General features: G+C 43.6%; 2 protein-coding genes across 19 annotated transcripts in view; one reads left to right on the top strand and one right to left on the bottom strand.

Moving 5' to 3' along the window:
* celf4 (CUGBP, Elav-like family member 4) overlaps window positions 1-30,905 on the top strand; it is a gene marked incomplete at both ends in the record, with an annotated part of 68,613 nt that extends 37,708 nt beyond the window's left edge. The window contains 11 exons of one of the 18 annotated variants that reach the window (XM_083668912.1): window positions 17,584-17,632; window positions 20,820-20,948; window positions 22,209-22,288; window positions 22,543-22,683; window positions 23,494-23,632; window positions 24,638-24,790; window positions 25,857-25,961; window positions 27,080-27,142; window positions 28,110-28,187; window positions 29,102-29,245; window positions 30,778-30,905. In XM_083668912.1, the coding sequence (XP_083525038.1) occupies window positions 17,584-17,632; window positions 20,820-20,948; window positions 22,209-22,288; window positions 22,543-22,683; window positions 23,494-23,632; window positions 24,638-24,790; window positions 25,857-25,961; window positions 27,080-27,142; window positions 28,110-28,187; window positions 29,102-29,245; window positions 30,778-30,905 (1,209 nt within the window). Of the gene's footprint in view, window positions 1-17,583; window positions 17,636-20,819; window positions 20,949-22,208; window positions 22,289-22,542; window positions 22,687-23,490; window positions 23,633-24,637; window positions 24,791-25,856; window positions 25,962-27,079; window positions 27,161-28,106; window positions 28,188-29,101; window positions 29,246-30,777 lie in introns of all 18 variants that reach the window. The other 17 variants (XM_083668925.1, XM_083668923.1, XM_083668924.1 and 14 more) reach the window with 17 other exon arrangements.
* An 8,577-nt stretch (window positions 30,906-39,482) lies between these two features.
* kiaa1328 (KIAA1328 ortholog) lies at window positions 39,483-61,294 on the bottom strand. Its single transcript, XM_083667906.1, has 11 exons — window positions 61,250-61,294; window positions 60,493-60,528; window positions 60,113-60,387; window positions 59,610-59,710; window positions 59,050-59,165; window positions 53,896-54,020; window positions 49,785-50,458; window positions 49,442-49,543; window positions 48,227-48,351; window positions 47,912-48,029; window positions 39,483-39,928 (listed from the first exon to the last, which is right to left on the bottom strand). Exons 2-11 carry the CDS (start codon window positions 60,506-60,508, stop codon window positions 39,700-39,702), a joined length of 1,881 nt encoding a protein of 626 aa, XP_083524032.1. The 5' UTR covers window positions 60,509-60,528; window positions 61,250-61,294; the 3' UTR covers window positions 39,483-39,699.
* Window positions 61,295-72,089: the final 10,795 nt, after the last annotated feature.

Raw genomic sequence — 72,089 nt, 5'->3', positions numbered from 1 at the left:
GGAGTGAGGTAAAACAAAATTGCTCATAAACAACCCTCTTTGAGGGAACTCCAGAGTAGCTGGCTATGTATAGTCAGCGAGGATGAACTGGGTGCGTCGGTTAAATGCTTCCCCCAGGTCCTTATCTCTGTATGGGGTATATAATGATGTATTTTGCTTACATTTTTGTAGAGCCCCTAAGGATGCCATATCATATGCTCAGCATTCTTGTATCATTTGTGAAGTGCACATACACACACACACACACACACACACACACACACACACACTCCTCTTTCCCCACAACTGGCTGTCCCTGTCCCTTTGTGAATATACCCTTGGGCACAACACCCAGTAAGCAGCGATGTTGGCTGAACATATCCAGGTCTCATGGGGTTGTGACCTGTAGGTACAAACATTCTGAGGACATTGTTCAAGAAGACTAGTAAGAAGACAAACAAAGGTATACAGTGCCCTCCATAAGTATTGGAAAGAGGAAGCATTTTGTCTTCTTTTAGCTCTATACTCCCAACAGTTTGGATTTGAAATTAAACAATTACTCTGGGGTCAAAGTGAGAGATTCTCAGCTTTAATTCAATGTTTTAGAAACATAGCCAAAACCTTAGGCTTGCCAAAATCAACAATTTGGAACAACATTAAAAAGAAAAAAGCTCAGCAATCACAAATGGGCTGGTAGTCCAAGGAAGACTTCTACAGTGGATAACCGAAGAATGGTTTCAGCATGAAGTGTACAGAAACATCTTGTCTGCTTGAGTACAAACAAATGCCTCCAAATTCATTGCATGGTGCTTCATCATACAGTAAGACAATAACCCCAAACATACTGCCATAGCAACAAGGCAGTTTTTCAGAGCCAAAAAGTGGAAAGTTCTTGACTGGCCAAGGCAATCTTCAGATTTAAATCCAATTGAGCATGCATTTAATTTGCTGAAGAGGGAACTTAAGGCAAAAAGAGTTCAAAACAAACAACAAATGAAGATGGCTGCAGTACAGGCTTGGCAGAGCATCACCAGAGAAGATACCCAGCATCTGATGGGTTCAATGGGTCGCAGACTTAAGGCAGTTATTGCATGCATAGGATTGTCGACCAAATACTAAACATGAGTGCTTCATTTGGACATTATATGGGGCTTTTTCCAATACATTTAAGAGCCCTGAAATAGGGGTAGTATATTTAATTAAATGTACTTTTTAAATGGTGAAACCCATCTGAAAAAAAACCATTGAATTAAAGCTGGGAATCCCTGCTTTGACCTCATAGTAATTGTTTAATTTCAAATTAGGAGTATAGAGCTAAAAGAAGATAAAAATGCTTCCTCTTTCCAATACTTATGGAGGACACTGTATATATGGTAACTGAACCCAATTATGTTCCCAGAACTTTCAGCCAGCGTTCATTCTTGGAGCACACTCCCAAAAAACTGACTGATGGGGTCCCCAATTACACAGCATCAGCCATCAACATTTGGACCAAGGTCGGAGAGTCAGAGACATATTCACTTGTTAGTCGGAAGATGTCATCTTTGCTCTCCACCACTGGCGACGTGGCGTTGAATTATTGATTGTGTGATCCTGGAGATATTGTAACTGTGATGCTCTAATTGCATGTCATTTCCACATTGACGCTTGTCCCCACATCCCCGTAATGCTATTACAGATTTAGAATGGTGTCGTTATTAGCTTAGCTTTATTATTCACAACACTAAATCCTGCTAATTAGCGGTCGGCGTAGACCTCTTCTCCATTGGGCCACAGTATATTGGTGGCGGTATTCAGTCAGAATGATCATGTCACGCGACCCATGCTGTTGCCACTGGTCTTTACACTACCTGTATTGTGTCGTAAAGTGTGTGAACAGACATTTTTCTTCATAAGGTGAAGTGAAGTGATGAGTAGAAAATGTTGATAATAAGGTGTTGTATGTGAGTAGACATTGTTGATTATGGTGTTGTGTGTTAATAGACAATGTGTTGTACACACACGATGTAGTAATAAAGTAAGTAAAGAGATGTTGGCAACGCTTTACTTGAATAATTGTTAATGTTATAACTCATTAAAGGCATGTATTATGTTCTATAACTCATTAAAGGCATGTATAATGTTCTATAACTCATTAAAGCCATGTATAATACTCTATAACTCATTAAAGGCATGTATAATGTTCTATAACTCATTAAATGCATGTATAATACTCGATAACTCATTAAAGGCATGTATAATGTTCTATAACTCATTAAAGCCATGTATAATACTCTATAACTCATTAAAGGCATGTATAATGTTCTATAACTCTTTATAGGCATGTATAATGTTCTATAATTCATTAAAGGCATGTATAATGTTCTATAACTCTTGAAAGGCATGTATAATGTTCTAGAACTCATTAAAGGCATGTATAATGTTCTATAACTCATTAAGAGCATGTATAATGCTCTATAGGTCATTAAAGGCATGTAGAATACTCTATAACTCATTAACAGCATGTATAATGTTCTATAACTCATTAACAGCATGTATAATGTTCTATAACTCATTAAAGGCATGTATAATGCTCTATAGGTCATTAAAGGCATGTATAATGTTCTATAACTAATTAAAGGCATGTATAATGTTCTATAACTCCTTAAATGTCTTTTATCATGATACGTTATGTCAGTCTATGAGGCATTTATATTCAGCTGGTGTAAAATGGCTGGTAACAGCTCAGGATCATGATGAGATGGTATAAAACACGACGCAGTCATACATGTTCATAACAGGTGTTCTAATGCCTTATGAACACATTACGACTGTATGTGTGAGTGTGACTGAGACACTGTCTACCCAGGGTGGTGTAGAGTTAACTGAGTGAGAATATTGAGTATTATTTTCCTACGCAGTGCCATACTAATCCCAGCCCCCCATCCCCCCATCCCCCTCTCTCTTATTCTTTCATTCTCTTTTGTCTCTCGCTCCCCCTGACTTTTCTCTTCTCTTTTTTTCTTCATATCTCTGTCTTGCCCTCCCTCCTCATCCCCCCTTCTCCCTCTCCTCCCTCGACAGTAGCTCTAGCTCTTCATCCTCCTCCCTCTCTCCCTGTCCCCCCTGTCTTTCTCTCTACTTCCACTCTCTCTCCATCCCCCCATGACACCCCTCTCCTTCCTCCACTCACTTTCTCTCTTTCTTTCTCTCTCCCTCTTTCACTCCCTCCTCTCTCTTCCCCTCTCTCTCTCTCTCTCTTTCACCCAATCTCTCTCTCCCTCGTTCTCTCCCTCCTCTCTCTTACCCTCTCTCTCCTCTCCTTCACCCAATCTCTCTCTCTCTCTTTCGTTCCCGCTCTCTCTCTTCCCCTCTCTCTCCCTCTCTCTTTCACCCAATCTCTCTCTCTCTCTCTTTCTCTCCCGCCTATCTCTCCCTCTCTTTCTCTCTCTCTCTCACTCTTTCTGTATCTCTGGGTGTGTGTCTCTCCCCTCCGCGTCCCTCAGAGGCAGGTTTAATTAAGAGAGGGGCTGTGTGTCTTTGGCTGAGAGGAGGCCCAGGCTGTCTAAGGAGCACCGGGCTAGGCTAGGCAGGCCTCCTCCCCCCGGCCAGGGCCAGCCCTAATTACCCCGCTCATTAGCAAGAGGGGAGACGGGGGGGATGGAGGGGAGGAAGAGAGGAAGGGAGAGGTGATGAGGGAAAGGAAGGGAGACAGTCAAGGCCAGGGCCCCTGGATATGCCCTTAAGACAGTAGAAAAGAACGGAGCAGGGAGCGTCTTCAAATGCTCCGTAGGGTGGGTAGTGCGATACGATATCTCGATGACTGTCTTGTCTACAAAAAGTGGACAGATGAAATAAATATCCACCGGTGATCTGCTGTAGGGTAAAAAAGAAAATCATTTTAAGCACCTGATATAAGGCTTTACTTCGTCTGCAAGTGCTGAATATAAAGAGTTTATGAAGAAGGCTTTGTGCATTTAATCAGTTAGATGATATGGGCATCTTAGTTTCTATTATGTCTATGATATCTATTATATAACAATGACAGAATCATACAGTAGTATTTTTTATGAAAGAATATTCAGTCACACTTCAGTATGCGGAACACTTATAAGGCACTAATCTATAGCTTATGTGTTTAAGTGGTAGCTAATCGTACAATTTTGGGGTATTATTTGCTATTTATCAGGTCTTTATTCAGTGTTTTCTTATTCTCGTGTTATACAGTACGTCATGTAGACGCTGGCCAGTGAGATGTGATTTCAGCGACCTTGGGGTTACTGGCTAGACTCCCTAACCTCAAGGCCAACCTTGGCACCAATAACATTGCTGAGTGGTTGTGTGTGTGGGGGGTGTGTTTAAGGGCTAGGTAGAAAACAAACAGAGTGTCTAATATATGCTCACTAAAATAGTGTTACCGAGTATTCAATGGGTGACTGTTTTAAACCTATGTGAAGGTGTTCCTCTTTTATCTCGAAAAGAGAAAACAAAAAACACTCTCTGTTTCTTCTCTCTCTCTCTCTCAATTATTAAGATGCATATATCATCTCATGTCATCCTTACCTCTCTGTGAACTTTTCTCTCTCCGCTCTTTGCTATCTCTCAGAGTTCTCCCCTCCTCTCTCTCCCTTTCTCTTCCTCAGCTCTACCCTTTCGCAATGTCTCCACTCCTTCGCCAAAGTCTTGATTAAAGTTGCTCTGTTAAATGAGCTTCAAAATGCCATGTGAAATACTATTATTCATCCCCAGTCATCATTCCAATCGGGAGATTCTCACGAAAAGGCAACAGCCAGTTCACCCGCGTGCTTCGATTCCTGATTTAGAAGTTCTATATTCCTACGAGGTACTGTAGGCTTTCCTTGAACCCTTTGTAGTTGAAAGCCGTTTTAGTTTGACTTGGCTCACTGTAGTTTGAATTAGTTTGCCGTCACAGTTCTCATAAGCAATTATTTTTCAAAGATGTCCGATTATAACAAATGACCTGACATTGCCATGATAAGGCTCATAGTTTTTACTGGTTTAGGTCTCATGGTCAGGAAAAACCCAGGGCCCTAGTCCTGACATGTGCAGCTATAGTATACTTTGTATTACTCTTTCAGTTTTGCCTTACAGAGTCAAGTGCGTGTTCTTCCTCTAGCAAGAAAGTGTTGGGGAAGCTACTCTGAAAATGTATTTAACTAGATCACCAATTACTAATTAATTCCATGTGTCAGAAAGCGTGTGACTGAAATCACTGGGTGAGAAAAAAAAATGGTGAAGTGGAGCAAAGTTGGGAGACCGGAGGCAGTAAGAGAAGAAATAGCAGGGAAATTTAGTTAAAGGGCTGGAATAATAGTTAAATTCCACTTTAAAAAAAAAAAAAAATTAATCTTTTTATTGAGTGAGTAGTGACAGTAGCTTACTACACTGCTACATAGCAAAAAAGTAGTCTAACTACAGGAAACACTACTAGGATTTTAATTTAGTCAACTATGACCAAGCTACTGCAAAATGCACATGTAGTGGAACTACTCCCCAACACTGCAGCGTGGTGGGGTGTGGTCGGGTTTTGGATCACTGTGATTTTGAATGAGAGAAATGTGGCCGGCATGAACATCATCAGAGGTCCTCTCAGAGTTGGCCCAAGTTAGCACTGTGACCGTGCCAAGCCCTAATCAGACGCTCCCTTTAACCCCCAAAGGAGACAAAGAGACTGAACTTAGTCCCTGGCTTAGTACACTGCTGCACCGGGGGAAAAAACCTGCCGGTGAAACCTGCACCAACTGATTCTGAAACTGATTCTTATGGGCTACCATAATGGATAACATTTGATTTGAATCGCTGCTTATTCACTTTTTATAGACCTAATCATTAATACTGTTTCATAACCATTTGACTTAAGGCTATATACATGGTAGATTAATACGGCGCCTGTTGTTTTTAATGATTACAAGACCTGCTAATGAATGGTTTGTAAATGTATTTACTATTGTTGATTTATAAATGAAGTCATTAAAATTATTTACTCACAGTTAAACACTTTCATAGCTGTTTACCGCTATCAATATAATGGTACAGGGGCCGTTAAGAACTGCTACACATTGCCTTAGTTGTATATGTTCAGTAAACACATGTGGAACATGACTGGCTGAGCCAAGGTCTGTGTTTCCTTCCCTTCATTCCTTGTGTGAACTGGGAACAATGTGCTTATCTTTTCTGACACTGGAATTGAATAATATGACTCCCATGTCTGTGAGCCTAAAGATGAAGATGATGTATGTGTGTGTGGGGGGTTATGTGTGTGTGTGTGTGTGTGTGGGGGGGGGGGGTGGCGGGGGGTGTTGGGGGGCTTGGATCCTGGGCGTGTTGTTTCAGTCAAGTGGGTGGCTTTCCGACAGCCCCCCCCTGTTTTATTTGATTAGGCCCTGGCTTCTCCCTGGGTCCGTAATTGCATTTGCCTGTTGCTGTGTGTTTAAGAATAGCCTCGGTCCCGGCGGCCCTCCCCTCCTGATTTCCCAGCTGCCTGGGGGCGTAGTGGTGGGTGGGTGGGGGTGGGGGGGGGGGGAGGATGGGGGGCGCTCAGGATAACAAGTCGTCATGACAACCAGGGGGTTGCATGGAAGGGCCACCTCGCCTCCTCTCACTGACTTTGCAGTTTTCTTTTCTGTCCCCTAGCACATTTCTCCTTCTCCTACGCTGAATATTTCTGTCAGGGGGCAATTCAATTTGGGTGTATTTGTTATGCGCCTCCCTCTCTAAAAGGGGACAAAACTCTACCGAATGCTACACGTGTTGAGTCGCCAGGGGAGGGCGAGATGAAGTGCTTTCAAACGAGGCTCGTATTTCATTCTATTCATAATTTATGGAGGCGCTGGGTTGAGGATAGGACGGCCTGGGTGACATGGGATGTTCTTATATGAATCATAAGCGTCCTGGGGGGTACAAATTCATGTTCACACGTGTTTCGGCTACGTTTCGTGTGATATTGTTTTGAAGATCGCAGATGAATATGTATCGATAGGATCTTGTTTATGCTGTTTTTGTTCGTATGCTTTCTCAAAGTGCTGCATTATGCAATTGTTTTGAGCTTTTGTGGCGAACATGCCCACACCAATGATGTCTTCTTGATTTAACTCACTATCTGACAAATAATTCCGGAACACTCACTACAAGTGCCAAGTGGTGTTTACCTAGCAACAACACTTTGATTGGCTACAAAATGAAGCATCATCATTTATGCATTTTTGGTGAATAAAGTCACCCTTGGCACTCTAGAATGTTGAACATTTGGGCGACTTTATTCACCCTCAGCACTAAATTAGTAAAAAAATAAATAAAAAAAAACTGTTGTGAAAAGTTTGCCCTCTTATTGCAGTGCTGTGCATTTGCTCTTACGAGACACTGCTTTGTATTTCAGGTCACAATGACACACTCTTGATCTCAGGTGCTGGTTCATCGTAAACTACAACCTGTCTGCTGATCACAAATTACAGCCGTCCCCACCCTGTATCCATCGGGCCCAGCTCCTAGCAGGGGAGCAAGAGCTCAGGATAAGAAAACTATCCCCTGCCAAGGGGTCCGCACACTGCTATAAGGCGCTTATAAATCACCACCTGCAGATAGGTCAAGGTTTTGATTTGGTCATGACCCAAGTTCATAAATCTGGATGATGTAAGGGCCTTGGTTAAAAGGCTTGTGGATCAACTGTGAGATGGACCCCCCCCACCCCTCCCTTCCCTTTCCAGTCCCCACTGCAGTCTACAGCTGAGCAGAGAGAAGAGAGAGAGAGAGAGAGAGAGAGAGAGAGAGAGAGAGAGAGAGAGAGAGAGAGAGAGAGCGAGAGGGGAGGTGAGCGGGTGAAACAGGCAATCGATAAATCAATATGTTTTGCGCCACTAAGCCAGGGTGAGCTCACACACGCACACTTGCACACACACACACGCATGCTAACGCAGTCCCACACACGCACACATACACACACACACACACACATACACACACACACATACACACACACACACATACACACAAACACACACACACACAAATAAACACACACACACACACACACACACACACACACACACACACACAAACACACTCACACTGTGGCCTGAGATAGAGTGGCCCTTGCCAAAAGACATTTTGTTGTTTTAGGGGCTTCTTTTTTTCATTCTAGTACCCGTTTTGGATCATTAAGTCATTGATTTTTGTTTCACTGTGTAAGTGGTGCGCTGGCCCCTCCAGGGAAGGGAGCTGGAAAAACCCAACAGACAAGGCCCCAGCAGGACTTTCTCTGGGCCTGACAGGCCCCTACCCTGGGCTAGGAGTGGAGAGGGAGACAGGGGCCTGGAAACAGTCTGGTAGAGATAGAACAACATGGTCTCCAATGGAATATGTTCTGGGGGAACGTTTCTGCAGACCAAGGAAATACGGTCTGTGTGCAGCTATTATCTGGCTACACCAGCGTTTGATAACCAGGTTAGATAACCTCTTCTGCTGAAAGCCCTATTTGATTAATTTCCGCCTAAAAACCAGAGCCAAACTAAACTGTTAATAACATAACAAATATGATGATCAGATGCAAAAGCGGGATGCCATATGATAGGTAACACCTTGAAGTTTTGTGTGGATATGCTCAGATCATAGTTCAGAATAACATACTACGTATGACAATGAACAATGTTTGAAGCTGTACAGTTGCTTGTGTTTTTACTGGATACAGCACAAACTGCAGCGTTTCCTTGCTTAGCTAAAGGAAAGAGTAGTGGAAATGGGTGCTCAACTGTCAGAATATAGAGTTCTATCTAGTCACATCTTCTAATGGCTACTTCCATCATCTCATGTTTCTTGAACATGACAATGAGTTCGTACTCCAATGGCCTCCACAGTCACCAGATCTCAATCCAATAGAGCACCTTTGGGATGTGGTGGAATGGGAGATTCGCATCATGGATGTGCAGCCGACAAATCTGCAGCAATGATGCTATCATGTCAATATGGACCAAAATCTCTGAGGAATGTTTCCAGCACCTTGTTGAATCTATGCCACAAAGAATTAAGGCAGTTCTGAAGGCAAAAGGGGGTCTAACCCGTTACTAGCAAGGTGTACCTGCACATTTAATCTGGCTATACCAGCGTTGACCACATCTGGCTATACCAGTGTTGACCACGTGTGGTGCTGTAAGACACGTCAAAAACCGAAGATACGTTGTGTGAGATTTATGTGAATTACAAGACACATTACTGAGAGTTACGTGAATTACGACTTGTGTGGCGATGAGGCAATGTTAGGCTTCAAGTGGTTACGGTTAGGGTAAGTTGTCAAGGGAAGGAATCAGCAAACATAAAGTCTATATTCGGATAGATTTGATTCCCTGTGATTTCCTCAAGTTCACAATTGGGGCTCTGTCTTTGTCTTGACCATGTCACCTGCCACTGACTGTACAGTTCCTGAGTTTTCCGGGTCCGGTCACATAGATAGGACAACGTTAGGGCCCTATTTATAACAAATGCACCAGGCCTGACCAGCCTAGCTAGCCAGCTCAATGTCCTGCCACAAGTTCACAGAGTACCCTCTCTCCTCTGTGTGGCAAGAGAGGCAGGTGTGTGTGGAGATATTTACGGGCGCAATTGAAGAGAATCGTTTTCTCCATTAATAATGAAAACGATCCCCCCCCTTTCTCCCTCTGGAGGGAAATCTGCGTCTCCGTTTCCCTTTCTTTCTTTGGCTGCCCTCGCCACGTCCTCCGAAGGTGTCCACAAATTAAGCCAGAGTCAATTAAGGTGGAGGGGGAAGCGGTGGGGGGGGGGCAACATTACATCTTTGGGGGGGGGGGGCAAAAATGTAATGGCGCTTCCATTTTCAGTGGCAGTTCCGCTGTCCCCTATGTCTCCTTTTCTGTTTTCTTCTTCTTTAGGGAGTTTCATTTTGAATGGATTCTAATCATTCTTCTGTGGGACTGCAAAGTCCCTGGCTAGGGGTTGAATAGCTGGAGCGCGGGAATGGAATAAAGTTAGGAACAAGTGGAATGTGGAAAAAAAAGAGTAGATTAGGGCTCTGATTGACAGATGCACTCGTACTGCATGTACTCACCCTACTGGTTCTGTAGTTCAGGTGTCTTGAGATGTCTTGCTGAAAACATGACTGTTTCTTAACCGAAACCTTGCAGGCAGATTTGGCAGTATCACACCCCCCCCGCCCTCCTCCTTTCCCTCCTTTCTTCCCCTCCTCCCCTTCCTCCATGTTCTATATTTAATCATCCGAGTTATGGGATGGGTGATTATTTGATAGTACAGGGGGATGAGAACAGACAGGAGGGAGGAGTGTGTGTGGGTGGGTGTGTGTGTCTGTGTGTCTGTGTGTGCGTGTGTGCGTGCGTGCGTGCGTGCGTGCGTGCGTGCGTGCGTGTGTACATGCATGTCCTGCTTCCAGAAAGAAAAAGCCAGTTTCCTGCAGTGGTGATGACTTACTGGAGTAAACCGTCCCTACGGCCCCATGGCTCAGATCTGCCCTCGCTTTCTGAAAGTGACACTTCAGCATTCTGTCCCTAGGAATGGACTTGAAAAGAGAGAGAGAGAGAGAGAGAGAGAGGGAGGGAGAGAGAGGGACAGAGAGAGAGGGAGAGACAGAGAGAGATGGAGAGACAGAGAGAAAGAGAGTAGGAAAGCTGTCAGTCTACAGTTTTGGGCTATGTGTCCCCCTCCCCTTCTCCTGTGGTGCAGAGGAACAAGAGTTTAGAATGGAATAGAGGTTGGAGATTACATAACATCACTCACAGTCTTTTTACTTCTGCCATTATTGACACGTGTGGCACCTCTGCTCTAGTTCTCGCTTTCCCCTCTTTCTCTTTGGCTGTCTTTCACGGCACTGCCTTTATCTCTCTCTCTCTCTCTCTCTCTCGCACATGCACACACACGCATGCATGCACACACACAAACACACACACAGTAGAATGAGTGAGTAATTGCTCCAAGAGTATTCATGAGCTTCATAGCAGTCTTCATAGCAGCATGCAGCAACAACGCACCCGCACGCACGCACGCACGGACGCACGGACGCACGCACACAAGGGCAAGCCATGATGATTGACAGCCCATTACGACACCCTCCCACAGTTCACTCTAACATCAGCAGACAGGAAAGTAGTGTGTGTGTGTGTGTGTGTGTGTGTGTGTGTGTGTGTGTGTGTGTGTGTGTGTGTGTGCACGTATGTATGTGTGTACGTGTGTGTGTGTACGTGTGTGTGTGTGTGTGTGTGTGTGTGTGCACGTGCATGCACGTATGTGTGTGTGTGTATGTGTGCATGCACATGTGTGTGTGTGTGTGTGTGTGTGTGTGTGTGTGTGTGTGTGTGTGTGTCTGTGTGTGTGTGTGTGTGCGTGCACGTGTCTGTGTGTTGTTACTCCATGCTGCTATGAAGACTGAAGCTATGAAGCTCATGAATACTCTTGGAGCAATTACGGAAAGCCCACTCACTCTTTCTACCTCACTGACGGCCAGAGAAAGGACGAAAGCAGGAGGGAGAGAGAGAACCATTCTGCCCGGTTCCAAATTTGACAGCTTTTGAACTTGTTTTTCATATTTTATTCATTAGATAAGTAAAAGCAAACCCTGTGATGTCATTTGATTTATGTCCACTTCTGGGGAGAGAAAGCAGAATTTATAGCTTTCTCCCCAAACGTAATCTACACTGCAAAAGCCTATGCATTGCAGTAGGTTCGGAGCAAAGAATGCTGTACACCTTCTCTCTCTCTCTCGCTCTCTCTCTTTCTCTCTCCCTCTGTCTCTCTCTCTCTCTCCTTTTACCTCTCTCTATCACGCTCACACATACACACACACACTTGTCTCAACATCCTCCTCCTTCTCCAAGTCTTTATCTACACTTGTTTTGCACCAATTTTCTCACACTTCTTTATTCTCTCTCTCTCTCTCTCTCTCTCTTTCTCTCCACCTCTACCCCCAATCCACCTCCATATATAGATCCTCTCTACCATAATCCCCATGGAAACGTTGGAGCTGCCGTTGATTGCCTGCTTACTCTAATGATGTAACTATCAGTGGGAAAGTGTGTGTTGCAGAGTTTTTCCGTACCCGAGTTCCCCAAGTGCTCGAGTTCACCGCGCACATCGCCGTTCTCTATTATTACCCAGCTCTGATGTGATATTGGCTGCATTTCGAGTTTTGTTTTGACAGCGAAATGAATTGCCGTTGTCACATAAACTCTGATGCTTTTCGGCCTACGCGGTAAAAATAAGGCTAATGTGTCATGTGTACTAAAATGAAATGTGTTCTATCCACTTAAATCCTGAGAGTAGCATCAAAACGTTACGCTTCCAAAGTGTAAAGACATTAAGGCTCTCTCAAAATGAGTACTCATGTCAAGTACAGGTGTTATACCAGCAGGTGATGAGGTAGAATAATTTGAGGATTAGGCGTGCTAACTGGCTCAATGACTTCCTCTTCTTCTCTAGTAGATTCTCATCGACAGGCTTTGTTTTGTCAACAGAGTAAGAAAATAAACACAAAACTGTCTCCATCGACTCTTTTCTTGAATGTTGTATTCCTTCTCATCGTCTTTATTTGACCTTGTTGGCTCTTCCCTTGATATGGAATGACCGGCAGATATAGAATGCTAGCGTCAGGAGGAGAAGAAGGGAAACAGGCTTACAAACAGGTGGAGAGGTAGAGGAAAGTGAAAGTGGTCCTGTGTATTTCGCGAGCCTGGTGCTAGCAACGCGTCGACACAGTTGACACAATACGTGTGAGTTCGTACCGAGCCAAGTAGGAAGCTGATGTAGAAAACGTCAAGGAGAAGGGAAGAACTTTTCTTTTCCAAAGACGTTTTCCCCTTGGCATTTGCCACAGCATTGCATTGACACAGAGTACAATTTTAGGAATGCTTGGAGGAGGAATTCATTGTGAAAGACTGTGGGGTCTGAATTCTAAATAATGGAACCAATGTAATGTAACAAAATCTGCCTGGCCCTTTGTGTGAATAGGGGAAGGGGTTTTAATTGATAGAGGGAGAGAGGAATGCCAAAAAATGATACATGGACCTCATGGACTTGAAAGAGCAACTGTATGCCGATGAAAGAAAAAGAACAGTGATGAAAATAGACGTATGACTCCTTCTGTGATACCCTGTACGTGTGTGCTTCTCTTTGATCTCACTAGAATACCAGAGTCATACATCGATACTGGCTCTGGTGAACACACACTGATCTCATAAAGTACCCGTGGGACACTCCCCAGCACTGTGTTAGCAGAGAGGAAGTGTGTGTGTGTGTGTGTGTGTGTGTGTGTGTGTGTGCGTGTGTGCGTGCGTGCGTGCGTGCGTGCGTGCGTGCGTGCGTGCGTGCGTGTGCGTGCGTGTGTGCGTGTGTGTGTGTGTGTGTGTGTTCACTGTCGACCCTGAAAAGCACGCTCCTCATCCCTGATGCACAGTACAATACATCACAGTTAGAGTATAGCCGCCTCGCTGAAGTGGAGTGACTATAGAAGCACAGACAGACTGCGCCGATTCATAATTCATTGTCATGTTTTTTTATTTAGTATTTGTTTTGCTTCCCTTGATCGTGACTGGCTTGCTACACCATCCTTGCCCATACAACTAGGCCAAGCCATTACATTCTGGGAGATTTTCTTTTTTTCCTCTCCCGCATGAGCTGTAAAAGACTGTCCCTGAATGTCAATCAGAGAGAGGGGGAGGAATTGGTCTTGTCACACAAAATGTTGTTCTAGAAAATGAAGGTGACTGATATTTTTCAAATGATTCAATTCAATATATGCAGTCCAATGCAGTGCTATTACAAATGCCCCCCAAAAAAACAAAATGGTTGTCGGTCCTGTTGATTGTATTCATTGCCATGACACGCTATACGGCTAGGTTATTTCTGAGTCAACACCAGGTAAATAGGGAATTGTAAAATAAAGCTATAGTCACAAAGTTCGCTATCGCAACGAAGAGATGTTATGAAACGGAAGCACGTCTGTTTGCTCCCTGTGAGAGTTTCAAGGAGTACTTTCTCATTTTGATAATGAAATGACCTTGCCTCCGGTGGAAAACTCACTCGAAAAGCGATTCACTTTTTTCTCACTGCTCTGATGAAAATGAGAAATCCTACCTTCTCTCCAGTGTTGGGTAAAATACATTTTCAGTAGGCCTATATATTATTGTCTACAATGATGCTTTTTTGCTGTGAACTAAAACGCCTTAGGGACACTGTGCCTTTAATAATAACATATTGTGCATACGGTATTTGTGCTTTAACTGCTATGACAAAGGTGTACATTTTTGGTTGTACAACTTGTATAACATTATTATTCATGGTGCTACACTACATAATCACAGTTGTCCCAAAAAAACAACCAAAAACACTGTCGTCATCAGAGTCTGGTGCCTGTACAACCAGGTACAACCACAATACCATACATCCAAGACTTGTGCGACAACACTGATCAGTCACTGACTGCATGCGCCCCATGTACAGTATTGTGTGTGTCTATGGCAGTGGGGAGGCTGTGTGAAGTCATTGGGTTACATAATCAACGGCAGCAGCATAGTCCCAGCTCGCTGCCTGCTGCAGCTTCTAGACTGTAGATCATGTGTTTGTCCTAGGCCACACTAACAGAGCTGAGGGGGGGGGGGGGGGGTTGCAGGGTTTGTATTTGTGTATATGGTTGTGTGTATGTGTGTATATGTGCACTGTTCTGTGTGTGTGTGTGTGTGTCTGTGTGTGTGGTGTGTGTTATGTGTGTGTGAATGAAGGAGAGAATTCTCCAAGTCACGAGCAACAGCAAGAAGCCTGTTTCTCACCCATGCCAGTGGGTGGATGTGCAAAATGTGTGTGTGTGTGTGTGTGGTGTGTGTGACTGCGTGTGCATGTGTGCATGCGTGTGTGTGTGTACATGAATCTGTGTTTGTGTGTGCAGGTGTGCCTGTGAGCGTGAGCGTCTGTGTGTGTGTGTGCACCTTGCGTGCCTGTGTGCATGCATGCGTGCGTGTTTAATGATGCTCCTTTGTGTGAAATTGAGGTGGAGATGGTATTTTCTGTCTTAGGGAAGTGCAGAATGGGGAATGGAAGAGAGGTCTCTGTGTTGAATGCTGTCTGTGTTGCTCAATGCTGCCATCTAGCGGTGACCACCGTCAGTCCCTGTTATGGTCCTAAGGGAGCAATACTCCACAGTCAGGCTGGCCAATATCTCTCCTCTTAACCATTGTTTTGGGATCAGTTTTCCAGCCCCCAGCCTACACCATTAGGAGCAGGAGAATAAAAGTGACCAGAGACTAGTTGATGTATTCGCACCACTGCCACTTTCAGTGCTTGGAAACAGACAGTTTATTCCAGGGCCAAAGACTTGACAGCAATTTGATCACATTGCATTTTTACCACAACGTGACAGTCATGTCCATAGGTTTGTGCGTCACGTGTATCGCAGTGCTGCTGTGTGTTTGTGTGTGTGTGTGTGTGTGTGCGTGCGTGCGTGCGTGCGTGTGTGTGTGTGTATAAAGCCCTTTTACCCTGTGCCCTGGAAATGCCGGATATTTCTTGGAATGCAATGAGCCTATATCCAGGCCAGAACAGATCCAGGCCAGTCCATTTGTACCAGTCAGTCAGTGTGAAACTAGTCTAATGTATGCGGAAGGTTATAGGCCCTTTGGGAGAGGAGGACTGGGGGGAGGACTGGGGTACGTGACCTTGTACCACTCCCTGATCTATGTCCCCATCTACCCCCTCCCTCCCTCCCTCTTTCACTTTTCTCAATCTCCCTATCACTCCCTCTCTCTCTCCCTGTCTCTCTCTCTCTCTGTCTCTCTCTCTGTCTCTCCTCTCTTGATCGCACCCTTCCTCTCTCTCCCTTTCTGTCTCTTTGTCTCTCTACCCCTCATTTCATCCCACCTCTGTCTGTCATTCTGTTTTTCTGTCTTACTCTATTCCCCCTCTCTCCCTTTTTCTCTTTTTTTCTCCCCCCCCCCCCCCCCCTTTCTCCCTTCTCTCTTTCGATATCAGCAGCCAGGGTGAAATAAATAATGCATCGGCACACATTAAAAACATTAGCAGGGTTTTACTGGCGATAAAAGAGAAGGAGGAAAAAGGAGGGAGAGAGAGGGGGAAAAGGTGACTGGCTCTTAAATGAAGGAGTGTTGTAGTGCATGGTGAGATTTACTGGGCCTGGGTTTCTCACGCTGGAAAAAATTACGGGAAATAGACAAAATTGGTCCCTGTATTGGCCGCCTCAAGTTGTTTACTTTGCGTTAATAGATAAAGTGTTCGGGATTGCTTTGTGGCTAAACAAGTTTGACTTTGGAACCAAACACTGCTTTATTGAGTTAGCACTCTATTGAGAGTGTTTGCCTGTTCACTTTTAGTGGATTAAGTCCAAGACGCATCAGAATTGCGACGTGTTTTAGTCGGTGTGATGAGTGTGTCCGCAGTGTAATGGCAACATATTGGGAGGACGGGAGGACCACGTCACACACACTAACTACAGAATACCCAAACATTGCATTGTACACCACCATCCACACACGCACACACACACACACATACGCACACACACACAGGCATGCACACACACACACAGTCAGGCACACACACACACACACACACAAACACACACACACGCACATTCAGGCACGTACGCACACATGCACGCACACACACACACACACACACGCAACAGTCACTTATTCCCTCCTCTCTCCATCCCTTCTTTTTTTATCACTCTCCTTTTTCTCTCCCCTCTTTGGCATGCCTTTTATAGCGTCTCCCTTCTCCCTCTCCTCCCCTCCCCCCCTCCCCCCCCCCTCCCCCTCCTCCTCCTTCTCCTCGCCTTCCCCTTTCCCTCCTGGCACCGTGGCGATTGGCATTATTAAAAATTGATTGGCAGCGAGCGTTTTGCGCCGTGCATGTATTATTGAGCCGGAGTCAGTTGGGACGGCAGCCAGGATTGACAGCCGAGGAATGAAAGGAGGCTCGACACGGTGTAAAAGGTCTCCCCGGGTTGACGGGTTGTGTGGTGTGGTGTGTGTGTGTGTGTGGGGGGGGGTAGGGGGGTGGTCTTATAGGAAGAAAACTGTGCAGCACACGTTATGTCATGGGTGTGAAGTCACTCGAAACACACACACACACACACACACACACACACACACACACACTCGCACCGTCACACTCATTCTGCCCTCCTCCCTTTCCGGACACACTCTGATCAGAAAATACACTCCGGGCCTGTTCACCCGGAGTTCACTCTCTCCCATCTCTCCCTTCACTCTCTCTCTCCATCCCTCCCCATCCTTCTAGAAATCGTTCCTCTCAATTATAGTGTGCCTTTCCCTTCAAATCTGTCTCCTCTGTCCCAAACTGACAATAAAGCATTATTCAATGGCAAACATTAGCATATGGAAGTGGTGTGAAATGGTACATATCTAGATGGTGAATGAGCAATCCTAACATGTTTTTTTTGTGTTTTTCTCCCTTCCTCTCTTTTTCTCTTACCTTACCACTGTCTGTCTGTCTTTCCCTCTCTCCTTTCTTCACTTTCTTGGTTCTTCCTTACCATGTATCCTTCCTTTCCTTCTTTTGTCCTTTCCTTCTTCTGTCTCCCACCCCCCTTCTCCTTTCCTCTCCTCCTTCTCTGTCCAGATGAACAGACCCATCCAGGTGAAGCCGGCGGACAGCGAGAGTCGAGGAGGTAGTACTGCTCCACTTCTTTAAACATGGCTGCCGTCTCCTATCAGTGTCACCATTATCACTCACCCCCCCCCCCCCCCCCAACCCCTCCACCACCCCCCCCCCCCTCCACACACACACACACACACACACACACACACCCCCCTACCCCCCCCCCCTCCCCTAACGTGTCCCATTTAATGGTCTATACCTCAACCGTGGCTGACAGACTCCTAGCCGGCGCCCACAGGGATCTGAAACATCAGAGAGGTATTACATAAACGCTGGTCACTCAAGTTCAACACTCTAGCTGTGCTCCTCTTTTCCTTTCCTTTCTGTTCGCGAGGACCTGAGTGTCCAGCCGTTGTTTTTTTTTTTGTAGACAGTATCTGCTCCAATTCTTTCTTTTGATTCGACTATCTTAGTGGAGGTGGAAGACGTGTACTGCGTGGTTATGAGGCAGGGAAGGCTGGAGGAGGGATAATTCGGAAAAAAGACGGGCTCACTGTAATGCGTGGAACAGAATGAGGAACGGTATCAATGGTGTTTGATACCATTCCTCGTTGCGCTTCAGGCATGACTCTGATTTCTACCTGCACTGTTATCCAGTACGGTGCTTAAAGGTACCACTGGTGAAAAAGGCCTGCTGCTAGTTCAAACTGGCCCTCGGTGTGATAAAAACAACAACTAAGACTGGTCTGAGTGAACGTCCGGCTCTGAAAACACTCTCAGACTTGATGGTTAACACATCCACAGAGAGACATCAGAAAAAGGAGGGAGAATAAGAGACGGGGGCGGCAGGGGGGGAGAAGTAGTAGAGCGTGCAAGGGGAGCAAAGGTTGGAGAGGAAGAAACGCATATTGAGTGGGAGAGATAGGTGTGAGAGGAGGAAAGGAGAGAGTGAGAAAAAGTGATTGGAAGTGAGGTGGAAAGTCAAGGGAGAGAGAGAAAGAGAGAGAGAGGGATAGATAGAGAGATAAAGAGAGTTACTGGGGGGGGGGGGGGGGGGGTACTGTGTGGGGGTGGGGGTGTAGGGGGTTATAGCGCTATTCCGACTCGTTCGCTCAGTCTGTCTTCATCCCAGTGTCTGCGAGGGATCAAAAGTAAAAGATCTGACGAAAGAGTGATTTTAATGGAGATACTATGGTAGACACATCACACCTGTGTATGGCCTTGGTCGATCACTTAAAATACCAACACCCCAGAGACTCAAGGTCTTATTGGTTCCTATTGATTTAGTCTCCAACTGAATATGTTAGTATGTTGTGTTTGGAGTCCTTTCCTAAAGAGAGATGTAATGTTTATTGGTGTCGTCCCAAGGGAACTGTGAAGGCTTTGGCCGTCGATGAGTTGTGTGTGTGTGTGTGTGTGTGTGTGTGTGTGTGTGTGTGTGTGTGTGTGTGTGTGTGTGTCTGTGTGTGTGTGTGTGTGGGCGTGCTATGCGCTGTGCGGTGTGTGCTATGCGCTGTGTGTGTGTGTGTGTGTGTGTGTGTGTGTGTCTGTCTGTGTGTCCTCCATCTCTGATATCCAGCCCACACTTGTAAACACTCCCCCCTGTGCACAAGGCCAGAGCGGAGATTAGTCTTGTTGACTCGGCAAGGACACCCTGTCAGCAGGGAGAGTAGACCCTTAACACACACACACACACACACACACACACACACACACACACACACACACACACACACATACACATACACACACAGACGCAGGCACGCACACACGTAGGCGCCCACACACACACACACACACACACACACACACACACACACACACACACAGCACATGCATGCACACACACACGCAAGCACGCACGCACGCACACAGCACACAAAGCACAATGAGCCTCATTAATATCCTAACAGATCTATGCATACCTGGTCACAGCCATTACGGGCTGACATTTTTGTATACTCACCCCCACTCACACACTCACAAACACCCCCACTCACACACTCACAAGTGTGTGAGTGGGGGTGTTTGTGAGTGTGTGAGTGGGGGTGTTTGTGAGTGTTTTCAATCACGCACACACAGACGAAAAAATCTTTTCAATTAAATATGCTTTTGCATTTTGTTGAATGTTACTATTGAATAATTGATTTATGTCCATGATATTTCTCATCTATCATGCATAGCAGATATGTTGTGGTTTAGAAAAATAATTATTAATGAATAATTAAGAGTTATTTCTGTAAAAGATCTGAGAACATCTCAATTTGTCTTGACAAAATGCTGAAGTCAACATATTGTATGACAAGAATAAGGTGTTATTATTTCCAACCATGTGTTGGAGTTAACAGTGAAATCCTGCAGGGGGTTGGAATGGGTTGAGGATACAGTCTCCAAATTATTACGTTCGGGGGGATCGTTTCTGCAGACCAAAGAATATGTGTTATCTAGCTATACTGGCAGGTAAATAGGGATGGCACAACACTGTTTTCTTTTTGTGCTAATTATTGCTAATTGTTGTTGCTTATGCTAATATTTGCTAATGCATTCCCTGACAACGAAGCTTAACTACTCAAAGGTAATGTCTAACCTTAACAACTCAAATGTTAATACCTAATACTGCCTAAACGCCACGCAAGTCACATAACGTTCACATAACTCATACCATATATTTTGCTTTTTTGATGTATCTTACATCAAAACAGGTCATCAAACACTGGTATAGCCAGATAATACGTGCACAGAAACGATCCCCCAGAACGTATTCTATCGGAGACTATGTTGATATATACATACAGTACCAGTCAAAAGTTTGGACACACCTTCTCATTCAATGGTTTTTCTTTATTTTAATTTTTTTCTACATTGTAGATTAATATTGAAGACATCAAAACTATGAAGGAACACATATGGAATGATGTAGTAAACAAAAAAGTGTTAAATAAACCAGAATATGTTTTATATTTTAGATTCTTCAAAGTAGCCACCTTTTGCTTTGATGACAGCTTTGCACACTCTTGGCAAGTTTGTGTCCAAACTTTTGACTGGTACTGTACATACCGGTATGTTTAACATTTGACAACTTTATCATCAAACAATACAGATCTGACCACAAAATAATAATAATACACTTTCAAATTGTGAAGGAAAAAAAAAACTGAACTGGTGTCTAACCACCATGGTTGGAGAGGAAGAAAAGCATTTGCCACAGACTCAAACAACTCTAAATCCTGTTCATGACCAACTTGTATTTGTTTCAGAAGACAGAAAACTCTTTGTGGGCATGCTCAACAAGCAGCAGTCTGAGGACGACGTACGACGCCTCTTTGAGTCCTTTGGTGGCATCGAAGAGTGCACCATCCTTAGAGGTCCTGATGGAAACAGCAAAGGTGAGTCTCCATGGTTCCACCATGACAGACTGAATTGAAGTTCACGAAGGTTCAAGCAAGACACTTTAAGGAGGAGAGCAGATATCAGCTGATATCACATTATGCAAAACATGTCACATGTTCATGGGACCGGCTATAAGAGCTGAGTTATGTAGACTCCACCATAGCTGAGCAGTTGTTCGCCACTGGCTATGTGAGTACGTTTTTGGGCTTCCCACCCACCACCCCACTTGCAGATTTGCTCTGTGTTACCTACCTACAGAGTTTATGGGCTCCCCACTATGTACATTATTTGTATATAATGTTGTTTAACTTCAAGCAGGGAGCTATATCAGAGCGGAGCCATCCATTTATGCCAAACCTAATGTATTAACATTTTCATTAAACTTTACATTTAAATTACATAAGTGTCCTGACTGAACTGAAGGCTGAAGGTCATACTCACACTAGTACAACCCTTAGGACACTTGAAACACAAGTTTAAAGGGAAGGTGTTCATTGTGAGATTTGTTGGCCTCATACAGTTACGAGGAAGAACATAGATCCTGGACACAGATGAATCTTAGTCCTGGACTAAATCACACTTTAAATGGATTGCTCTCAGTTGAATAGGCTTTTTAGTCGAGGACTAGGCTCAATCTAAGTCCTAGAAATCAGCCCCAAAGGTTCCTAAGATAAACTTCATGAGTAAACGTCATCATGGGCTTGAGCGGTGAACACGTCATTAGCTTTGTCATTGTGCTTCGTGAGTGAACTTCATTACACTTCATCAGTGGGCTTACAGCGATCGATAAGCCTCATCCTAACTAAGCCTGATGATTACTGTAAGCTTGATCATTGAAATTCATCAGTAAGCTTCATTAGTAAAGTTCATCAGTGAGTTTACTCAGCTGACCGGGTTCAATAATTGCTGTAAAAGTTCATTGTCGAAATTCATCAGAAAGCTTCATCGATAGGAAGCTTCACCGATACTGTATGTTTCATTTATGTCGTTTCAACAGTGTGTTCCCACAGTAACTGAGGGTGGTTTGGGTTTGGGATTGATTGAGTATTGACTGTAATCTCTCTCTCTCTCTCTCTCTCTCTCTCTCTCTCTCTCTCTCTTTCTCACTCATACACCCTCTCTCTCACTTATACACCTTATCCTCTCTCTCTCTCTCTCTCTCTCTCTCTCTCCCTCCATCTTCCTCCCTCTCTCTCTCTCCCTTCCCCTCTCCCTCCCTCCCTCTCTCTCTCTCTCCCTCTCTCTCTCTCTCTCAGGTTGTGCGTTTGTGAAGTATTCGTCCCATGCTGAAGCCCAGGCAGCCATCAGTGCACTACACGGCAGCCAGACCATGCCCGTGAGTGCCGTTTGTGTACGTATGTGTGTCTGTGTGAGAGAGAGAGGCATACATTCACATCAATTACAGGCCCACAATAGCCATTCTACAGTACAGTGGAAACTTAAATCAGCCTTCATTACATATTAAAAAACCTAATTAAAAGCATTTGCACCCAGAAAAAACCTGTGTATTGTAAAGTCATATGTGTGTGCGTGTGTGTGTGTGTGTGTGTGTTAATGTGTGGTTCTTTACTGTGTGTGTGTGCGTGATAGGGAGCGTCCTCCAGTCTGGTGGTGAAGTTTGCCGACACGGACAAGGAGCGCACCATCCGGCGTATGCAGCAGATGGCTGGTCAGATGGGCATCTTCAACCCCATGGCCCTGCAGTTTGGAGCCTATGGGGCCTACGCACAGGCAAGACGCTCCTCTCTCCTCCTACTGCTCTTCTAATACTCCCGAATAGTTAGGAACCCTTTTTTTTGTAAATTTGTAAATTTGTAAATTTTGTTAATACTTTGCTATTTTGTAAATTTCTTGTCAATATTTGCTATTTGTTTTTTATGTCCCACGCACCAACCTCACCAAGTCAGTTTCCTGTATGTGTAAATATATTTGGTCAAATTAAATAATTCTGATTCTGATTCTGATTCTGAACCCACCCGTGTATATGTCAATGTCTGGGTTTACGAACGCAAAAGGCCCTATGTGGCCTACGTGAGTGGTCTGAGCATTCGGAACTCATGATTATTTTTGATGTCTCGTCTTGATCAGACAGAAGAGTTCTGCCTAGTCGCTTTTGTGTCTATATTTTACGTCTGGATTTTAATGATTTGTAACACAGCTTTGCTTCTCGATTCTTGGCTTTAATTTGAATTGAATTTAAAAAAATAAATTAAAAAAAAGTAAATGAATGACTGAACATTTTTAAGCCTACGTTTTATCCTAGTTATTTAGAAAAAAAAAGATCCATCTGGATTGTATGAAGTTGGCTTCAGCCAGCTAGCTATTTTTGACATTAGGCATGATTGTGGCTCTAGGAAAAAGCTGTTAACCTCAGATACTTTGTGCCCCCTCAAAAAGTATGGGTGCATGACTCCCCTGGTCTTGATAAGTGCACTTAGGCTTTTTATGAATTCACGAGGCAAATAACACTCCTCACCTCTCACTAACTCTCCTATCTCTTCTCTCCCTCTCTTTCTCCCCTTCTCCCCCCTTTCTCAGCAGGTCCAGCAGCAGGCAGCGCTGATGGCCTCGGTGGGTCAGGGGGGTTACCTCAGCCCCATGGCCGCCTACGCTGCCGCCCAGATGCAGCACATGGCCACCATCAACGGCATCCCGGGGGCACCCATGACCCCCACGTCAGGTGAGGGAGTTCAGGGGTCAGGGGTCTCCAACCATGGCCTGTCTCCTATCAGAACAGGATCACATGTTCATCTGTGCCTCCCATTGAACCTATCATTGCCCTATCTATTTCTCTTTTGAATCATCTACCCCTCTCTCTCTACTTCTCTCTTACCTCCTCTTGCCATCCTTCTTTCTCTGCCCCCCCCCACCCCGCCCCCATTATTTTGAATCATCGTCATTAGGTGAGTTCAACAAGGCTAAATGTTAGCAAACGTGAGCTAACATTCGTGAACATTTTCTGTGAGCGTTGTGTTCTCCGTAAAAGGTCTGCTAACAGTCTGAAAAGGCAGTGCACGGAAAATAGAATCGTAACAGTAGTAGTATTAGTATGAGTAGTCGTAGTAATAGTAGCAGTCATTCAATAGCTGAATTATTTCTGCTATTCCCGCTATGTGTATGAAACGTTTGTCCAAAAGTGTCCAACAGTCGCCTGCTGTTAAAAGCAAACACAGTTTGTCCACCAATGCCTCGTTGAACACACCTATTGTCTCCAGGTTGGAGTGGTAAACACATTTTTCGGTGACCCTTTATTTGACATCCCTGTTTTAAGCTGCTTATCCACCAGGTGTTTACTAAGAAACTTTGTGGTGACGATGTGGTACCAAAATGTACTTTCTGGTAGCTTACTCACCTCTACAGATTCAGCACCATTGATATCTACCTGGTACGAAATGGCGCATCGTGGTGCTTGAGTCAATGAATCGGAAAAGAAGTGAGCGTGATTCACTCTTAACTCTCAGACAATCCCGCTTTCGCCTGGTACTTCCTTAATCAGTCCCTGCTTAGTACTGGGCTGTGAAATAAAGGCTCACCCACTGTTCTATGATGAGAAGCATAATACCCTCCTTTTACACTAAATTGCTTAGCGTTTACACTTGTCATGTTACTCCGGTGTCCAGCAGCGGCCAGCATTTACCCACCTTTTTCTTCTACCACTACATCCCAGATTATCTCTCCCTCTCAGGTGGCAGTACCCCCCCTGGCATCAGTGCCCCCACTGTCACCAATATCCCCTCGCCCATCAGTGTCAATGGTTTCACTGGTCTGCCCCCGCCACAGGCAAACAACCAGCCGCCGGCCGAGGCCGTCTTCACCAACGGGATACACCCCTACCCAGGTGAGCTCACTGCTCCCCACACACGACACACGCACATGCACGCACACACACACACACACACACACACACACACACACACACACACTCTGAGAGTATTACCTATAATACAAAACCAAGGAGTAGAGGCTACATACTCGCTATATACTTGAGATATACTTGTCATAACACACACACACACACACACACATGCACACCACACACATATACACATACACACATAGATATACTATAGACTATAGAACACACACGTCACAACGCACACATTGATACACACTCATCTCTTTATCAACACATATTTTGTAGAACACTCTATCGCCACTAAACACACATTTAATGATATGATATACATGCTTTCCATTACACATACACTCACTAATACACTTACTCACTTCAACACACACTTCTCTACAGTGGGCCACAGGCGCATTTCACACTGCGACACACGCCTGTCACAAGGAAATTAACTTGTTAATTCTGTCCCGAACAGAAGGTAAGAACAATCGGGTCAATACAGTAAGTGACTTATAGCATGTGACTACACAGTCATTACTGTTGTAACATCAACTTGATGACTTGTTTTATGTGACACAATAACTGCATAAATATAATTTCAAGTAACATTTAGTAGAACTTAAAGTTATTCAAATGCATTGTATAGCATATTATGATTATTATTATTATTATTATTATTGTTAGTCAAATCTATGACTGCAGGTAATGTCTGTAGTATAAGAGTTTGAATGTGCGCTCAAGTTCTAAGTCATTTTGTGAGAGGTTTATTTCGCTCCAAAGCATTCCAATCTTCTGAGAGAGGCCAGAGATGAGGTGCATGTTGAGGGGGGCTTCTGGTCAGTTAAGGCTGGTTCTTGAGAGCAGGTTTTGTGGTTAAAGTCAACGTGGCTCTAAACGCTAAAAAGACGTCTGTTATTAAAATCATTGTCAGGGTGCTTATAAATGGTTCATGTTTGTGTCATGTCCATGTCCCATGTTAGCGGGTTGTGTCGACATATATTTTGGCTTTCTAAAAGAGGGGAGGAAAATGCTTCTTTCTCTAATCTCTTTCCAGTGTTGCAGGAGGTGGTTTTTAGAGAGGACTCGGAGAAAAACGGCTTGGCTCAGCGGAGTTGTTTTGGGGTTCAGGGAGGCTGCTTCCTCTCCTCCCTCTCTGAAGGTACCCATTCCCCCCATCCACCACCCCCCCTGCTTTCTCTATCAGACTCTAACGACTCTTCAGTGTTGCTGTTAGTGTTACTGTACTGTACATGGTCGGTGTGGTCATATGGTTTTGATGGTGTTGGTAGTGTGGTATTGGTGTGTGTGCGTGTGTGCGTGTATGTGTGTGTGTGTGTGTGTGTGTGTGTGTGTGTGTGCGTGCGTGCGTGCGTGTGTGTGTGTGTCTGTGTGAGTGTGTGTGCAGTACGTTTGTGTTGTCTTGATGGTGAGTGTGTGTGTGTGTGTGTGTGTGTGTGTGTGTGTGTGTGTGAGAGAGAGAGAGAGAAAGAGAGAGAGAGAGAGACAGAGAGAGTGAGAGGAGTGTGTGTGTCTGTGCCTTTTTGTGAGTTTGTGAGTTTGTGTGTTTCAGTATGCGCATGTGTGGTGTTTCCCGGTGGTAGTGTGGGTGGGTTTTACATGCATGTGTGTAGGCGTGGTCTTAGTGAGGTGTGGTGGCATGGTATTGGTGTTGGCTATTTAGTTCAATTGTTTTTTTAATTGGTTGTTAAGCCATAGTGTTTCAATTTGGCTGCTTAGTTATATTGTAGTTTAATGTCTAGAATTGCGTTTAATAAATTGTGTTTATCAATTTGTTGTCAAAAGTACTGCAACCGGTGAATTGGTTTTACATTTAGAACATTTTGGCCTGCAAATATGCTCCCAATTAAGTACTGTAGAGGTGGATCTATATTCTTGTTGGCATGCTTCACTTGTGGTCAATAATAGTTTCCGGCGTTTGGAAACGTAGCTAGTCCCTCTAGTCTCAGTTGTCGGAGGAAAATGGTAATAAGGAGGAAAGAAGAGTTGTGTGTCCCCGCAAAAACCCAAACGCACATGTGACTGGACCTTTCTTACTCTGTCTAACCGCTTTCTTGATATCACCTGTCTTTTTCTCCCTCTTTTCTTTTCCATTGTGTCCTCTCCTCTTTCCTTCCTTCTCTCTTTTTTTCTACCTTGCTATTTGTTTTTACACTCTCTTCCTTGTTCACTCTATCCTTGCCTTCCCCCTTGTCCTTTCCTCCACCTCTCCTCTCGTTTCTCTCCCTCCTCTCTCCTTCTGTCTATCCGTCCCAGCAGCTCAGAGTCCTACTGCAGCGGATCCCCTCCAGCAGGCTTACACTGGAGTCCAGCAGTACGCAGGTCTGTCACTCTCAACGTGTGTGTGTGTGTGTGTGTGTGTGTGTGTGTGTGTGTGTGTGTGTGTGTGTGTGTGTGTGTGTGTGTGTGTGTGTGTGTGTCTATTCAGAAAAAAACATGTTCATGTTATTCCATGTTGTAGTTACAGGGAAAACACACACTTATGCACACACTAACACCCACAGACAAAGAGAAAGAAAGCAAGATCTAAGATGATTACAGCGTTCACGCCTCAATTGTTAAAGCTTGACTCCAGAGTTTCTGCAACTCCAGTGACCGCCCCACCGCTTGTGTTGTGGAAGGAAAACAACCTTTTTTGGACAAAAACATGAGAGCTGGTCTTTGCGCAAAATTTCCTAACATTTCCCAACATACCCACTAGTACAGTACAGTACCTGAACTTTTGCAGAAAAAAAACTCACAAAGTGTTTTCTTCCCTTTCTCTTGCACTGTGACTGCCTGTGGCACTTATTCTTATAGAACGTTTCACTTGCGATGACCGTGATGTATAGTGGATTCACTTACTTTAGACTAATGTACTTTGTAAATGATAAATAACTAAAATGTTGAATAAATCCAACCCACACAGACTTTCAATTCAAAACCAAACATATTTTTTTATGCATGGTATAGAAATGTTCTGCTGTGCAAAGAAACAGTAACATAGCTACCAAAGGGAAAACAATTACACATTTCTTTCCACAACACAAACGGTGGGGTGGCCTCTGGAGTTGTAGAAGCTTCGGATTGGAGCTATAAGTGCTTATATACTATTGATAAATAACTTATTGAGACGGGAAGAAGGAAAGATACGATTTTTGTCGAATCTGTCAAGACATAGTGTGTGTGTGTGTGTGTGTGTGTGTGTGTGTGGGTGTGTGTGTGTGTGTGTGTGTGTGTGGGTGTGTGTGTGTGTGTGATCCAGCCATATAGTGTTATCTGATCTGTTGGTGTGTGTGTGTCTCAGCAGCCTACCCTGCTGCATATGGTCAGATCAGCCAGGCCTTCCCCCAGCCCCCTCCCATCATCCCACAGCAACAGAGAGAAGGTGAGACTGACAAAAACACACACACTCACACTCACACAGACACACACTAATTAATCTGTATCTATTACCTTCAGACAGTCATAAAAGCTGTTTTAAGCAACCTAGAACTGGTATGACTGCTTATAACAAGGCCTATAGTGCATTGTGTGTGGGTAATAGGCACAAAGTGTGTTCTTAATGCATTGTGAATAGGTGGCTTATACTGTAGATGATGTCACTAAGGAAGCTAGCCTCCTGAGACACAGCTTCAGGGCCACTGTCACACCATGCAAAGAACTCACTGACCTCTGGGAACCACGCGTGCTTGTAACACTAGCGCCCCCCAGTGGATGAGAATAATTGAAAAATGTTATAGTATAATTTGTAAAACTACGTCGTGCTCCTTTTTACCATCTGGTGACCAATGATCTAATTCAGTTAGGACACTTACATCGTTTTAATAAGTTTAATACATATGGTAGTACAAATAGGTTTGGCATAATTGGATGGCTCCACTCTGATACAGCTTGAGGTTAAACAACATTAAAACAATATTATAAGACTGGGAGCCCATAAACTTTTTCAACCCCCCCCTTAGGGAGGTAAATGCAGAGCAAAAAGGCAGGTGGAAGCTGGGGTGGTGGGTCGGACGAACAAAGAATATACCTCTCATAACAAGTGGCAAGACACTGTTTAGCAATAGAAGAGTACTGCAAAACTCGGCTTTTAAAGCCCAGTCCCAAGAACATGTGATACAATTTGCGACACGTGAGAACAGCTGTCCGTTCCCCCCTCAACTTTCGTAGACTTCATGAAGAGGATTTAAAAAAAAAAAAAAAAAAAATGTTGAGTCACCACTTGTTGGTTGATCCATTCCGTTTTGTGTGAGATCCGTTCTGTGCACACTATAATGGGACCCTCTTCTCTCTCCGCAGGGCCGGAAGGCTGTAACCTGTTTATCTACCACCTCCCTCAGGAGTTTGGGGATGGCGAGCTGATGCAGATGTTCCTGCCTTTCGGTAATGTCATCTCCTCCAAAGTGTTTGTGGATCGGGCGACAAACCAAAGTAAATGCTTTGGTGGGTAAAAAAACATAAAACACCTGTAAAGGATTATTTATTATTATTGACTATTATCCTTATTCTTCTTTTACTAATGAACCTTCTTTACCGCAGCTGACTTTGTTGAGATCATTGAAAAAGAGTGATTGGAACTTGTTCTGTAGTTGCTTGAATATTGGGGGCCCTTAAGAAGACAACTGGGAAATTAATGTTTTTTTTGTTCCAGATAAATATCTACCAATGTTACGTTCATATGCAGGGACAATAGTCATTCTGTCTCCTAGTCTACAAATGTTGTTGTACAAGGAGTGCATGCTTTGCAGGTTACAATCTTTGAAGGAGTGGGCAACATTTAATTGTAATTCTGTTCATATTGTCCTTACACTATATCCTTACCTTGGCATGACAGAACTGATGTTATGCGCTGTCATTATAGTGAATGTCAGATTGTGACAATTGACTGGACAGTCATGACATAGGCCAACATTGAGATAGCGAAGTACGCTTGCTAATGAATTTGCCGTGGTTAGTTTGCATACTGTTCCATGAAATATAACAGTATTATATCACTTAACATAGAGAGGCTTGTCATGACTGCATTTGACATCTGTTATGTCATACTAGCACAAGTCTTATGACAGCTTTATGGAAGAGACTTAGAGTTAAGTGTTAACCCAAAGATGAGTGAGTGAGTGCTGTAGGAGTTCTAGTATTGAGATAGCCATGACATCTTACCACATGGAATAGACAGAGTTCAGTTATCAGTCATTTGACTTCTAATCAAGTGACTTCTAACATTAAGAAATAATTTTTCTGTATAAACATATACAGAGAGAATTTTATTTTGTAGTCTTTTCATGATGCATTGTCAGTTAATTCCAATGTAAGTCATTCATGTGATTCATAATGTAATATGAAAATGACCTGTCCAGAATGATTACCGTGCCAACATTCATTAAAATGTCCTTTTCACTGGTGAGGTGTGTTCTATTTGTCTTATTTCTATGGTTGTTCTCCCTCAGACAAGTCCCTTAGTGTTGTGTTTGTAATGCACGTTAAGCTTGATACTGTACTGTTGATGCTGATACTGCTTTTTACAGATACGGAAATGTACATCTGTATGTTGATGATATGTTGATGTGACAGAATGGTGACAGCAGAATAAACCATTGTTTTTATGAATGCATAGTTGATATACTGTATGTATGTGTATTTTCTCTTTGTGTGTTGCAAAATGTAAGGATTATGTTGAACTTTGTCACAAAATTGAAGTAACTTGTGTTTGAACCCTTCCTCGATCCTCCCCTATCATTGTCTCTATCCCGTTTTCCTTTCCTCCCTCCATCTCACTCTCTCCTTTGTAAAACCTCCTACTGTCACCCATACTGTCTTGATCTTGCACTAACCTAACCCCATCCCCCTCTCCCTATCTCCCCCTCCCTCTCTCTATCTCTCTCTCTCTCTCCCTCTCTCTATCTATCTCCCTCTCTCTATCTCTCTCCCTCTCTCTCTCTCTGTCTCTCCATCTCCCTCTGCTGCCCATCCCCCAGGGTTCGTGAGTTTTGACAACCCAGGCAGTGCCCAGGCTGCCATCCAGTCTATGAACGGCTTCCAGATCGGCATGAAGAGACTGAAGGTACAGCTCAAACGGCCCAAGGACGCCAACCGCCCCTACTAGCCCCACCCCCCTCCAGCGGCCCCTCGCCCTGGGGGCAAAGGCAGCCGCAGCGCCAAGGGAAACACAGGTGAGAGAACCACCACAGTCTACACACCTTAGCTGATTCAGTTCAGTGCTGAGGGTGAATCAAGTCGCCCTACAGTGAGTAGAGTGTCAACGTTCCAGAGTGCCAAGGGTGACTTTATTCACCGAAAATGCATAGATTATGATGCTTCATTTTGTAGCCAATCAAGTATTGTTGCTAGGTAAATACCACATAAACACTTGGCAGTCTAGGCAGTTAGTGAGTTAAAGGTAGGCACTGTGAATAGGATCATGGGCAGGTTAGCAATAATCAATGTTCACTTTCCAATTTGATTCTATTTTTTACATGAGAGAATATTAAACAATTTGCCCTATTTTTCAATCAATATACAGCCACGTACTGAATAATGTATCATTTTATAATGATGAGGCAGTATGCAATATAGTCTTTATAGATTGAAGACTGTATTTTTCTATGAAATCCCACCACAGTAGTTCAGTTTGTATGTCTAAATAGCGCTCCAATTCCTTCATACAAATTCCCCTACCTCAAACCCCTGTGCAATAGACCAAGGTAGACATTTTAACAATGTAATAGCAACATCAAAATAGTTGTAAAAGATTCAGCACTGCATTATCGTACCTCAAGTATCTGGACTGAGCATTCTAAACCTGCATAAATTCACAGACATGGAAACAGAACGTTTTTAGTGTCTACTAATGCTGCATATTTGCATTGTTTTAAATGGAGCCCTATACACCTGCTGTTCAAGTCATTGAATCAATCATGGCCAGTTACGTTACTCAGACAACCACTGCCCCCACAACGTGCTTGTGTTTTATTTTGAAAATGGAAGACATTCAGCCTATGTATTGAGTTAGAACTATGAGTTACTAGAACAAGTCTGTGTTCAAATATCATTTAGTGAATTCAAAGTCCCTGTGCCAAGCCGTTGTTTCCGATCCTGCTGTGTTCTGATCAGGCCTGGGCTGAGCTCATGGACTGGAAATTCCTCTATTGAATGTATATTTTTACTAAAGTATTTTTTTTCATGTATTTTTTGACAGGTTTTGTTAAGCTGTTACACATGTTGATTACATGGACAAGTCATTGAACTAAAAGATCACCGGGCAACAGGACCATTTGAGGCTGGGATAAAACTGCGTCAGAAACGGGGCAATGCAAGTAGGGAGGACGACCAAGTAACGGACTGTCACTCTGTTGGATGTACCTTTTGAACTTCAGAGAGAACTTGTGCAAGCCTGCATAGCTCCAGGACTTTTACTCTCTTTATCTTTCCTTCCCCACCTCTCTCTCTCTCTCTCTCCCTTTAACCCTGCTTGAATGACAGCTACCTGACTGGACCACATGGGAATTATGATCAAAGACTAACAAAGAAAAACACAAAAAAACACAAAAAAACGACCGACTCCCACAACAAAGGGAACGTGGATGCCAAAAGTCTGATGAGAACATAAATTACTTTTCCAAAAACACTACACAGGGGAATGCCATTGGAGATCTTTAAGGAAGGGTGTTGGTGAATGGGAGGAAATTACTTTTTAAAAGACAATTTTACAGGACTTGAAACAAAAGAGGACACTTCTTCTTGGTGGAGAGAGAACTTAGAAGGGAATGTGATATTTCAGGACACAAATTCACGTTGATTGGGGATAACCATCGTTAGCGCGGAGTGCCTGTCCTTTTCCAGGGGATACCGTTGCCAAGGAGAGCCATAGCAACGGTCTCCAGGGAGTCTTACCTGTCATTCCTTAGTTGTTTTAGGGACCAAAAGACCAAACATTTTTATTGCTGATGACTTGTAGCTCTAATATACTCGGACCACTGCGTCTCTTTCAATCGGTGTTCATCGGTTTAAGAGTTGCATTAAAAAGATCTGTACATTTAGAATATATACAATATATGTATATATATACACATATATATTGCTGATATGCTTTTTGAATTCAGGCAAAGCTATTTCAGATGACCAATGGGGTTGCTCACTTCGCTAGTTTACAATTAACTATTCAAAATGTTTATTTTGTTCTCCTCATTTTCTCTTGGTAGGGATGGAGAGTGCATGGGAGGGGTTGTTCCATATCACAGCCTTACCTTTTCTAACTTGACATCCTAACCTCATAGTTAGAGAACATACGTGTGAAATATATTCACTTGTTTATATTTGCAGTACATATATATGTATATGTATAACAGGCATTCGAGCAAATGTATTCATATATATACATATATACAGTATATATGGATAAATAGATATTAATCACAAACTAATATATGTATTTATATGCGCATATTTTATATATGTGTGTCTGTATATAGAACGGCTATTGACTATGTTGAGCTGTAATTTTTTTGTAGTTTTTAGCTGGAGTGTAAAAACACTGCTCTGCTTGGGAAGAGTCGCAAATCTGGCAGCTCCCAAAACTGCAGGCATTCCTCTCTCTGATATACTATATGCTGACACACAATATATTCCTAAATATATGTGTGAATATTCAAATAATGTAGGTGTAAATACGATTTGAAAATGCAACAAGCCACTTCTCAGTAGCAGGCTTTAAAAGCATCAGACTAAACGACCTTAGAGGAAAAGGACAAACATCTTCAACTATTCCAAACATATCTTTTGAGCGTCACGCACTACACACACACACACACGCACATGCACACACACACACACACGTACCACACACACACACACACACACACACACACACACACACTGAGAGTTCTCTTTGAAACTTGAACCAAAATAGATTATCATGACCTTTGCTCTCTCTTGCATTCAGTAAGTGCATGTAGCGTCTGGGCTGTGCCTTGTCACCTGCAGAATCTGCCATCCAGCACTGTGCTCACAAAACCACTGCAACAAGCCAACGCGCTACGATGATGTCAAAACTGCAGTCGCGTCCATGCCATTTCCCATCTCCATGTAGAGCTTTACTGCTTAAGCATGGTAAAGCTGACAAATAGTTAACATAGTCAACAACCAACCCGGTCTTCTCCGATGTCCTTTAAATACCTGGGTTTTGCTGGAAATTAGCACTTAGGACTGATATAGACTCTACATTTAATGTGTAATTACACTTCATATACTTTAAAAGTGGGCATTAGGTACTCTGCTAGTGCAGGTACTAACTAAAGTGAGGTTTTGAATGTGGTGCAGGGGCAAGAACATTTATGATGATGAGGTTCTATTGGGTTAGGTTGAAATTAAGGTCATGTACAGGGTTGGAACTGTTCTTGGCGAGGATTTATGGAAGCAATGACCTGAAATATACACTGGAAGTAGATTATTTCACCTGCCATTGACTACCGTATGGTGATACAGATGGATATAATGTTGTAAATAGAGAGGTGGTTTGTCCACTGAACACAATGGAGAGGCAAGACTTGATTTTATGTATACAGCGCCAATTCAACCGTTATTGTATGGAGCTCTACTGTTTTTTTTTTTTTTTTATTGAAGCACCTTCTTATGAAATGCTGTATTGCCTCAAACATTACATAGCTTCATAGATCATCTTAGGTCATAGAGCTTGATGAAACTGTTCTAAAGAGATAGGCCCCCTAGCTGTGACGTACCAACCATATGTAACAGCTCCTGATGATGTTTTACTTTTTAATCATACAGTTTTGTAATTTTCTATGACATAAGGTCCTATGAAAATTGATAAGGCTATTTAGCTCTTCATCAGATGGTGTGTCGAGTAAAGTGTTGTTTTACCTTTTAACAGCTCCTTACCATGTCATTTCCCTAGTGCCTGCGTCTAACCTATACTAACAGGTCTCTGTCTCGCTGTCTCTCACTCCCTCCAAACCCAAACAGGCCTAAAGATGTCAACACTTTCCTTGACACCTTTGTCATACAGGCTACATTTAGCTATCATTAGCATGGCACAGCATCCATCTACTGTTATGACTTGTTGTATCTAGTACATGGGAGTGTTATGTAGGCCTGTTGTGTTTTGTGTTATTCATCAACTCACATCCTGTGTGTGTCTTCCCTCCACCTTGGAGAGGTAACCTCTCATTGTCTGCCACCGTTCACGCAGAATGACCGGCTGACTGATGTCACTTCCTCTCCTGCCCCACTTTTCCCTCCATTTTGTTGTGTGTCATCTGATTTCTCTACTTGCTCCAATCCCATTTTGGCTTGCTCTTGAAGACCTGAGAGGCGTGGAAAAGTAAGATGGTGAAAGCTGTTTTTTCCATCTATCTAACGCTTTTTCAAGAGAGGTTGACGGAGGGGAACGACAAAGAGAATCGGAAGACTGAACACCTCTTCTTCATACGCTCTAACTTTCAGCTGCAACTGTTTACATATAAATCGAAGAAGAAGAAAAAATATAGTGGTTCAAAAACAATGAGAAACAGAACAGAAGTTTGAATATAAATATATATAAATATATACATAAACCGATGAATATACTGTAAATGTTTTTTGTTGCTCTGTTTTCCTCTGTATATAGGTTTGCATATTTTATAGGACTTTTACTTCTATCTACAAGGACTGGATAAAAATGAAACTTTAAATACTTAAAAAAAAAAAAGATGAACGAAAACATGTAATCAATGAAACCAGGTTAAAAAAAAGGAGCCCATAGGATATGGTCCATCTGTAGGAAATGACCTAGGCATTTAACAAGAACACAGTCAGGGAGAGCATTGAACTCAATTAGAACTTAGACAAGCATTGACCTTTTTATACAAATATATTTTGGGTTTTGTTCATTTATTTATTTATTTATCAATCAATGTATTTATTTATGTATTTATTCATTTCTGCTTAAAATGATATGCATGCTTTCATGGCATTATTTTTCTATAAGTTGGTATGTGACCAAATAGTTTTTATATTCATGTATAGGCCTACATTGTGGTGTATCATTGACCACAATTACTGTCACCAGGTTCATGCTTCTAACACTTCTTTTAGAATTGATGGAGAATTTACCAAGTTGGTTCAGAGCTCTTTCCATTTTATTTTAGTCATCTGTGATGCTCTTTATTCCAAACCAGAGCTCTTCTTTTTTTATTATTATTCTGTTAAAGGTTTTTGCTACTATTTGCTGAAGTGTTTTACATTCCCTTACCCCTACTATTGTCTTATCTGACCATGTTTTTATTTCTGTACCGTTATGTTTTTCTGGATAATGGATTATTATTATGGAGGGTTAGAGTTATAATTATTTCACATCCCTAAAATGCATTCAAATTTAAGATTTAACAAATGTTCACACGGAAATTCAGAATTGAGCTGATTGCACCAGACAAACATTGCAGTCTATAGGTTGCACTTACAATAACGTGACAAATGTATTGTTTCAGGATATTGAGGGACAGCAAAATAGTATTCTGTGCATGGGAATATTACAGATGCCCACTGAAAAAGCAGTAATTCAGAATTTCCATAAAAATGTGCTGGAATACATTTACTGAAATGTAAAAAAAAAAAAAAAAAAAAATGTTCACTGTATAAGAAAATGTTGGACTTTTATTGACACATTTAAAAGCACCTCTACTGCCCTATTTTATTCAATATTTATGTTACTCTATTGTTATTAAAGCACTTGATAACACCTAAAAAAAGATGGTTTAAAAGTTAGTTTAATGCTAGGCTAGGGTTGCTTTTGACATATATCCATAACAGAGGACATGCCTCATTAAGGTACTGTAGGACAGTGAGCTGATAGTGAGCTGCTTCTAAGTGCATAAAAAGCCAGGCAGACACTGTGACTTTCACAAACGCAGACGATCCTAACTGATAAGAGGTTCTCACACTACAAGACAAATTCTCCACGTCATGCTGTCTTGATGCAATGTACACCGCACGAGTAGTCCCCAATGTGCGACTAGACGTACTACTTTTTTACATTTGGATGTTGTTGACGTCTTGTCACAGATTGCTAGGCATAAGAGATTGCTGTGACGTAGCTTCAAAGGTAGTAGACCACTAAACAACGACTCACATCGTTGAACATCATCTCGCATGATGGTCTGCTCCTTTTGTTTTTAGATAGGGGTACATTATATGATGCACGGGTACGTGAATGCGAGTGTTTTTTCCCTAGTGGCCAACTTTGGGAATGATGATTGAAATAGGACAATGCTTGAGACCAGGTCAGTCTTTACAGTTTATTGTACCCCTATCTAAAGACAAAAGGAGCAGACCATAATGCAAGGCGATTTTACTCGTAGAAATGTCTTGAAATCGTGAAAGTCATCAGCATGTGAGTCGTTCTTTAGCGGTCTGCTACCTTTGGAGCTAAATCACAGGATCTCCTGTGCCTGGAAATCACACATTGGGGGTAACTGCAAGAGCAGAACCGATGGAAGCTCTCACCCTGGGCAATACGACGAGCCCCCTCAATGTTTGTTAATTGCCACGACATCGGCAGAACGGCAGAAATGGAAATGGTCACAAAACAGTACGAAATTCCTGCTGTAACCATAAGTGTTCCTATGCACCGAGAAAAAGGCTTAAAAAAGCATACGAATTTGGACATGATATCCAGGCAGTGACTATTCTTCCAAAACAATTTGTAACGATCATGATCATTTTCGCTAGCCATATATATATATATAAAAAAGACATCTTTGGTCCTGCCAGAGCTCCCACAAGTTTTTCTTCAAATTAATGGTTCCAACACAAAGATTTACGTAGCTATTATTTTGAAGTATTCTATATAAGTATTCCCAAACGCAACTTGCATTGCGGTTGACTTTCTTTTATCGCCCCTTAGCACACTCTCCCACTGCACGAGTAGAAAGGAGCCATGACCAAAATATTCAGATATATGTCAGAATTGTCAAATCTTCAATTCATATCGATGACCAACTCACACTGTGCGAGTCTAAGGCGTCAAATTCACCGCAGATGACCCATGTTTACAGACGATATGTACATTTCGTCACGAGAACTTGACTTGTGGGCGTGAAATCGTGTAGTGTCTGCCCGGTTTAAATGCCATACACTCCCTTATTCTGAGGTGTTGGGGAGTACTATACTACTGCAGAGCATTTCTTTTTCATTCCACAGTTCTCCAAAAGTTGTGTATTGTCTATCAGAGCTCTGGTGCTGTCCAACTGTTTTCCCATGAAAAAAACTGCACTATTTCATCAAATATTCAGTTATTCCAATCATTTCTTCGATGCTGTTATCAAGGGTTTATTCCCTCAAGGTGATAGTCTTAGAAGAATCACATTTTACTTATTCAAATGGTTTCAAATGTATTTGTATTCAGAAAAAGACTCATCATTTCAGCACATGAAAGGGGTGGAGAACTGAATGTTGCATAGAGCTTTGCCATGTCTCTGATGAGGTAGGCTTCTCATTGGTTAGTGCGCTTCAGGCTCCCACCCATGTCTCCCCAGATTGCCCCATTCTCTGGTCCCCTGGACTCTTTTTGTAATTTTAATGAATGATGCGTCTCAGCTTAGCCCAGTAATAAAGCACAGTCTAGAATAAACATGCGTGTCATGCCTCAAGCTTACTTCCATGGCTGCTTTCTAATACTTTTGAAGATGCAGCTTTTTCCTTAACTTGCGACTTTTACTTGACCTTGTTTGATGGCTGCCTGTCAGTAACTTCCCAGTCCCCAGCGAGTCAGGTAGGTTCCTTCAGTTCAGAAGGGTTTTTGAACATATCCAATCACAGTCAAACATCAGACCTTTTCCCTTTTTCCTGCTGTGTCTAAAGCCTATGAAGTGACTCAAATCCTATTTTTTCCCATACCTGATTCAAAACAGATTTTTTTTCTTGCAGTCTGAACAGGCAAATAACACAAAACACAAGTTTGTGGAGTACTGAAGAGGTGTGTTGTTTTCTGTCACTTGCCATGGTTCTCAAAGAGAAACAGAGCAAGCAACTGGGAAACTTCCATGACAGGCATTGATGTCACCCACAACAACTTCTGAGTTAGAGGAAGCACAAGCACCACCACCTACACTGCACAGGGTCATTACTATGACAACTAGCACAGCCATGTCAGCTTAAGACAACACTGTCTGAACACACACAAATCTGATGTATTCACAAGTAAATGCTGTTTCGAACAGTCAGTATTCCAAAACAGATATAAAAAACAACTGATTTAACCATTAAGGCCTGCAATGTGAACAAAGCTTAAGATGGTCATATCTGAGGTGATGTAACTCAGGTGGTCTGGAAGATCACAATCAGTTTTATAAACAATTACTTGGGTGTCATTCGCTGGGCAGATGTAGATTCAAATGTAAGTGATTGTTGCTGTAAATAACTTTGACTTCGATCTTTGGAGATAGTATTTGCATAATAGAAGTTGGATTGAAGTGTCTTCAAGGTGTGTGATGCAGTTTTGGAATATCACCACATGTGGCAAAATGTGCTAACACGCATGAATAAACATACAGGATTGCTGCTAGTCCTTGTCCATAAATGACATCATAGTAAGATACAGTAATAGATGAAGCAATCATGATATAGCAGTGCACTCACCCTTTAAAACAAACAAAGAGCCCAGGCCACTACTCACATATATTTAAATAAATAACCGTTTATTTACATTTCATTAAAAAAAATGCCATTAAAACAATTAGTACAATCAATAAAAACATGATAGTTTTGGTTTATAACTTCAACTACATGACAAACAGAAGATACTGCCATGAATTAAGAGCCATAAGGTGAATATCAAGTAAAAGGTTTCAAATGATTGGACTTTGTGTTGGGGAGGGGAGGGATCCCCCCAGTCTTAGCACCCCTCTTCAGCAGATGAAGAATATCTCCTCCAGTATTTGACTCTCCTCTAGGTCTTTCTGGGGGGTGCAGTGGTAGGGACCAGGGGGGGAGAGCAGAACATGGCGGGCGGGTCTGGGAGCGCTGCGAGGGGGCTGGCGCTGGGTAGGGTTGCCCCTATAGACGGAAGGTCGACTTCTCTCAGGCACAGATATGGGACTGAAGACCTCCAACAGCTCGATCAGAGAGGAGTCCAACCTAGAACACAACCATTGAATGTATCGATCACTCAATATAATTGTTTCTGTCATATTCATCTCACGGTGAAAGTGGTCTTTACAGGCTAGTAGTGACTGCAGCTACAATTATAATTTGCCATAACTGCAAACAAACCAGAATTACGATTGTCCACTAAAACTATTGCTTTTTAAATCCTCTCTCAGAAAGCGATGTCTGAATTGCAAGATAAACGTGTCAATTGACAGCACATGCAACACCAACAAATATGATACAGTATTTAAACTGTCATTAACATAGGCTACACCTGCCCATATGTTCACGAAAAGAACCCAACCAAGACGGTGAAAACATCTGAATTGAAATGTTTTTTTTTTTAAATTTATTTCAACTTATTCTTCAGGAAAAACTCAGTTACAAACACAGTTATCTGCACTGAAAGGAAGGCAGAGAAGAGGAAGTTAGTCGAGGGACTGACAAGACAACTCACAAGGCCAGAGCATGCATGTAGCGCATCACTAATAGTGCAAATGAGCTGTGGACCTTTTACCAGCATAACAAAACCAAGCCCGAGGGGCGGCCCAACAGAGGGCCTGAGCTGTTACAGGTGCATCAGGAAAGAGAGAGAGAAAGAAAGAACCCGGCCTCTTTCTCTATCAGAATAGAAATGAGGGAAGAAAAGTGTGCTGAGAAATAAATAAACCAAAGCGGGAGATTAGGCTAATAGAGATTCAATCCTTCAGTCTGGCTGGCTTGATAAATTATTCAGTGTGTACACAGTCGGACGAACGCATTCCAGATACAAAACATGAATTCTTTAAAGCACGCTCTGCTGATGTTGCTAACATAATTCTCCGCTCGTTTTAAGCAGCGATCGATTCACATCCGCGAGGCTCTGGGGTGGGGCCGGCCCTCTGCCTGTGCTTGATTGCGTGCGTGCAGGTGGTCGGATCAGACATGCTCCTGCTCCCAATCACAGAACGTTTGTATTGACAGACCAAATATAGGCATTGATGATCGCAATTATGACGACATTTCAAACTGATAGATGCAGATGCAGAACCTTAACGGTCATTTTAGGTTTTTGTTTTGTTTAGTTTTTTAGATCTATGTATATTACTGGCCTACATGGATCAATGTATACATACGTGCATTGGAACAACAAAAGAGATGGGCCTACTGTAGGGGACAAAACCCATTGAAAAGAGAGACTGAAGCTAAAGTAACTAAATCCGTCTTCTTCATTTGGTCTCCTTTTGCCTGTCAATAGTCCTTAGTGGGGAGAGGACTGAGACTTAGCTTGTGTGGGCGAGCCTGCAAGAGAGAGAGAGTGCAGCTTTCTGAAGAGAGAGGGAGGTGCAGGGGTGGGACTTTGGCCGGGCTCCCTCTCTTGAAATGTGAGGATTTGCATTTTTATTTGTTGATTTATTTAACGGACAGGCCTCTCAAACAGCCATCTATCAACGGACGACATTGCTGTAATGAATAATGCATCACTTACTGGCGGTCACAATCTATAACAAGGTGAGGGGGGGTGGGGTGGGCTGGGGGGGTATCAAAAGGTGGGGAGGGGGTAGAGAGGGATAGAAAAGGGCTAGGTAGAATGCTAATTCAAGGTTCAAGAAGAGGGCCATATCATATATATCAAGGCTTTCATCACTTAACGCAGAGTTAATCTGATATTAATATCACTCAAGGGGGCCCTTGGCACATCTGCTCCGCTGCCCCTCACAGTGACAACTACACACGGCGACAGACAGACACACACACACACGCACCCTGGTCGGCTGGAAGTGTATTTGTTAGGGAGGAGTGAGACCAGTCCTAGACAAAACAGTCCACAGGACAAAGCAGTCTATACTGCATGTGACTTAAGACAGTCCCCGCGTTTCTGTGATTTTTGGGGTTTGGGTTTTCAAGCCACTGTCACACCAGAATATTGAACATGACTTGGGTTGCTTTAAGGTCCTGCACAGCTACTTTGAATTCTATATCAAATCATTAGGTAAACATGAGGTTTGCGTAGGTTTAGTCACATCTTTGATTGACACTTTAAGGTGAAGGGCAGCTGGCCATCAGGTGATTTTGCTCGTCCCAACCACCGCCCCAGCTTCCACCTGCAGGTTCACTCTGTGTTTTTACCTACCTACTGTGGGTTTGAAAAGTTTATGGGCTCCCCACCTTATAATATTGTATTTAATATTTGTTTAACTTCAGGCAGGGAGCTATATCAGAGCGGAGCCATCCAATTGTGCCAAACCTAATGTACTACCATTTTCATTAAACTCATTAAAACTAACTAAGTGTCCTGACTAAAATTAGGTGACCTACTACAATTGTGCGCAATGACAATGGTCAAAAAGGTCAAAAAGGCCAAAAAAGATGCTTTTATGCTAAACACAATTTCTCCAGCCAGCAGACTGACAGGGCTGTCTGGGATTGTTCCTCACATCTTTGATTGACAGTTTTTCTGGTTCAACACAGTGTTATTCAGCTAGCTCTGTAGCTAACGTTTACCACATCATTAGCCGCCTACGACACGTCTCTCTATTGATGTGTGCAGCATGTTAGGAAGTTAAATGCGAGAGAGAGAGGTAGAGAGGAGGGGATGGACAGAGAGAGAGGTAGAGAGGAGGGGATGGACAGAGAGAGAGAGTAGAGGGAGAGAGGAGGGGATGGACAGAGAGAGAGTAGAGGGAAAGAGGAGGGGACGGACAGAGAGAGAGTAGAGGTTGGTGATTTATTTTGGAATTAGCTTTTCATCTCGCTGTTGTATTCTTACGAAGAAACACCTTCTACATGAAACTACTACGCACACTCAACATGTTGCTACACTACAGATTAGGGGACACAAAATGTTTCTAGTACAACGATAGATTTATTTATTTAAAAACAACAAGAAAAAAACATTCCCCTTGAGTCTTAACTTTGCTCTCACATAACAGCAGAAAGTCCACCAGTCCACCCCTCCTCTTGGCAACTTCCTCTGGTTATTTCCCCCCCTTTTATTTGCAGTCCAAACAGTAATATCAAAATCCTATAATGGCACACGTGTACATGCCATCGCATGTCAATTTCCCATCCAATCAATAGCAGGCGGGCGAGGGTGAGGTGGGAGAGAGGGAGGGGCCAGGGGAAGCCTCTCATTACTAACTAACACGGTAGGTAGAGGATTACGGTTTCATTTTCAAGTTTAACCCCACTCTCCTTTTGCGATGTGCATCTTTCAACACTTGCGTTGTTGGGGTTTGTTGCTGAGTGAGAAGAGTATGCTTATTCGAGTCATGTATTGAAGGAGCTACAGTCATATATTGCAAGCAACATTTGTGCAGTGCCAAGTTAGTCTTTAATTCCTTCACTTAAATATTACATGCTTTAAGTGGGTAAAAAGAGCAGCTTACACTTAGAGCAACTGACATCAAAATGCCATGAAGGGTTTAAAGAACATTCTCAAACGCTCGTCCTCCAAAGGAAATGGGCATGTCTTTGTTTCAATACCAGAGGAGTAGGAACAGCGGTGGGCGGCAGCAGACAGACATTTGCGCCACGAGAACCCGGGGTTCGGCGCTGCTGCTCACCCCTCCACCTTGCCACACGCACGAAAGCTGGCAGGGTGCCAGGAAAGCACCTTCACCCACCTCCCTGGCTCTCCAAAAAAAAATCTCTTAAAATGACACGCTTCATCGACTCCCTCCACACACACACACACAAAATCAAGATTGGGTGTCTGAATAATGCAGGGAGCCGGCTCCCTGGCGGCAGGACTACAATAAAATATTTATCATACATACATAAGCTAGCATTCTCCGGTGCTTGTTAGCCTAAGCAGCGCTGCGTCATTGGGGGCTGGCTGGGTCTGGATTAAAGGGCAGGTGAGAGTCGCCCCGGAGGCTGAGGCCTGCCAGACTGATTAGACTCCTGTTGTTGGACGGGGATGAGAGAAGAGGGTTTTTATCCCCATTTTCTCATTAAAAGAGGGAGTTCTGACAAGGTTCTTGGTTACTTGTGGTGAGTGGGGTTGAGGCCAAAACGTTGGCTACTGCTTTCTATGGTGTTCATTTGCATTAATGAATCTGACAAGACTTGGAACATACTGGATAAAACCACCAACAAAAAAAAAAGAGGATCTTCACTTGTTAATGTCATATTCATGACCTCCAGCACTCTAACTATTGTCTGCCTACCAGGGGAGGCTGGTGGAGGCAGAAATCAGAGGATGGGCTCAATGTAATGCATGGAATGGAATGAGTAACAGTATCAAACACGTGTTTAAAACCATTCCTCATTCTATTCATTACAATGAGCCCGTCCTCCGATTTCTGCATCCACCAGCCTCCCCTGCTACCTACATACAAATATACAAAAAGATCAATCTACGCTGTAAGGTGTGTGTAGATAGGCTACATCATGCAACCTTACCATCAAAAAAATCTGTCAGGGGGCGCTCAGTGGCGTAGCACACTAAGGCGCATACTATATCATCGCAAGGTCCCTGGTTCGATTCCGGCCATCGACATATCCTGCATGTCATCCCTCCTCTCTCTCACCCATCCTTCCTGTCAATCTCTACTATCTCTTTCCCAATAAAGCAGAAATGCCCTAAAAATATATATATATATATATTTTTTTTTTTTTTTTTTTTAAATCAGTCACAGAACATTTTTACCAATCAAATGGGAACTGCGTTGGCTGAATGTACGGCAACAAGCATGCAAGCTCAGAGCGTAGAGTCTCAAATAGAACCAAACAGGCACTCCTGGACGCTAGCAGGCACAGGCTAACGATGTGGATCAAACGATTGAATAGAATGAGACTGTTAAAGAATTCTGCGACGCTCACATGTCATTGGCACAATCACCTGGCTAGTGCAGTTCCTGTGTCATTCGTTGTCATATGTTTACCAATCAATGCTTGATGTAAACTGTTGCACCCAAAAAATCCCCAGGTGAGAGATTTTGGCAACCAAAACTCCAAACTACTGTTAACATTGGAAAAAGTTCTATTCTATATACGGCAACAGAACTCGCTACGTGTGTCTTGCTCACAAAACCAAAAATAAAGTTCTTGTCACACCATCTAATCAAATTGTTGTTTGTTCATGTAAATGAACGCTTTCAGTCAATGAATGCTGTGAAGTTGTTTCAATATCATTAAATCTAGCAGGGATATTTGTCTTTGCCAGTTGCCACTTACAATTTGCTGGCCTGTGATTGTGTTTAGCAAATCCATGCTTCAAGAGAAGGCATAAGTGCCAAGTAGTGTGGACCAGAGATGACTCTGGTGAGGACCATACAGGGTCAATCATCGTGACAGCACCAGTGAAGTCCGTTTTTTAACACTTTTGCTGCAATATTTTTGTCTGTCAAAATGTCCAATGGCATTTGGATTTTTTTCATCAATGCTTCTAAAAACCGATGACGGAAATGGCAGAAAATCTAAAGGGTTAGTTCAATATTTTTAAATTTATAGTGAGATGTTTCCTTACCTTGAAAGTATGTAAGGAAGAAACTGTAATCCATCCACAACCACCTGAAATGAACTCTCTGACTTGGTTGGAAGTTACTTTGAGGTGATTTGGCCACAAATGTTCAACTTTTCTTTTCCTTTCTCAATCACTCAATCACTTTTTTTGTTAGCGGTGGTAAAACTTAGTAGTGGCTATTTAAACAACTACAAACCATGGATTACAGTTTCTCCTGGCCCATAAATTACTTTCAAAGTAACCTTGTTCGGTAAGCCTGGAAAAATGTTTTGCAGAAAGTACCTAGAAAGAGGTGGAAACCCGTTTGAAATGGGTGACGCCTCGTGACACGTGGAACCAATCAAAATAAAATAAAAATAAATAAAAAATAACTGGAATCAGTTTTTCATCTATTTTTCTTCAATGTTGCATAAGCAACAACTCTCTGCAAAATAGTCCTACCCGGTCGGAAAAGATGATGCCTACAACAGCAAGCAACTATTCTATGGGCATGTGTGTGTGTGTGGGGGGGTTCTTGGAATGTAACATACAAAGAAACTGCGAGCACATTCTCCCACACTCTGTCCAGTTCAATCCAAGCCAGAACGGCTAATCAAAAATTCTCCAGACCTCCAAAAGAGGTGTGAGAACAACTTAATTTTTTAGGTATGCTACGCAAGACTAATTTCAAAGTAAAGGAAGCATCTGACTAAAAGTTAAAACATATTGAACTAACCCTTTAACAGAATGCCTCCTTTAATAGCCATCTGTTTCAGCTCACAGTTTCAACGATTGGCAGGCTAACTTGGAATACATTGGTGTTATTGAGGGAATAACTAAGAAGTTCTCAGGACATTCTGAACTGAGACAGAGCGAGGAAATCTATTTTTGGCCTTCATGTTGGCTAAGCTATTGATGTTCATATTGTCAATAAAAAAGGGGAAATACATTTGAAGAACCTCATGCTATCTAACAGACAATTGAAAGACGAGACAAATGAAATTAGCTGGCAGTAAAAAAAACAAAAAAAACACACATGGTAGGCAGCAATACCCTTCCCTTCACAGATGACATGTACCAGAACAAAAACATTGTTATGCCATACGGACCAAGCAAGACATACACACTGAGACACACGCATACACACGCGGACACGCACGCTCACAAACGAGAGAAGAGGAACACGCTGTCACATTAATTACCTTTCCACATAAAGGTGGAAAAAGCAGTAATGAATTTCCTTCCCTTTCTCAGAGTGTCTCACGCTTGCGGTCAGTGATTCATTTCCCTCTCACACCCATCTCTCTCTCTCTATCTCCCTCCATCCATCCATCTCTCTCCCTCTCACACCCATCTCTCTCTATCTCCCTCCCTCCCTCCCTCCATATCACAACCATCTCTCTCTCTCTCCCTCCCTACCACCATGCCCCCCCGCCCACCACCATGTCCTGTCCCTCCCCCCCCACTTTCTCTCTCATTACCCCAGCACAGAGACAGTGCAGGCTGCTCCATGCCTGGCCTGGCCCCTACACAAGTCTGTTCAGTTCCACCTGCTGCAGGGTCCCCGCCATGCACACTAATGGAACGCCGCTTGGCTCCTGTCAGGTCTTGCCACTAGCCTGGGAAGAAAGCTTCATTTAGCCTCTCAAACGCTATAGCCTCTAAACTGCTGCATCGCTCCGTCAGCCCCCCCGCCCCCCATCCCAGCCCACCTTGTTTCAGTTTCTTCCTTGTCTTTTGTCCTCCATCAAACCACTAACATGTGGAGTTTCTTAACCCATTCCTGGTCTGTTTATCAAAATTATCTTTAATAGAGCTCCTTTGCATGCCATCAGAATGTAGTTCGTTGAAGTTACGTTTCAAGCCAAGCCCCCCCCCGCTTCCTCCTCTTCAAGATTTTTTCTGCTAATATAAGTGTTGTGTGACATAGGTTTACAGTTTCTTGTTTTCACTTAGTAACATCATTGAGAAACGGTTAACGGAACCAAATGCAAATTCATCCAAAAACGTACAAGAAACAGTACGCCTACGTGTAACAAAAAAAAAAAAAAAAAAAGGTTAAGGATTACATTTGAACAAAACCATTGTGCACTCTACAGATTTAGGTCCGTTCTTCCGGACACAGATAAAGTCCTGGACTAAATTACACTTTCAATCGAAAATCTCCATTGTTTTTTAGTCAAAGACCAGGCGTTTTCTGTGGCCTTCGGATTTTCCATATTCAATTATCAGGGGTTCATTCGTTTGCTACAACATATGTTCTTGTGGTTCTTTTCGAACTGCATTACATTGCATCTCCAGCAAAAATACACTATGAGATTAATTGAAAATGAGAAGGCTGTATTTATGCTTTCATATTGTGCTTATTGACGTTTTCTAAATGCTTAGAATTATGTCAATGATTCCCACATATTTTATAGCGTTCTACTCGAGAGTATAATACATCTGAGGTGTTGATAATGAAAAGAGAAACATCGGACCTAGGCTCAGATTTGACAGCATGGTGAAACAGGTGATATTCACGGAGGTCCGTTGTGACTTACATGGTGTGGGGAGTGGTGGGCAGCACAGGGGGCATCATTGGCACTGGTGTGGTTTTAAGGCTACTCTGGGACCCCACAGGAGAGGTGGCCATATCCCTCCTGGACCTCTGTGTGGTTTCTGAGTGGATTTAAATGTATTTTTTAGACAAATGAAGGAAATACAAACTAAAGTCTTTGTGTATGAATGTGCATATAGTGCAATGCATGCTTACTAAATCACTCACAGTGCACTGTGAAACTCACTCATTCGTTCTCTCAAGCATGCATGCATCTCTCAAGCGCGCACGCGCACACACACACACACACACACCTTACCATGAGCATGTATGCCGTTCTGCAGGGAGATGTGTGTCGTGCTGTCTTTCTGTGGCAGCTCTTCACACACAGGCTGTTCTGCAGCTTCACCGAGGTCCTCTGCATCGTCACAATCTCTCAGTTCGCTGCAGACACACACAGACAGACACAACGTAGAACCCAATTCAAATTAAGCGGAGCCTGCATCACTGACAGGGCAGGCGCCGGCAGCCATGGTATATCCCTGGTTGGACTTCAACGGTGGAAGAGATGAGGAGGAGGGAACCTACACTAATATATGCCATTTAGCTGACGCTTTTATCCAAAGAGACTTACATTGCAGTGAGTGCATACATTTCAGTATATATGGTCCCAGCAGGAATCAAACCCACAACCTAAGCGATGTTAGCACCATGCTCTACCGACTGAGCCACAGAGGACCTACACTCCATCATCTCACTTTTAAGTTCACTCAAAAGGTACATTCTGTTCATTTGTTGGAAAAGTTTACCGACATGTTTTATTGTAAGCTCCATATGGTTTTGTACATATGAATTAATTAAGAATGAGTCAAAACAATAATATGATTCAATACAAATGGCAGCCAGAGGCTAATAAATTGCATGAACTTTTTGTTCATAAAATGTTGCCGCTGTTAAATGGTAAAACACCTAAGTGTAATAAGGATGGTTCCACACAAACATGTTCCTCTGATGTCTGAACAAACGTTTTGAAATGAAGTGATGGTGGTCTGATGGTCTTAGGAAACTCAGGCCAAATGCCAGAGCACTAATGGATGAGTCCACGGTGACCTTGCCCTAAAAAGATGAAATTCCAGGCCTGATCGCTAATGAAAGGAGTTATCACCTTCACATCATTTTCTGTCGATTGTGCCCCTAAACATATGTTGAGTTCTGATGACATGGATAGAAAGCTGAGAATTGTGTAACTTCCAATTAGTATTACTGAACACTGATCTGGAGAAATTCACAATTCAGCTAGTGAGTTTGTCAGCTTGACTTTAGCTAAGCTGCTACTACGTAAACCCTAACCTGTTAAAACAAAGTGAAAAGGACAGAAAACATGCTAATGCTTGCTAATTAGGGGCAGCAACATGGAAATGATAAAACACATCACAAACACAGTAAGGCCCTGCACCATCAAGGTTTCATCTTCTGCTGTATCAGTGTGTGTGTGTGTGTGTGTGTGTGTGTGTGTGTAGTTCTATGAGTTCACCTGGGTAGTGCATGGCCATTGGGTACAGGTTCATGTCTAGGGAGTGCAGGTCCTTTTCTTGAGATGGAGTGGCCAAGCTCAGCAGCGGTTGCTTGCTGAAACCTGCGAGAGAGAGAGAGAGAGAGAGAGAGACGGAGAGAGTCAGTCACTGCAGGACTGAAAGAGCTGTCGCTGGGCCCCACACCATCAGTACAGAACATATCCTACATCATAACATTATTACTGTATTCCCTGTAACGGGCTGTGATTCATCCATCTCGCTTAATAGCCCCTAGGAGGATAAATAAAGTTGAGTCAAATGGAATGGCGTTGTGGGAATGGGTCCGCGGCTGTGCTCTGTTACCTGCTATAGTCCAGTCTCGACTGGCGTAGCTGCTGGTTCTGTCGGATCAGCCTCTCCTCCTGCTGAGCCAGCCGGGCCTGCAGCCTCTCCCTCTCCACCTCCAGCTGCATCTTCTGCAGCAGCAGCCGGTGTCTCTTCTCCTCCCAGTCCTCCCTGCCCAGCAGGGGGGTCGTCAGGGCTCCTTCCACCCCCGGTCCCGTCCGATGCTCTTCGGGAGACGACCCAAGTCGCGGCGGGGGGTCTTGGGTTGACGCATGAGGGTGTTCTCCATAGCCGTTGGCGAGGTGAGTGTAGGCGTGAGCGGCCGGCCGTGGTTCCGTGCTGGACCCGTTGGCCGTGTGGTGTTCTCGTCTGTGGTGGTGGTGGAGGTGGGGCGCAGGGCGTGGCTCGCTCCTCGGCCCGCCTCCTCCCTGGCAAGGACCTCCTCTGCGCTTGATTAGCCCTTGGGTGGGGGTGAGCTCACTCTCGCTGGAGGAGTGGGGAGGGGGCGTGGCTGAGAGGAGGTCGTCCGAGAGGGAGGAGGCGCCGGTGAAGGACGGAGCTCCCCCTCCTCCTTCACTTGGCTCTCTGGCTGCGGCTGTAGGCATGCCCAGGTAGGAGCCGTTCCAGAGGGAGGCTGAGCCGTTCACTCCCCTGGCGGCAGCTCTGCTAGAGGCTTCCTCACTACTGGGCGCCTGTGGAGAGACCCACAGGGTCAACAAACCATACTGTAGAACAGGTGTATTCAAGACGGATGGTAAGACAGTGTTAAGAATTAATTTTTAACGCCATGATTGTGCCTGGGTCTCCTAGAAACATTTCTCTGGCTCATGAGTCACTCCCCAAATGGCCTCCATACATTGGAAACAATGTTTCGTTTTGTCTAAACATACACCTACCCCATGGTAAATTCATTGTCCATCACCCAAAGCAACAGATGGTCTGCACCATTGACAAAGTCGATAAAACTGTGTGTTCTGCTCTGAAATAGTTAGTTAAGCCTTCTGGCTGCCTCCGAGAAAGGTTTGACTCCGGAATAGATTCTGTTTAATAAAAGCCTCAATATTTGACTGCCCAGCGTCTCTTCTCCTTTTTCTGGACCCCAACAACAGCATAAAACAGGGTCAGCCATCAATTCAATAAGAAATGAATATTAACCGCCTGTACGAAGGTGGGGGAGACGGGATCAAATATGGCCTGAAAGATATTATTTGGTGGCATTTGGTCAACAAAGTAGCCAACCACATACAATTTACTAGTCAGCTATTTGACTGGAGGCAGATCCTTACATTTTTTATTTAAAATATATAAGTAATGGGACAGTGAAGAATGTTTTCTTCTTTTGGATTTGAAATCAAATCAAACAATTACTATACAAGGTTGAAGAAGAGATTCTCAGCTTTTATTTGATGGTGTGTGTGTGTACATATTGGTTTCATCATTCAGAAACACTTTTTAGACATAGTCCCACCAGACATAAGCCACCAAAGGTGATGGGACAGATTTATCAAATGTTCATGTTCAGTATTTGGTCGACAATCCTTTGCATGAAGTCCGCGACCCATTGACCCCACCAGAAGCTGGCTCTCTTCTGGTGATGCTCTGCCAGGCCCGTACTGCAGCCATCTTCATTTGTTGTTTGTTTTGAGGACGTTTTGCCTTAAATCTCTCTTCAGCAAATTAAATGCATGCTCAATTAGATTTTAATCTGGAGATTGATTTAGCCAGTCAACAATGTTCCACTATTTGGCATTTGCTTGTACTTGGGCTGACAAGATGCTTCTGGGTGTGCACATACCACATTCCTACAATTGATGAGAATTGACTGCATGGCCAAATAAAACAGTCTTCTTCTTCTTCTGTACACTTCAGAATTCATCCTGCTGCTGCAGTCAGCAGTTACATCATCAATGAAGACAAGTCAGCCAGTTCCAGTGGAAGCCTTACATGCCCAAGTCAGAACACCCCACCATATTTCCCAGATGAGGTGGTATGCTGTGGATATTGGGCAGTTGCTTTTTTTGCCCTCACTCTGGTACATTTGTTTAATCTGTCCACAAGACTTTTTTCCAAAACTATGTAGGCTCTGTTCAGTACTTTTTAGCAAACCATAACCTAGCCATCCTGTTTTTGTGGCTAACTAGTTCTGCTGGTGTAGTCTCTGACACATACACGCCTACCTCCTGGAGAGTGTTCCTGATCTGTGGGACAGTTGTTTCGGGGGTTTTCTTAATCATGTTTTTTTTTTAATCATCCACTGTAAAAGTCTGTGGAAGTCTTCCTTGGCCTACTAGGCTGTTTGAGATTTTTGATGTAGGAGTTATCAAATTCTTTCATTTTAATGATGTTCCAAACTGTAGATTTTGGTTGGTTTAAGGTTTTGGCTATGTTTCTGATTGATCTTTCTGACATTTCAGCATCACAATGGCTTCCCTGACTTTCATTTACGTCTCTTTGGTCCTCATGTTGACAGACACCAACAGCAGACTCCAAAGGCAAACGCAAAGCCTAAAATCAATACTAGACATTGAGAGCTGTCTTATGCCTTCATTATGTGATGGAAAACACCTGACGAACCAGAAACACCTGTCAAGCCCCATCACTTTTGGGTAGCCTGAAATAGGGCGTCTCTAACCTGGTAGTAATTGTTTGATTTCAAATCAAGAAATTAGGTGTAGAGCTGAAAAAATAAAAAATGCTTCACTGTCTTACTTACACATACTTACACTGGGCACTGTCTACACACACAGTGCCTATAGAAAGTCATCATACCCTCTGAAATATTTACCTTTTGTCACATTACACCCTGGAAATTAAAATAAATCAAATCTAACTTTTTTGAGCTGTATGTACACATTATAACCCTCATCATCAAAGTGAAAATAAACATTTTAAAAATTCTGGACAATTATTAAAAATTAATTAGTGAAATACCTGGTTTGGTTAAGTGATCAGCCCCTTAGAGTATACCATTATAAACTTGCTCAGGTGCAACCAATCAACTTCCAGATCAAACACCAGGCTAATTGCCCCCAAACTGACATCAATTGTAGTGGTTTTGATTACTTCAGAATAAAACCAGCTGTTTCTTGAGGATTCCACTACTAGAAGTGCATGGTTCTGCAAAGAATTCACCATGGTTGGAAAAGTACTTTCAAAAGGCCTCCGGGATAAAGTTGTAGGAAGGCACAAGTTAGGTGAAGGCTACAAAAAGATTTCGAAGGCTTTAGCTATCCCTCTGAGTAAAATTTACTATCCAACTCATACATAAAATAAAAACACATGGGGAGCATTTAGATAGAAATTCTTAAAAAGTGCAATGTGGATGGAGACAAGGTCACTGAAGCAGAGGAATAAACATCTGAGGGAGAGCGAGGAAGAGCCCACCTTCAGGTCGACAAGGAGGGAGGGAGGCTGACTAATTCAGTGGAGGTGCCGTGGGCATGTAAACACACATTACTCAGAGCCACTCTGGGCCACTGAGGGTGACGAAGCCATTCATCCGCAGAGCGGGGTAGGCTGGGGAGGGGGTCTGGAGTCTGAATGGTTACCTTGAGATTAACCTGTTGGGCTATGTGGTCATACAGTAGCTTCTTTTATGGTGCCGTTAGATTTGTTTTGCTTTGTAGGCCTTCAGAAATGAGGCCTTTTGTGCAACTCAATGTGCTGGTAGTATGTTGGGAAATGTGTGTGAGTGCGTGTCTCAGTATTGTGATTGATGGAGAACATGGGAGTTTTTTGGAGATTGGCTCACTGAGGAGGAAGACACACAAACACACTCACACACATTTGCACTCAAACTTGTGACCCTAGGGTTGGGGTCGGTTGAATTTCAATTCAGTCAATTCTAAAAGTAAAACTAATAATTGCAAATAGGGAATTCATTTTCAATGATTTGGCAATAAACTTTACTTTATACCTAAACTGAAGTAGCTTTTTGGAATTGTAAATTCTAATTACTTCCTGAACTGAAATCAAATTGACCCCCAAACTGTCTGTCTGTCTCTCTAGTGTGGAGGGATCATGTGGAGTTGGAGACGGATAGTGTGTATTTGAGAACAATTGTGTTCGCATGTGGCTGTCACACACACACACACACACACACACACACACACACACACACACACCCTACCTTGCTGTGGGAGCGCGTGTGGCTGAGCAGGGCGATGGACTGGTTGAGTTTCTCCTGCTGCTGAGACAGATACTGTTGATAGAGGCCCAGCAGCTCCTGACACTCCCGGTACTGCTGCTGTAAGCCTGGGGCAGCGTGTTAAGGGGCTAAACACACTCACGGAAACTTAAAGTAGGCCTCACAACACAAAACACACACACCCCATCATCAGGACTGAACACCGGACCTGGGGGGACCGGGCTTTCTTCACTGTAGTCCCCACTCTGTGGAACACTTTCCCAAACTACAAATTCAGCACGCTCTCCACCTTCAAGCGATCCCTTAAACTTGCTTTTAATCTTTAATTATTTCTATTGTTGTTTTTACTGACTGTGCTTTTGTTTTACTTTTTATTAATCTATCTATTCTTGTTCTCTCCATGACATGTAGTGTCTTTGAATACCGCGAAAAGCACTGTACAAAATAAATACATTATTATTATTATCATTATTATAGCTAACTCCTATTACTGTCATTGTCTCAAGTTTAGTCGTTTTCTATAGCACACACATATCTGGGGTGACCAGGCAACTTGAATATGGCGGGAAAAAGTCTGTCATTCCCTTTACTCTGATCCTTCATTATCACTGGTGGCTGAACAGACCGGACTAGTCGCCACCATATTGCTCCACCTAGAAAGTCTAACAGTTCAGTGGAAGCCATTTCAGATGAATGGGACACAACCCTCCTTCTCAACACATTTGCTGGCCCGAATACAGGGTCAAGTTCAGTAGAAGGGCTGAAACAGAATGCCTGACACATATGTAAATCAGATGAGCTGTATACTAAGATGCTGTCATGTTGCTCGTCCTGCCCAATTAGAGATGCTTAGAGAAGGACACTGGCTCTCTGGTTGAACTTTCTTTGCAAAGGTTGGTTCGTTAGAAATGGACATATGTACATTAAATGGGAAAAGCCAATTATGTGAAGGGCGTTGTTGTATTCAAATGCCAACACCAATTAAATTCCTGCTTCGCAAAGCTTCAATCTCTTCTGCCCCCATTGGACCGGCAAAGGAAAGAGGAGAAAGAAAGTTGGAAAAACAACAGAGAAAGAGAGGGGATGATAAAAGTTGTTTTTGAGGGGGTAGAGCTTTCCAGACTTGTCCATCTGGGTCGGGCCGAGCTGAGCTGGGCAAAGCCATGGCAGGCTGGGCGGCAGGCGGGGTGCCAGACAGAGAGCTGGCATCGGCTCTGCCACAGCCCGGACAGAACTCATCTGGAGCGAAACCGCTGCCGCGCCTGAGGGTCTCGCTAATGACGGTGGCGGTGCCACACACACAGACAGTGGAGTACGCGTCCACACATTCCTATATAATTCCTGGTTAGTTAGAAAGCAAAACACACACAAACACACAAAAACAAAACATGAGGAGAATGATGCTGACTCCACACAAACTCACTAAGATGTACACAAAACCACACTTGACAAGGAACACACACTATCCTCACCTGTACCCACCCACACACCCACAAACACTTCAAGGTGGGCACACACCCACTCCCACCTAGTGCCCATAAACTTGCCTGATCCAGGCCACATCCTTTTACGAGTTGGCCATAGCCCGGGCTGATGAGTTTCTCAAGACATCACCTTTAAAAACTCCCAGATTTAAGAGAAAATGAAAGTTCAAAGCAGGGCCATATTGAAGTTACAGTCACTGGAGTGATCCATAAGAAAACACTTCCAGTCAAGCTGTAGAAACAAGCTGTGTGCCCGTCCAACAAATGCAAGGCTCCTTTCATAAAAACGGTGAAAAATACTGGTTAAAGGAGAAGTTTACTCGAAATCCATTTTGATGTGTATTTCTGGTCAATCCATGATGCATACCGTCTCAAACTACCATCATTGCATGTGCAGCCACATCATAGCTATCAAAACAAGAGGTCTGTGTTTACTTCCTACCAAAAGTCTCATACCACATTAAAATACGTCAGACGGGTAAGGGTTTTTGCACTTTGACCCTGCTTGACTATGCCTGTGCTTCCCAGAGAGCAGCACATGCTAGCTCTAGCGCTGTTCAACAGAAGGACCTCGTGTGGGAAAGAGAAGGGAATCTTGGGAGTTGTAGGAATTGACTCAAATGGGCAATTTGGAACATCAGGACTGATCAGGGCATTCAAAGCTAGATTCGTATTCACAGTTTTCATATTCACACTATTGACAAATAAAAACAACAAATCCACTGGATTAGAGGGTAAAATTCCACTTTAACACTTGATGTGAACCCTCCTACACTGAGACGGTGGGAGTAGTTACACAAGGAGAACAGTTATGACTAACTTAATTTCTAACTTGATAAGGACCATCATTCTAGCCATCATATGAATTTGTAAAATGATAGATCATTGTAATAATACATCAAAGTCACCATATCGCAGAAGAATCAAGCCCCATAACTGTCTGTAGCAAGCACAGCTCTCCAATCGACTGAGCCATGAGTCTTTGCTGGCGATACGATTCCAACACTTGGCTACACAGTGCAGGTGCATCAACCCATATCCGTTAATATGTTAACGCAGCCCTTAAAGGGACGCACGCTCATTGCTTGATCATCTGAGGCGACTTGACCGCAGCTGACTGGCTATCTTCACCCCACAACAGAAAATACACTTTAGCTTTGGTCGGAAGGCTCACTCCTTCGTGCCTGTCTTAACATCAGTGGGGCAAAGCGCTAGCGATGGTTCTCTTCTCTCTCCCCCCCCCTCCCCACCCCGAGTCCAGAAATACACAAAATCAAGAGTTTGCATTCAAAGCTTCAGGCAGAGCCTGTCAGAATGATTCACTCCCCTGTCAGGCCGGGCTCGAAATGAAATAATGAAATCTACCTCAAGGTGGAACAAATTTGAGCAAGAGGGGGAATATTTTAAAGCCTGCTTTTGCACACTGTGCCAACCAGATTGGGCCTGTGAGTGAGTGAGTAAGTGTGTGTGTGTGTGTGTGTGTCTGACTGTCTGTGGTGATGGAAAATTGATGGAAGAGGACAGTTTGCATAACTGCCTAAATCATACTTCAGGGGTTCTGGAAAGGACAAATAAATCTGTGTACGATCAGCCAAACAAATAGTTGCATCCAACTTGCAAACAAACAACTCGATAAAGTTTTATGTTTTCTCTTGAAGGTACTAAAACTTTAATCCCTCAAGTCGAGTCAGAAAAGTTGACCAAGTATTATCAGAGACGCAGACATAATTCCAAAGCCGTCAACTTGAGCTCCTCCTATCTCATGTAACATAAGAGTTCTAAACTGCCACCAAGTCTTTGACATGACAGACCACCTTCTAAATAAAGAGTGAATCAACACTACTCTTTTCAATTCCATTTAATGTTGGACACAAACTCGTGGACATGGAGTATTTTAACAGTGTGCCCTTTTCAATGTGATCGTATAACAGGAACTGTAAAGTTAGACCAGATTACACAATGGTGCATCTTTACATTCCCCAACAGGACCTATCAGCCTCTTCCTATTGCCTCAGGAGAACAGTCATTCCTCATTTCAACCAGGGCAACAGCATTTCATAGGGCACTGACTGTGACTGTGTTCTTGATTCCAATGCCGTGTGTGGAGAACCAAGTTAGTGACAGCAGCTAGCTACCTCTCAGAGAGGACATGCCTAGGAATACCAACGACAGTCTTGCCTAGATCCTACACTTCACTCGGTGTTCTAGTAAGCAAACCAAACATTGTCCCGACTCGCAAAAAGTTCGGCAAAGATTTTCTTTCTCACCTTAGTGGTTTGGAAAGATGTACATTCCCTTGACAGCCCTCGATTTCGGTAGATAAGATAAGCCTGCCTTTAATGGAATTAGACTCCTAGTCTGTGTGCCTTTGGTGTCTTCTTAACCTTTAAAAGAACCCCTTCCAAGCCCTTGCTGTGTCGGAAGAGTCTTTTACGACTGTGTGCTTTACTGACTGGGCGAGCCCCTCGGGTGTTTTAATCAAAGGGGTTTTCCTCTCAAATTTCTTTTTAATGGAGTTTCGAAGTTTCGTGTAAATGCCAGGTCTCCAAGCCAAAGTGCCTTTAATTGAGTTGTGCTTTCCTAATTTCCCCGGCTGCGGTGCCAATCCTGCAATTTACCAGACGGCGATTACTCTTCATATTTCCCCGTGTTTTCCCCTGAATTGACGGCTCGCCACGTTCCCTCAGCCTGAGCGGAATGACTGAAAGGGCAACGGGGAGCGGGGGATATTATGGGATGTGGGATACAACTGAATTTAAGGTCAGACGGCAAACTGACTGTGAATGAACTGGTGAAGCACCCGATAGCGGACCACAGTGAAGACGAAGGCTTGAGGAGATGCACTCTAGTGCACTCGGACCTCCACTTCAAACCATCCAGACAAGCAAGCGCCACACGTCTAAAAATGGCGAGTGGCAGGTAGCCTCGAGGTTAGAGAGACCAGCCAGCAATCGGTAGGTCGCTGGTTTGATCCCCACCCCAGGAGGCAGCCAGATGTGAGCTGGTGACTGGAGGGTTGATGGCATCATATCTAATGTGCCTTCCACTGCTGTTAACCCCTAATTGCTTCAGGGGCGCCGACTGACCCTGTGCTTTGATCTCCCTGTGCGCGTGTGTGTTGTGTGGGGAGGTGCAATAAAAATAACACATTCCTAACAATCAGATTGTATGGCAAATAAAGCATTTGATGGGTAGGGCGTAGAGGAACAAGGTAGTTTCTGTGATACATACACCTATGGAGATCGATAGTGACACACAGCACAGAAGGAGATAAAATGGAGATAGAAGCAACAATCCTAGAGAAGGGATAAGTATCTACATACGGCCTAAGACCACTGAGATGGGTAAGTGAGATGTCATTCCAAATCAATGCTGCCCCCTGCTGTGTAAACTGAGGAAGAGCTTTGAAAATCCTTCAGCCAATGTAATATGCATCGTTTCTCCCTGCCTTGAAGAAATTATCCGGCAACATTTACCATCTGCCCCGATCACGACTTGGAAATTCACAATTCTACTTCTTGAACCAATGTTGAGACGACCAGTGAGGTCGTAACTTGCACCGTATATGAACAATAAAATCATTGGTCGCAAATCATTTGGTAGAAAACGCAACCAAAGTGGAATAGATGCATGTTTGTTGAAATAAGGATACTTCCTCTTTCTTGTACAATGAGCTGGTTCTGCTGCTCCATCTGCTGAATCTTGCGCTCAAAAGTCTCCTGTTCCTCTCTCAGCCTCTGGACCGACTCCTCCTTCTCTTCACTCACTCTAGGGAAACAAGAGGTTTGCCACAGGAATCAAATCTAATCAAATCGTATTTGTCAAGTACGCAATATACTAGATACAGGGCAAGCAACTCCTCAACAATGCAACAATCAACAATGCAATAGTAATAGGAATAGAAAAGACAATAACATAAGAATCATAGCCCTGGAAGCCTATTTAAACAAAAAACAATCACCATCACGCCATCAAATGAATCAATTAACGAATGAATACATTCATATAATAGTATTGTATTGGGTCGCTTGCCAAAAATGTGTAGCCCCAATGACTTCTCTATCAGATAGAAAGGTAGATATATTTACTGTGGTTACCTAGTTAGGAGAGTTAAACCTAGGCCTGAATGCACTCTCTCTCTCTCTCTCTCTCTCTCTCTCTTTCCCCCCTTTCTCTCCCTCTACATCCCTTGATGTTGGAGGAGCTGTTTACCTGGCCAGCTCCTGGATGAGGTTGGCGATGCGACGCTTATCCTCGGGACAGAGGTCCTTCAGAGAGGCCCTGCTCTTCGCTTGAGTCGTCTCAGAGAGCACCTGTGCAAAAAGAGGATTATTATACTTCTTATCAAGCAGAAAGCCTTAGACAATAACTGGATACCAGTCTCAGAAATAATTGCTTCAGTGTCAATTGCAGAGATCAGTATCCAAGCGAACCTCAAATACTTTCAAGTATCTGACTCTGACATATGCCTCAGTCTACTTTCAGTGGAATCTATTTTGTATTCACATCCATGAAGCCGACTAAATCAAACTGTAATGGTAATTTACACAATATACAAGATACAGTGTAATGAAATGCTTTAGGGTAAGCATCTCCTCAACAACATCAATATCAATTTTCAGTGCAATGTCATAACAACAAAAAAGAAGAAACAATAATAATCGCAAAGACTAATAGACTAAGATGCAGCCAATGAGGCTGTTTGACAGACCTACCCGTGGGGAAGTTAGAAGGTTGTGAGAGGCTAACAGGGTTGGGGATAGGGCCTTGACTGCAGGTGCAGGGTTTGACTGGAGCAGCCCTGTGCTGTGTGTAGGGTCCACACAGGACCGAGATAACGGCTGCCCTCTCGCCTTACTACCCTTGCTGACACGGGCATGGCCACGGTTTTCACTGCCACACTTTGCCATTATCTTGACTTTCTTCTCACTGCTGGTGGTGCCCAAGCCAAACCTGAAAGCTGTCAGTTGGTTTGCCTCTCTGCTCACTCCTGAGAGAGAGGGAGGGAGGGAGGGAAGGTTTGGAGGTTTTTAGCTAAATCGTCATGAATTGGCCTACACAAATGGCAATAAAAGTATAACCTAATTGACCTCACCTGGAATGAACACCATAGGTTGATCTTCATCCGACGCTGTGTGAACTGATCAAGAAAAACAACGCTGGTCCTTTCTGGATTACTGTTATTGTCTTATGTTATTGTTTTTAGTATCTTTTTAATGCATTTGCATTGCTGTTTGTTGTTGATCCCATGTAATGAGAAATTAACTTTGAAACTTACTGTTTCAATCATTACTCATATCTGCATGATGTAGCCTAATCGTACCTGTACTTGCGGTTGGATTGGACGAGTGCAAACTAAAACGACTACTAGAATTGGTAGCAGATAAGAAGTTCAGTTGTCACTGACTGACAGTACAAACATTCCTGCTGTAAACTAACCAGTTAGCTGTCTCGTTAACTAACTAGCTAACTCACTGAATGAAGCAGGAGGCTGCAGACTTCTCACATTACTTCTGTTAGCTAGCCAGTAGTAGACAGTTAGCTACCTAGCTAGCAAGAAAATACAATGCCGTTTGGTATCTGATCCAGGTTATTAACATCATGATTAAGTAGCGTTATTATTAGATTAACAACCTAGCTCATGGGATAGACAGCCAAGCCTATTAGTTGTAACAACAGCAGGACAACTGACATACTTGGATGTTCACCACACACGTCACCAGACTTTTGCTAACCATCGAACTAAAACGAGTGTCTTTCTCGTTTGACAACATGCAACAAGAATATCAATCGTTGCAAATCACTTTTGTAATAAGGAGGCTGTCGTTGATTCGATTTACGTGAAAGGATACTGTCGTTAACCCAAAAAATTGCTGAATTGTTTTTTCCAGTTGTTCTTGTCGCCATATTGAAACAACCGCCACTCCCAGGGAACCAAGCGTTGCGAACGAAGTAGTCCCGCCTTTGCTATATGCTCCGATTTGTTATTCCGAGTCAGCATCCATCTCCTATTGGCTGAATTGAATGCCCATCTTCTGACGTAAAGAATGTGAGTCATGTGAGAAACCGTAGAACTACATTTCCCATAGTATGCGTGTTGTGTGCCAAAGAAGTTCCTCTTCGTATCTCATGACAAATATTTTAGAATACATGTGAGTTTATAGATACATGTGAGTTTATCTTGCACGTATACTGTGCTATACATTCTTTTATTATTTTTTTTTAAGTTCAGGTAATATAATGTAGGGTGTTAGGAGGTGGAGAGGTCTGAGGAGAAGGAGCACAGGTGATTCAAGATTCAAGATTCTTTATTTGTCACGTGCATACAAGTATACAGTGAAATGCAAAAGTGACAGTGCCACAGAGTAGTTTAACAATACGTTTTAAAATAGAATAAAATAAAATAAAATAGAAGTACTAAAAAATATAAACAGTATGAACAGTATAAACAGTATAAACAATATAAACAGTATAAGCAGTATAAACAGTGGTGAAGATTTTCCGCTTGAGCAGTCTCGTGACGACACTCTACACTCAGCCGTTGGCCAAGTGATGAGAATTGAGGCCACCTGGTGCACTCTGACGCCGCACTCACATGGCCACACTTTTCATTGATTAGGGACAGACTGCACCGAGTGAGTCGTGACAGTCAGACAGGGGAGGTAACCACCCAATTGCTGGTGCCCAAAAGCTGTCGGGAAATGGTTTTCTAGGCAGCTCATTACAACCCGATGGCCAGTCACATGGGGTACAAAAAAACACTAAACCGGATAATGGCTCGATTCTATTGGCCAGACATTCAGGGAGATTGCCCCGAATGCCAACTAGTTAACCCCTCGCCATCCCCAAAGCACCTTTGCGCCCGTTACCACTGATAGAGGTCCCATTTGAGCGCATTGGTATGGACCTCATCAGGCCATTTAACCGGAGCGCACAGGGATACCGTTTTGTGCTGGTCCTGATGGATTAGGCAACACGATATCCTGAAGCAGTGCCCCCGCATACAATCTCGGCGAAGAGCGTTGCGCAGGCACTTTTTCAGGTCATCTCCCGGGTTGGGAGAAAGAAATACTAACTGACCAGGGCACATTGTTCATGTCACACAAACGGTGCAAATTATACGGGTTATTGGGCGTTCAATCCATCCATACTAGCATATACCATCCGCAGATGGGCTCGAAGAGCGTATGAATAAGACCTTGAAGTCCATGATCTATAAGTTTGAGAGGAAGCTTGTATTTCTCCCATCATCCAGCTCCAAGGGTCGTTTATGGTAACACGGCAAGTGGGCAAGGTTGATTATGAGGTTGCGCGTTCTGACAGGGGCGGGACCCCTAAATTTACCACCTCAACCTCCTCAAAGCTTGGAGAGAGGCGGACCCTGTCCACGGTATCAGAGAGAAATGAGTTAGGGCCTGAGGTATCAAATTCCCCCAAGCCTGCCTCCCTCCCGTTCGATACTCAGCTCTCCCCGGCCCAGCAAGCGGAGGTGACCTCGTTGCAACAGTGGTTTGCTGACGTGTTCACCCCCCCGCCAGGGCACATGAACCTCACACAGCATCACATTGAGATTCGCCCAGGCGTGGCCCTACCGGTTACCTGAGCACAAGCGAAAGGTGGTTCAGGAGGAATTAGGGGCCATGCTAGAGATGGGGGTAATAGAAGAGTCCAATAGTGCCTGGTGTAGCCCCATTGTTCTTGTCACCAAGAAGGACGGGTCTATATGGTTCTGTGTGGAGTACCCACGGATGCGTCCGTGGTTAGATGCCTACCCAATGCCCCAGTTCAACAAGCTCCATGCTCGCTTTTTCACAACCCTGGATTTGACCAAGGGCTACTGGCAGATTCCCTTGTCGCCAGAGTCCCAGGAGAAAACAACCTTCTCCACTCCGTACGGGTTATACCAATTCATCACACTTCCTTTCGGGCTATTCGGTGCCCCGGCCACATTCCAACATCTCATGGACCCGGTTCTGCGTCCCCACACTGCATATGCTGCCGCCTACTTGGATGATGTCATCATCCACAGTGCCAACTGGGGGCAGCATGTGCAGCAGGTGGCCTCTGTGCCACCTCCTCTGGAGGTACGGTATCTGGGGTACCACTGCAGCGGGCAGGTGTGTCCTCAGGTGGACAAGACAGCAGAGATTGTGGTACCTCAGATCTGGTCCAGTGGTCAGAGTAGTGTCAGCTGGTATTTGAGAGGGTAAAACAGGCCCTCTGTGGGGAGCCGCTCCTATTCCCCCCTAACTTCTCTCTCCCTTTTATCCTACAGACGGATGCTTTGAACAGAGGGCTGGGGGCCGTTTTGTCCTAGAAGGTCCAGGAGGGCGGCCGACCGCCCGGAAACTGTCAGAGAGGGAGTCCCGGTACAGTAAGACAGTAAGGTGGAAAAGGAGTGTCTGCAGAACATGTCCAGTGGCTGCTCCAGTGGCTCCACCACATGAAGGTTACCAACGCACGGATCACTCGTTGGTATCTGGCTCTACAGCCGTTTAAATTCAAGGTGGTTCATAGGCCAGGGGCACAGATGGCTGTGGCCGATTTTCTCTCCCGCTCCCTAGGGGTTGGGGGGGGGGGGGGGTGGGAGCAGCTCAGGGGAGCGGAGCCGGGGCGAGGTTAATTAGTGCAGGTGTTGGGAATTGCTGATTAACCTTCTCCTCCTTTGAAAAGCAGTAGCGGCTGGAGCTGGGAGGATTCCGACTCACACACGCCATGCTGGAGAGAGCAGAGAAACCAGCCCTCCAAAAATACTCACAGCGACCGGGCAGTTTATGTTTACATTTATGTTTATGGTTTGGAGAATTCATATTAAAGCTCTGCAATAAAAGATGGGCAATACCCACTTCCCCGACTGCATCTCTCAGTGTGATACCTGGTACAGAACCCGTTGTGGCCATAGAATTGCCACAGTTACAAACGTTTAAGAGTTTCAGATAAGAATGAAGGAAAGTATACTGGTCTGTAGTTTTGGACAACAGATGGATTAAGTGTTGGCTTCTTTAGAAGAGGTTTGACTGGCTGTCTTAAAGGCAGCCGGGACGGAGCCAGTGGTCAGGGAGGAATTGATGAGGGTGGTAAGGAAAGGAAGGATGTCGTTCACGATGGATTAGAGAAGGGGTGAGGGAAGGGTTAGAGAGGTATGTCTGTCCTCTCCGTTCCTCATTACATGGATGTCCAACCAGTATTATAAGGGATTGCTTCAAGTCATGCTCCTTAACCAATGTCAGTCAAGCCTGACAATATAGAGTGCCCTGCGTAAGTAATGGGACAATGAAGCATTTTTTGCTTCACTGTCTACACTCCAAATGTTTGGATTTGAATTGAAATCAAACAATTACTATGAGGTTAAAGTAGAGATTCTCAGCTTTTATTTGTGTACATATTGGTTTCACCATTCCGAAATTACAACACTTTTTATGCATAGGCCTTTCCTTTCACAGGCCTTTCTCAGGGCACACACAAGTAATGGGACAGATTTATCAAATGTCCAAATTAAGCACTCATGTTTAGTGTTTGGTTGACAATTCTTTGCATGCAATAACTGTCTGAAGTCTGCAACCCATCAAACGCTGGGTATATTCTCTGGTGATGCTCTGCCAGGCCTGTACTGGTCTTACGCTGGTCTTCTGTTGTTTGTTTTGAGGTCTTTTTGCCTAAAATCTTATCATCAGGAAGGAAAATGCATGTTAAACTGGATTTAAATCTGAAGGTTGACTTGGCCAGTCATGAACTTTACACTTTTTGGCCCTGAACAACTCTCGATTTGCTATGGCAGTATGTTTTGGGTCAATGTCTTGCTGTATAATGCATTTGCTTGTACCTGAGCAGACAAAATGTTTCTGTACACTTCAGAATACATTCTGCTGCTGCTGTCAGCAGTCATATCATCAATTAAAACAACGTAGCCAGTTTTAGTGGCAGCTATACCTGACCTAACATAAACACACCCTCCACCATGTTTCACAGATGAGGTGCTATGCTGTAAATCAGTCAGATACAATTTTCTCGAAACCTTCCACTTGCAATCACTCTGGTACATAATAATATTAATCTTATCTGTCCCCAAGACCTTTTTCTAGACCTCTGCAGGCTTCCTAGGTACTTGACAGGCCTGTGCATTTCACTCTATGGGAAATCCTATAGAAATGATTTTCATCTAGTGGAGAGATAAATCTAATTTTAGTAAAGTGGCTTCATGATGAGAGCATAAAACATGTCCCTTCTGACAGAAAGGGACTTTAAAAATGAAATGGAATATAGGGCCATCACAGATTTTGTTCACAACCGCCCCCATGGTGGTCTTTTTCAAAATGGCCATCAAGCATTGCTACGGGGCCAATACCACACCCATTTTGAATGGCCATAACTGATTTCATTATTGGTGCAGTAAGCCTAGACTGTGGTAGAATATAAATCATTATGGTATTTAAGAGATCTATTGATTGAATATACAGTATATGTGGTTGCGTCATGTGGTGATTATTCATTGAGAATTCATAGGACATTTTATTGAAGCTATTTCAAGCTATTTCAATATCCGTCATGTTGTCACCGCCATGCTTTCAAGCCATGCAGTCAGAATTGCACTTCATTGTACAACTTGAGACTGCACAAGCCTCAAGAAGACTTACAATAAGCCCTATGTTTTAGTGGGCATGGCTGCTAAATTAGTAATTTCGTTCAGCAAAGTTCCAGTTTATGCGGAGGGCAGGTCTCTGGCAGCCTCGTTTTCATATTTGGGTGACGCTAATTTCATCTGGTTAAGCCAAAATTCAAACCAAAATATTGGAAATGACGATTTTCACTTTAGTGGGCCTTTAAGATATTCTCCTATTTGGTTTTATACCTTATCAAAGACATGCACTGTTCCATGATTTAATTAGTAATTGGCAAAGAGAGCGGAGGCGATCGGTCTATGCAACATTGGTCAACATTGGTCATTTGATATTTTAGGTGTACAGAATGTAGTGTTGCGAGAATATACACTAGGCCTACGTCCACATATTTATACAGGATGTAATAATGGAACGTGGTGTTTAAATTTGCTCCCCTTGGCACGTCCTTTGAAAACTCCCATTTACTGCCTCACCTATATTGGTGCAAAGTTTGTGTTGGTCGGGGCAGATGCACTTGCGCAGCGCTCTTTAGCGGAAGCAAGTTGGGGCCTTACTGTATGTCTATTCAAGACTAAAATGGTGCAGATATTGTACCTTCTTTTCAACAATGAAAACGTACATCTCCTGAAAGGACATTTCAATGAGTCGCCACAATGGTCCTCGCTGTAACAGAAAGATCAGATTTGCATGATGAATAGGTTACCCAACAAGCCAGACCTGGACATATTGAGGTGATTTTCAACAACCATATCTTCAGTATTTACCTGAGTCTCTCCATTTCAGCAGGATAGAACTGGTCATTGTGTGTCATGTCCAGGTCTCTTAGGTGGGTTTTAGTTGAAGGCTGAGGTCAGCATATCACAGCTCTTCATTGTAAGACCACATCTGTTGAACCTAGTAAAACATGTATCTTTGAATCGTATCATTGAAGTTGTCACTGGTTATTGCTACTTGTGCCAAGTATCTCTGGTAATAAAATATTGAGGTATGTCTGTATGTGTCATGATATACAGTATGTGTGCACCACATTTGTGTTGGAGAAGTGTTGACCTTATATTTGATGGGATTTGTCACCACTTTCATGACAAGTCTTATTATGATTAATTTATGTTATATTCAGTTGAAATGATTCATTAAGCATTTTGACCAAGGGGAAAAACAGTTTGTATGGTACCAGAATGGTCTCAAATGTATATCCCCTCAGGCAGGGGTGCCCAATACGTCGATTACGTGACGTTAATTATTTTATTTTTTTACGATGGACATTTGTGCTTCAGCACGGTACGAGGCAATTGAGCCAGTGTGAGTGCGCCACTTGATTGACGTACAATGCGGCCAGTTTGAGATCGCTTCTCTTCTACGGGTCACGTGTCACCATGCATTCGCATGTATATATTTCGCAATATATATTTAGCATTTTTTAATGTAGGTAGATCATTTTGACCTGGTCATTTTGAAAGTAGCTCGCAAGCCGAAAAAGTGTGGGCACCCCTGCAAAGCATTTTGGGAAGGATACAAGGAAATACTAATGAGACACACAGTGTGATTCGTTCGGAGACCATGCATGTACACTTTCCCACCGCCTGAGGGCAGCCTAGTTCCTCGTATTGAACTCTGACGGAAAGACGGGGCTGATATCATCCTACTAAGTGTCGACCCAAACTGAACAACCTGTCCATGTTAAAACCAGCTCATGATGAGGATGGAAAGTACCAGTGAGTTTTATATCTTGTTAACTCTTGTTTACATACGGAGTGTCCCTACTGGTGCCTCTGGCCGACCCAGCCGAGGCGCTCCGTCACATGAAATAAGTTAGTGACTTAAGGGTGCATGAAATACATTAACATTAACACTTTACCCCTACCTCTCTCTCGTGTCAGCCTCCCATCGCCTGCCATCTCACATTCCTCTCCTCTCTCTTCCTCGTCCTTCATCCCTCACCTCCCCCTCTCCCATCCGACCTGACTCGTCCAACCTCGGCCTCACCCAGAAACGGACTGGCCACCTGGAGCACGGTCGATCTGTGGGCCGTGGGCCGGTGGCCGATCTGTGGGCTGCGGCACCGGTGAGCGACGCGAGCGACTCCCCGTCGGCTGAAAGTCCAGGGCCGTTTTGTTTTCCCAGTCCGTCCCTGCCCTCACCCCACACCCTTGCCCCTGCCCTCACCCCACACCCCTGCCCGTGGCCTCACCCCACACCCCTGCCCCTGGCCTCACCCCACACCGCTGCCCCTGCTTAGGGCTCCAGCACGTATTCGTCAACCGAACCGGGGACACATTTTGCTCTAAGTGGATTTGGTTTGAAGGACTTATGGGCTCAATGTATTGAAACACATTATACTTGCCCTGTATACAGGACTCTTATGACCGGCTCGTAATGCATGATGGATGAGTGGGAGCGCGTGATGTGGTTGCTGTGGTTCTTGTATTTTATTACTCAGCTGATTCTTTTTATCCCACTTTAATAACAGGACAGGACAAAAACACATTTAATCCTGAAAAAGTTCCTTTCATACTGTTTCATACCGTTTAATTGTATTTTCATTTGATACATTCATACAAAATGAATACAAAAGCAACATGAAAAAACGGCTTAAAATCGCCATCGACGACCAGTCGGAAGCTTTAGAAATTGAATAAACAAGTCATTTTATTGGTTATTTCGTTTTGGGTTTACAAAGGAAATTATCCCAAGGTTCACGGAGCGTGAACCGACCGGTTCCGTGGTTGTGTCAAAACTGTCTTGCGCCTTTGTGATGTCATAGCGGATGACGTCATAGCATTGGCAGACTATATATAGAGACGAAACCTGGGATGTCAGTCAGAAAATAACATTTGATGCGCTCACTTGCTCTCTGTGTACTACGGCTACTTGAATGAATTGGAGCTCCCATCATGGAAGACATTAACCAGGTTTGGACATGTTTTATACCTGAATGCCATCATGCCCTGCAGCTTATTCTCAAGAAGCTTTTTATTGGTGTGATATCTGTCTTAACAACAGACATCTTAGAAACATGTAGAAACTGCTTATCAAAGCTGTGTTAAAACTGTCTTTAGATCAGACCTCAAGGACTACGCTTAACCTTAACAACATTGTCTTTGGTTATTGCAGCCTGAAAGTTCATCCCCTCTTCCTGCACCTCCTGTTGAAGAGAAGATGATCCTGGAGAGCATTGACACAGAGACAGTCAGGTAAGACCATTAACCAGATAGGTAAGGCCATTAACCAGTTAGGTAAGACCATTAACCAGTCAGGTAAGGCCATTGACCAGTCAAGTAAGGCCATTAACCAGTCAGATAAGGCCATTAACCAGTCAGGAAGGCCATCAACCAATCAGGTAAGGCCATTAACTAGCCAGGTAAGGCCATTAACCAGTCAGGTAAGGCCATTAACCAGTCAGGTAAGGCCATTAACCAGTCAGGTCAGGCCATCAACCAATCAGGTAAGACCATTCACCTCCTGGCCAATTGGATTAGTCCATATGTAATGTCCTAGTAGTCAACTCCTCAAATCTGTTTCAACCACCGGTTATTTGATTACACATAAACTCAGTCATAGGGCCCCAATTTGCTGGATCAAATTGTGTTGAACAGGGCAAAACATACCTAACAACTCAGAATACTCTGCAGCATACTCTCAGAATACTCTGATTTTTTTGTACTGTGTCTTTAACAAAGTGCTTAAGAAAACTGTGATTATCCAACCAGAGTTATAGTTAACAGTGTGAAAATTGCATTTTGCATATCATGGAAACGCTAGTTGCAATATTCAAAACTCCCATTGGATTATGTGTCATTTCATCTATTTGACCTATTTTTGCACATGTTGGAGCCCCTAGAATGAGACTGTGAGATTAAGTTGCTTTTTTACCTGTCACTCTCCTCTCTTTATGACCATAGCAGCCCGTCCCAGTCTCCTGACCTGTCTGTCTGCGTGGTGGAAGACCTGCCGTCTGAAGCTGTAAATGACATGGTTAGTTTGTCATGACTTTTACACATGGTATTATTCACCTCATCCCATGAGTGTGATCGTTGAACATAATTATGTGAATAGTTATGTGTTCATAGAACAATATGCTCTAGCTTGTAGCTTGTGTGTAGCTTATGTATACAAACTCTGTGACTCTTGTTCAATTAATTTCTATTAGGAGAAGAGGAATCTCAGCAGTACGATGGGCACTGAAAAGCAGAGATCCAGCAGTGATGGAGATCAGAAAGACTATCATTCACTGATTATCGACTTCCTGCAGAACCTAACTGAGGAGTATGTTCTCTCTCCTTTGATACCATCAATCCCTCTAGGCAATAGGATCATATTTGAAACTGGATTGATTGACTGTTCATCTTTGTGTACTATCACTTACAAATCTTACAATCTTGTTTTCAGGCAGTGGATCACGATCCGTGATGGCGACTTTGACCCGGTAAGATTTCTGCTGATCATTACTACTCTGCTTTATGTTACGTAACTGTTCCTTCAGTTGGCACTTGAGAGACGTACATTTAAAATACTGTATCTTCTTTGTGGAATACAGGAGACAAAAGCACAGCTTGCCAACCTGTGTTTGAGGATCTTACAGCTCCTCTCAGAGGCCTTTATGAAGCTCATCCTGCCAGGCATCTACCAGGTATTGGGGGTCAATAGGCATGATGCGACCTCTCCAACGTCAACGAGATACTTATCAGCATCAAGCCGGAAAAGCCACAAGGCTGACTCCCACTCTCGAGAGGTTCAGTTCGATGAGGCTGAGGTTCCCAAGAGGAGCGGTAGTGGGAAGTCCTCCACCAGCAGCCGTAGAACAAACAGCATCAGTAAGGAGAACCGTACGATTGGCCGCGGTGGGTGTGATGTGCCACTGCCTACAAGATTGAGGTAAGTTCACAAATATTCTTCCTTGCAGACTTGTTACTGTGGGCTTATAAAGTGTTTGATGTTGATAGCTATTTAGATGTTTTATATGCTATACATAAGTTCCACAAGACTTCACATAGTCTGGTAACGCTTTATTTTACAGTCCTACTACCACTCATAATGATTTGATATTTACTATGTATTTACTTGGTAACAATGGGTACTTGGTTATGTTTTAACCAACTTTTAACCAAAATGACAATTGCCACTTGTTCGTATTTGTTATAATGAATTACCCAGTAACCAAGTTATTCCTAGGTAATTATAAGATAGTTACACTGTTACCATTATCGCTTCCAAGTAATTCATAATAATAAATTCGATGAATCTAACACTCCCATACAATATAAATCTATCTAAAAAATGTAAGTCTGGACTGTAAGGATTTTTGTGTTATGCTTAAGGACCCCAACCCCTCAGTCTGAGGTGCAGACAGAGCCCCTTAGACTTCTCTCAGGTGTCTCAGAGGAGAGCCTCTTCACCTGTCTCCACAACAGCCTGCAGCAGTCACTTACCGACCTTGCCAGGAATTCATCTGGAAGCTCCTCTCCCAATCTGACCGCTGCCATGATGGCTGGTGTGGCCAAACAAATTGATTCGGTCATATCAGTGGCCATTCAGAGTGGATCCTCACGTTACACCTCCCCAGTGACGTCTGCAAGAGAGGAAGACTCACGCTCCCAGACCCCTGAGGAGATGATGAGCGAGATCTCCGCCATCTTGAAGACAATCACCCCCAGAGAGTCTTTGGCTGATGAGGAAACCACCCACTCTGATGAGACAGAAGTGGAGCAAGAGAGCAGGTGTCTAACAGGGCAAGTTATGACCACCATCTCTGGAATAACGGAGGATCAACTTGATGGGAGTGATCGTGATGTGATGGATTCCCTTACTGAGAAGATGACGATTTTGTCATTACATGGTGGTTCTTTTGAAGATCTCAACGAGCTGATGAGCAGATCCGAGAGAAGCCAAAATAGGAGTAAAAATGGTTCCACCTGCAGCCTCAGTTTACAAAGCAATTCTTCGACCTGTAACTTTTACCTGCAAAAAGTTGCAAGTGAGGAATTTAGGAAAAAGGCCACTCACGCAGTGAGTGAATTCCTAGTTAAGTCTAACAGTGAACAGGTTGCTTCGCCAAATGAGGCCTCCAGTGCTG

Source organism: Argentina silus, assembly GCF_951799395.1.
Source record: "Argentina silus genome assembly, chromosome: 4".
NCBI classification, from domain to species: domain Eukaryota; kingdom Metazoa; phylum Chordata; class Actinopteri; order Argentiniformes; family Argentinidae; genus Argentina; species Argentina silus.
The sequence above is the reverse complement of the archived record's forward strand: the minus strand, read 5'-3'. Positions and strand labels throughout refer to the sequence as shown.

What these genes read in the sequence shown, in the direction of transcription:
- kiaa1328 (XM_083667906.1), bottom strand. An exon ending in CTCATCCAGGAGCTGGCCAG is followed by an intron (nt 59,166 to 59,609) that starts GTAAACAGCTCC and finishes TTGTTTCCCTAG; the next exon opens with AGTGAGTGAAGAGAAGGAGG. An exon ending in TCGAGACTGGACTATAGCAG is followed by an intron (nt 49,544 to 49,784) that starts GTAACAGAGCAC and finishes TCTCTCTCGCAG; the next exon opens with GTTTCAGCAAGCAACCGCTG.